Source organism: Ranitomeya variabilis, chromosome 3, assembly GCF_051348905.1.
Source record: "Ranitomeya variabilis isolate aRanVar5 chromosome 3, aRanVar5.hap1, whole genome shotgun sequence".
NCBI classification, from domain to species: domain Eukaryota; kingdom Metazoa; phylum Chordata; class Amphibia; order Anura; family Dendrobatidae; genus Ranitomeya; species Ranitomeya variabilis.
Genome location: NC_135234.1, coordinates 353,277,211 through 353,349,299, shown reverse-complemented (window position 1 = coordinate 353,349,299; position 72,089 = coordinate 353,277,211).

Sequence of the window (72,089 nt, the reverse complement as noted above, 5' to 3'; positions counted from 1 at the left end):
TTCCATATATATATAGTGGTTTGAGGCTTTGTTTTTGCTGGACGAGTTGTAGTTGGACTTTTGAATAACACTATTCATTCTACCACATAGTGTACTGGAAAATGGGAAAAAAAATTATAAGTGTAGTGAAATTGCAAAAAAAAGTACATTTTCACAAATGTTTTTTTTTTTTAATTTATCATGTTCACTGTATGGTTAAACTGACTTTGCAATAGGATTTTCCATGTCAGTATGTGTATCTAGATACCAAACATGCCTTCCTTGGTTTAAGATGGGGAGATAACCCAAACCTCCCTTCCTTGGTTTAAATAAACTGGGTTATCTCCCCATCTCTCTGTTATCAGGGTAACAGCACTTTGTGCCCTAAGGGAATACCCACCACTGTGGGATTCCTTAGATATTTTCAAGCAAAGAAACTTTATAGGCACAGAGAAACTTTATTCTTCTACATTGCAACAACTTCAGTGTCTACATGGTAGTGCCTCGATATTGCAAGTTGCCCTGATGACTTTGATTTATGGAGAAAGAAACACGTCGGGAGGGAACCTCTTTTTGGGATAATAGCTGCACTTGGGTACTGCTCTTGTTAGGAAAGGAGCAACTGCAGAGGACACAACAGTGTAGAGTGAAGGATGCTTCTACCCATATGGACGTGACCAGGGAACACTCTGCACTTCAATTTGGGGAGATCCATGATTTTTTTTCCTTTTTCATTCACCTTATTGCACTGTGACACTTTACTCATTTATTTGAAAAAACTGACCGTCACATCCATACATAGACTAAGTGTGAACAGGTGCTGAACCTAGAGTAACCAACTCATATACAGTCAAGTAAAAAAGGCAGCACACTGCAGCGCTAAGACATGCAAACATGAAACATGAAAACTGAACTGCATTACTGCACTTGAAAAATGAAAAATGAGAGTGTTTAGCGCATAAAAATGGCCAATTTTATGTGTACCTGATAGCCACTTTACGGCATCTCTCTTATATCAGGTCCTACGCTTGCCTTCCTCGCTGAGAATAAACGTCTCCATGAGAATGGGTACCTGTGAAAACCTCTTCCTAGACTCATATTCTCTATCTCTGTGGAGGGGTACTGGACCTGCTGCAATTAAAACACCTGTGGCTAGGAGGCGGAGTGCTCGGTCAGAAGGCTAAATAATATATTTGAAAAAACTGACCGTCACATCCATACAAAGACTAAGTGTGAACAGGTGCTGAACCTAGAGTAACCAACTCATATACAGTCAAGTAAAAAAGGCAGCACACTGCAGCGCTAAGACATGCAAACATGAAACATGAAAACTGAACTGCATTACTGCACTAGAAATATGAAAAATGAGAGCGTTTAGCGCATAAAAATGGCCAATTTTATGTGTACCTGATAGCCACTTTACGGCATCTCTCTTATATCAGGTCCTACGCTTGCCTTCCTCGCTGAGAATAAACGTCTCCATGTGAATGGGTACCTGTGAAAACCTCTTCCTAGACTCATATTCTCTATCTCTGTGGAGGGGTACTGGACCTGCTGCAATTAAAACACCTGTGGCTAGGAGGCGGAGTGCTCGGTCAGAAGGCTAAATAATATATTTGAAAAAACTGACCGTCACATCTAGGGTTGAGCGAAACGGGTCGTTCATTTTCAAAAGTCGCCGACTTTTGGCAAAGTCGGGTTTCATGAAACCCGATTCGACCCCTGTGCGGGGTCGGCCATGCGGTACGCGACTTTCGCGCCAAATTCGCGTTTCAATGACGCGAAAAGCGCCATTTCTCAGTCAATGAAGGTGAACGCAGAGTGTGGGCAGCGTGATGACATAGGTCCTGGTCCCCACCATCTTAGAGAAGGGCATTGCAGTGATTGGCTTGCTGTCTGCGGCGTCACAGGGGCTATAAAGGGGCGTTCCCGCCGACCGCCATCTCACTGCTGCTGATCTGAGCTTAGGGAGAGGTTGCTGCCGCTTCGTCAGAAGCAGGGATAGCGTTAGGCAGGGTCCATTAACCACCAAACCGCTTGTGCTGTAGCGATTTCCACTGTCCAACACCACCTACATTTTTTTTTTTTCCTCAGCGCTGTAGCTCATTGGGCTGCCCTAGAAGGCTCCCTGATAGCTGCATTGCTGTGTGTACGCCACTGTGCAAACCAACTGCTTTTTTCAAAGCACAAATCCTCTTGTTCCTTCCTTTCTGCACAGCTATCTTTTTTGTTTGTCCACACTTTTTATTTAATTTGTGCATCAGTCCACTCCTTATTGCTGCCTGCCATACCTGGCTGAGATTACTGCAGGGAGATAGTAATTGTAGGACAGTCCCTGTTTTTTTTTTTTGTTTTTTTTTGTGGGAGATTAAGATTGGCATTTCTGCTAGAGTGCCATCCCTGTGTGTGCCATCTCTCACTCAGTGGGCCATAGAAAGCCTATTTATTTCTTTGCTTGATTTGGGTTCTAAAATCTACCTGAAAAAAAATCAGTACATCAATCAGTGGGAGAAAAATATTGGCCTCAGGGCTTATGTGCCACTCCTGACTCCTGTGTGTGTGATCTCTCACTCAGTGGGCCATAGAAAGCCTTTTTTTATTATTATTATTTGGTTTCTAAATTGTCCCTGAAAAAATCATTTTATCTTATTTGGTTTCTAAAGTCTCCCTGAAAAAAAAAATAAAACAGTGGGAGATTAATATTGCCCTTTCTGCTTGTGTGCCAGTCTTGATTCCTGGGTGTGCCATCTCTCCCTCTCAAATTGTGGGCCATAGAAAGCCTATTTATTTTTTTGCTTGATTTGGGTTCTAAAATCTACCTGAAAAAAAATCACTACATCAATCAGTGGGAGAAAAATATTGGCCTCAGGGCTTGTGTGCCACTCCTGACTCCTGTGTGTGCCATCTCTCACTCAGTGGGCCATAGAAAGCCTATTTATTTTTTTGCTTGATTTGGGTTCTAAAATCTACCTGAAAAAAAATCACTACATCAATCAGTGGGAGAAAAATATTGGCCTCAGGGCTTGTGTGCCACTCCTGACTCCTGTGTGTGCCATCTCTCACTCAGTGGGCCATAGAAAGCCTATTTATTTTTTTGCTTGATTTGGGTTCTAAAATCTACCTGAAAAAAAATCACTACATCAATCAGTGGGAGAAAAATATTGGCCTCAGGGCTTGTGTGCCACTCCTGACTCCTGTGTGTGCCATCTCTCACTCAGTGGGCCATATAAAGCCTTTTTTTTATTATTTGGTTTCTAAATTGTCCCTGAAAAAATCATTTTATCTTATTTGGTTTCTAAAGTCTCCCTGAAAAAAAAAATAAAACAGTGGGAGATTAATATTGCCCTTTCTGCTTGTGTGCCAGTCTTGACTCCTGGGTGTGCCATCTCTCTCTCTCAAATTGTGGGCCATAGAAAGCCTATTTATTTTTTTGCTTGATTTGGGTTCTAAAATCTACCTGAAAAAAAATCACTACATCAATCAGTGGGAGAAAAATATTGGCCTCAGGGCTTGTGTGCCACTCCTGACTCCTGTGTGTGCCATCTCTCACTCAGTGGGCCATAGAAAGCCTTTTTTTTATTATTATTTGGTTTCTAAATTGTCCCTGAAAAAATCATTTTATCTTATTTGGTTTCTAAAGTCTCCCTGAAAAAAAAAAAATAGGTGGGAGATTAATATTGACATTTGTGCTTGAGTGACAGTCCTGCGTGTGTGGCATCTCTGTGATTTGGTGCCACAGAAAACAGAGTGTGTAACATTGGGCCTGATTTTCCTTGTGGTCTCACCAACCTGTAAAAGGATATTGAAATCATACTGAAGTTATAGCTCACCGTGTAAGTTGTTTGACAGCAACAAATAAAGTTACTTTGGTTAAGTTTTTAAAACAATGAGGAAGTCTGGTGCAAGAGGTCGTGGCCGTGGGTGTTCATTGTCAGCTGGTAATGATGGTAGTGGTAGTGGAGCATCAGGTGGTCGTGGGGATAAAAATATTCCACCTAAGTCTGGAGCTGTGGAGCCAGGTTCGTCGTCTGGCTACACAAGGCCTCGAACGCTCTCTTTTCTGGGAGTAGGAAAACCGCTTTTAAAGCCAGAGCAGCAACAGCAAGTTTTGGCTTATCTTGCAGACTCAGCCTCTAGCTCTTTTGCCTCCTCTTCTGAAACTGGTAAATGTAAAAACAGCGCGTCGCTTGTGGATGTTCACGGTCAGGGACAAGTCGATTCCTTGTCCTCTTCAGCAAAAACAACAACAAGAGAGAAGGATGCAGCAGGCGACACAACGGGTTACTCCATGGAGCTCTTTACACATACCGTCCCTGGCTTAGAAAGTGAAACACTTAACAGGCCATGCCCATTACAAGTAGATTCTGACATGGAGTGCACTGATGCACAGCCACAGCCAGAGTACTATGCTGCTCCTTTGACTCAGACCACAACATTGCCCTCTCAGGGTACTGATCCACAATCAGACCCTGATGAGACTATGTTGCCCCGCCACGAACGCTATACCACCGACCGACACGGTGACACAGACGAAGTTGCACACGAGCTCGAAGAGGAGGTAATAGATGACCCAGTTGTTGACCCCGATTGGCAGCCATTGGGGGAACAGGGTGCAGGCGGCAGTAGTTCCGAAGCAGAGGTGGAGGAGGGGCCGCAGCAGGCATCAACATCGCAACAGGTTCCATCTGCCGGTCCCGTATCTGGGCCAAAACGCGTGTCAAAGCCAAAACCTGTTGGAGGACAGCATGGCCATCCGGTTAAAGCTCAGTCTGCAATCCCTGAAAAGGGATCCGATGCTAGGAAGAGTGCAGTCTGGCATTTTTTTAAACAACATCCAATTGATCAGCGCAAAGTCATCTGTCAACAATGTTCAACTAGCTTAAGCAGAGGTCAGAATCTGAAAAGTCTCAATACTAGTTGCATGCATAGACACTTAACCACCATGCATTTTCAAGCCTGGACTAACTACCAAACGTCCCTTAAGGTTGTAGCACCCTCGGCCAATGAAGCTAGTCAGCAACGCAACATCCCTTCCGTCACTGTAAGGCCACCATTTTCCGCACCACCGGCAGTATCTGTGCAGGTTTCTTTGCCAGCCAAAAGCAGTCAGGGTCAGGGAATCACCAGTTTTGTAGGAGGAAATATTGCATCCAGGGCACCGGCGGAAACAATACCGTCTCCAACCGTCTCTCAGTCTGCCATGTCCACCGGCACACCCGAAAGTTCCACGATCTCCAGCTCTCCAGTCCAGCTCACCCTACATGAGACTCTGGTTAGAAAAAGGAAGTACTTATCCTCGCATCCGCGTACACAGGGTTTTAACGCCCACATAGCTAGACTAATCTCGTTAGAGATGATGCCCTACCGGTTAGTTGAAAGCGAAGCTTTCAAAGCCCTGATGGAGTACGCTGAACCACGATACGAGCTACCCAGTCGACACTTTTTTTCCAGAAAAGCCATCCCAGCCCTGCACCAGCATGTTAAACAGCGCATCGTCCATGCACTCAGGCAATCTGTGAGTACAAAGGTGCACCTGACTACAGATGCATGGACCAGTAGGCATGGCCAGGGACGTTATGTGTCCATCACGGCACACTGGGTGAATGTGGTGGATGCAGGGTCCACAGGGGACATCAATTTCAGGACAGTTGTGCCTAGCCCATGGTCTAGGAAACAGTTGGCTGTAGGCGTTCGCACCCCCTCCTCCTCCTCCTCGTCCTCCTGCAGAAGCGACAGCTCTTCCACAGACTGCAGTCGGCCAACCACTCCATCGGCAGATGACACTGTTGCACACCAGTGGTCCCATTATGGGCCAGCTACTGGCAAGCGTCAGCAGGCTGTATTGGCTATGAAGTGTTTGGGCGACAACAGACACACCGCGGAAGTTCTGTCCGAGTTCTTGCAACAAGAAACGCAGTCGTGGCTGGGCACAGTAGATCTTGAGGCAGGCAAGGTAGTGAGTGATAACGGTAGGAATTTCATGGTTGCCATCTCCCTTTCCCAACTGAAACACATTCCTTGCCTGGCTCACACCTTAAACCTGGTGGTGCAGTGCTTATTGAAAACTTATCCTGGGTTCTCCGACCTGCTCCTCAAAGTGCGTGGACTTTGCTCACATATCCGATGTTCGCCTGTACACTCCAGCCGTATGCAGACCTATCAGCGGTCTTTGAACCTTCCCCAGCATCGCCTAATCATAGACGTTGCAACAAGGTGGAACTCAACACTGCACATGCTTCAGAGACTGTGCCAACAGAGGCGGGCTGTTATGTTTTTGTGGGAGGATACACATACACGGGCAGGCAGTAGGATGGCAGACATGGAGTTGTCTGGTGTGCAGTGGTCAAAGATACAAGACATGTGTCAAGTCCTTCAGTGTTTTGAGGAATGCACACGGCTGGTTAGTGCAGACAACGCCATAATAAGCATGAGCATCCCCCTAATGTGTCTGCTGATGCAAAGTTTGACGCACATAAAGGATCAGGCGTCTGCACCAGAGGAAGAGGAAAGCCTTGATGACAGTCAGCCATTGTCTGGTCAGGGCAGTGTACAGGATGAGGTAGCGGGCGAAGAGGAGGTGGAGGACGAGGAGGATGATGGGGATGAGTATATTTTTAATGAGGAAGCTTTCCCGGGGGCACTGGAAATTGGTTGCGTGGCAAGGCCGGGTTCTGGTTTTTTGAGGGACACAAGGGACGTAGATTTGCCTGAAACTGCCCCTCAACCAATCACAACCGGAGATTTGACAACTGGAACTTTGGCCCACATGGCGGATTATGCCTTACGTATCCTAAAAAGGGACACACGCATTACGAAAATGATGAACGATGACGATTACTGGTTGGCCTGCCTCCTTGATCCACGTTATAAAGGCAAATTGCAAAATATTATGCCACATGAGAACTTGGAACTAATATTAGCAACCAAACAATCAACTCTTGTTGACCGTTTGCTTCAGGCATTCCCAGCACACAGCGCACGTGATCGTTCTCACACGAGCTCCAGGGGCCAGCAGACTAGGAGTGTTAGGGGTGCACACATCAGAAGTGGCGTTGGACAGAGGGGTTTTCTGACCAGGTTGTGGAGTGATTTTGCTATGACCGCAGACAGGACAGGTACTGCTGCATCAATTGAAAGTGACAGGAGACAACATTTGTCCAGTATGACACAAAGTCCAAGATGTGTGAACGGCACCAAGCTGTATTGCACAAATTATGGTAAAAGTCTGCTGGAACCTCAACGGACCCGTGGAAGCGCATCGGCGCGAAATGGCAGTCGTCCTTCTCCTCACTCCCAGCACCATTACCCGTTCCCAGCCGCCTCTCCTTATGGTATGTGTTTTACCGCATGACGAATAAAGGATATTAATTTAGCAGTCCATCTGGGTGAGTGCCACATGCTTCTTTTCTTCATTTTTTTTTTATTTGTCCAGTATGGTTACTAACTATTTTTCATCCCTTATCGATGTTCTCCCTCAACCATCATTCCCATTTGATTACTGGGCATCAAAATTAGACACCTGGCCAGAATTGGCAGAATATGCATTGCAGGAGCTTGTTTGCCCGGCAGCTAGTGTCCTATCAGAAAGAGTATTCAGTGCTGCAGGTTCAATATTAACCGAAAAAAGGACTCGTCTGGCTACCCAAAATGTTGATGATCTAACATTCATTAAAATGAACCACAACTGGATTTCGAAATCTTTTGCCCCACCTTGCCCGGCCGACACCTAGCTTTCCTATGAAAAGCTCTTGCCTGTGGACTACTGTGAATTACTTTTCTAATGTCTAATTTGCTGCAGCTGATTTTCCAGCATACGACATGTTTACACCTCCCTAAATGGCCAAACTCCCCACACGGGGCCGTGGTATCGCGACTTGGCGCAAGCACCCGTGAGACTGCTGTTTGTCTGAAGAGGTGGGTTTGCTCGCTTTTGGTCGACGGCATTGCTACTGGGTCCCTCATAGTACAATAAAGTGTCTCTGGCGGTGGTGGTGCTCACCCAACGTCAGACACACTGTTGTAACATGAGGGGCCCTGGGCCTGTACCGCCGGCCACAAGACAGTTCACCCACCCCCAGGTCAAACATTGCTCTACCACTTCCACAGTTATCTCTCACACTTCCACCAATGTTTAGTCTATGCGCTGACATCCTTCCATACCTGCCACTGACAATACCATTGTGTTGACATGTATGATGGTACTTAACATAGTCAGGGGCAGTGTCCTCTATTTACCACAGTAAATACTTTGCGCTAAATTAGTAGGTCTGAAACAACGCAGAGGATCCCACCCCTGAACCTAATGATTGCACACTTTAGTGTTTTTGTTTTGTTTTAATGCGAGACATTCACATTTATTTGTTGTTTTGGACTACTAACTGGCAGACACTCATTACAATCGGCCTCCGTTGACCAGACCACTGCTGCCCGTGTACCCCTGGAACCAATTATAAAGTGCCTACAGCCAGCCCATTTTATTATGTTAGGCCTTCGAAGCCTGTCTGCGGTCCCTCCTTCCACTAGGCCTCCACTGACCAGACCACTGCTGCCCGTGTACCCCTGGAACCAATTATAAAGTGCCTACAGCCAGCCCATTTTATTATGTTAGGCCTTCGAAGCCTGTCTGCGGTCCCTCCTTCCACTAGGCCTCCACTGACCAGACCACTGCTGCCCGTGTACCCCTGGAACCAATTATAAAGTGCCTACAGCCAGCCCATTTTATTATGTTAGGCCTTCGAAGCCTGTCTGCGGTCCCTCCTTCCACTAGGCCTCCACTGACCAGACCACTGCTGCCCGTGTACCCCTGGAACCAATTATAAAGTGCCTACAGCCAGCCCATTTTATTATGTTAGGCCTTCGAAGCCTGTCTGCAGTCCATCCTTCCACTAGGCCTCCACTGACCAGACCACTGCTGCCCGTGTACACCTGGAACCAATTATAAAGTGCCTACAGCCAGCCCATTTTATTATGTTAGGCCTTCGAAGCCTGCCTGCGGTCCCTCCTTCCACTAGGCCTCCACTGACCAGACCACTGCTGCCCGTGTACCCCTGGAACCAATTATAAAGTGCCTACAGCCAGCCCATTTTATTATGTTAGGCCTTCAAAGCCTGTCTGCGGTCCCTCCTTCCACTAGGCCTCCACTGACCAGACCACTGCTGCCCGTGTACCCCTGGAACCAATTATAAAGTGCCTACAGCCAGCCCATTTTATTATGTTAGGCCTTCGAAGCCTGTCTGCGGTCCCTCCTTCCACTAGGCCTCCACTGACCAGACCACTGCTGCCCGTGTACCCCTGGAACCTATTTTACAGTGCATAGAGCCTATTTTTTTATTTTATTTAATATTAATAAAGCCATGATGGACTACGCTGTACCACGCTATGAGCTACCCAGTTGACAATTCTTTTGCGAGAAAAGCCATCCCACCCCTCCACCAGCATGTTAAAGACCACATTGTCCTTGCATTCTGTCAATCTGTGAGTCCAAAGGTACACCTGACAACAGACACATGGACCTGTAGGCATGGCCATGGAAGGTTACGTGTCCTTTGTGGCGCAATGGGTTAATGTATTGGATGCATGGTCCACACAGGGGACAGCCTGGTAAGTCTGTCTGCAGTCCCTAATTCAAGTTGTCCTCAAATGAATAAATCTGAGCTTCCACCTTCTGGCTCTCATTAAGTGCTGTTTTTTAAAAGATTGTTGGTTCCGGCCTACTAACGGTGTCTGCCCCTGCCTGGTGTTGTCCTCCACTGAACAAAGCTGAGCTTCCACCTTCTTGCTCTCTTTAAGTGCTGTGCTTTTAAAAATAGGTGGTTATGGGCCTACTAACGGTGTCTGCCCCTGCCTGGTGTTGTCCTCCACTGAACAAAGCTGAGCTTCCACCTTCTTGTTCTCTTTAAGTGCTGTGCTTTTAAAAATAGGTGGTTATGGGCCTACTAACGGTGTCTGCCCCTGCCTGGTGTTGTCCTCAACTGAATAAAGCTGAGCTTCTACCTTCTGGCTCTGATTAAGCTATTTTTTAAAAAAAAAAATTGGTGTTTAGGGCCTACTAACGGTGTCTGCCCCTGCCTGGTGTTGTCCTCAACTGAATAAAGCTGAGATTCTACCTTCTGGCTCTCATTAAGTGCTGTTTTTTAAAAGATTGTTGGTTCCGGCCTACTAACGGTGTCTGCCCCTGCCTGGTGTTGTCCTCCACTGAACAAAGCTGAGCTTCCACCTTCTTGCTCTCTTTAAGTGCTGTGCTTTTAAAAATAGGTGGTTATGGGCCTACTAACGGTGTCTGCCCCTGCCTGGTGTTGTCCTCAACTGAATAAAGCTGAGCTTCTACCTTCTGGCTCTGATTAAGCTATTTTTTTTTTTATTTTTTTTTTTAATTGCTGGATGGGGCCTAATACCTCTGTTTGCTGCTCCCTGGTGTTTGTCCTCAACTGAATAAAGCTGAGCTTCTACCTTCTGGCTCTCATTAAGTGCTGTTTTTTTAAAAAATTGGTGGTTCCGGCCTACTAACGGTGTCTGCCCCTGCCTGGTGTTGTCCTCAACTGAATAAAGCTGAGCTTCAACCTTCTGGCTTTTGGCCTACAGTAGCAAATATTAAACTGCATTTGGCCTATTAGTGTGTTTGGGCCCTTAAAACAGTGTCTGCTGCTCCAGGGTTTGCCACTCCACTCAACAAAGCAATGCCGCCTGTTTAGTCCTGTTACCAATTTTGAACTGCATTTAGCCTACTTTATTCTTTGGCCCTATATCTGTTTCCTCCTCATCCTGCCCATTCCCCAGCCACTGCTAGATGAATCTGCTGGTACATTGACCTAGACCACTACATTCCCCTTGCACTCTACACAGCCAGAATCTGACCCTGCTGAAAGTAAGGTTCCCCTTCCCGCATGTTATACCACCTTACACAGGGACAAAGAGGAAGGTGCAGATGAAAGTGCAGGTTCCTTCATCAGGTGGGGGGGGCATACTCGTTGGCGATGTCACTGGCACAGGGCCCCTCAGAGTACGCAAAAGTGTCGCTGCTGGTGGGAGGCGCCCCCGCCGTGCAAACACACCGCTGTACTTTGAGGGGCCCTGTGCCAGTGCCAATGCCAACAAGGGGGCCTCCCTGCTTGCTTAGGATCACAGCACTTGCAAACTTGACATACTTACCTCTCACTGCTCCACCGCCGTGACGTAGTCCACGTTTCCTGGGCCCACTAAAAGCTTGAACCAGCCCTACCCTCCACAACTTTTGCAAAATGACCCCCAAGTTCCAATGCCCAACTATTATTATAAAGTTAATTAAGATTTACAAGCTTCAGAAACAAGAGTGGATGTTTTTGGCATTAAAATGGGCACTGTAGGTGTTTTCCTGGCCTCCACTCACTGCCGACTATGCTTCCCCATTGACTTGCATTGGGTTTCGTGTTTCGGTCGATCCCCGACTTTTCGCGATAATCGGCCGACTGCACTCGACTCGACTCTGGACAAAATCGGGTTTCACAAAACCCGACTCGATCTTAAAAAAATGAAAGTCGCTCAACCCTAGTCACATCCATACAAAGACTAAGTGTGAACAGGTGCTGAACCTAGAGTAACCAACTCATATACAGTCAAGTAAAAAAGGCAGCACACTGCAGCGCTAAGACATGCAAACATGAAACATGAAAACTGAACTGCATTACTGCACTAGAAATATGAAAAATGAGAGCGTTTAGCGCATAAAAATGGCCAATTTTATGTGTACCTGATAGCCACTTTACGGCATCTCTCTTATATCAGGTCCTACGCTTGCCTTCCTCGCTGAGAATAAACGTCTCCATGTGAATGGATACCTGTGAAAACCTCTTCCTAGACTCATATTCTCTATCTCTGTGGAGGGGTACTGGACCTGCTGCAATTAAAACACCTGTGGCTAGGAGGCGGAGTGCTCGGTCAGAAGGCTAAATAATATATTTGAAAAAACTGACCGTCACATCCATACATAGACTAAGTGTGAACAGGTGCTGAACCTAGAGTAACCAACTCATATACAGTCAAGTAAAAAAGGCAGCACACTGCAGCGCTAAGACATGCAAACATGAGACATGAAAACTGAACTGCATTACTGCACTAGAAATATGAAAAATGAGAGCGTTTAGCGCATACAAATGGCCAATTTTATGTGTACCTGATAGCCACTTTACGGCATCTCTCTTATATCAGGTCCTACGCTTGCCTTCCTCGCTGAGAATAAACGTCTCCATGTGAATGGGTACCTGTGAAAACCTCTTCCTAGACTCATATTCTCTATCTCTGTGGAGGGGTACTGGACCTGCTGCAATTAAAACACCTGAGGCTAGGAGGCGGAGTGCTCGGTCAGAAGGCTAAATAATATATTTGAAAAAACTGACCGTCACATCCATACATAGACTAAGTGTGAACAGGTGCTGAACCTAGAGTAACCAACTCATATACAGTCAAGTAAAAAAGGCAGCACACTGCAGCGCTAAGACATGCAAACATGAAACATGAAAACTGAACTGCATTACTGCACTTGAAATATGAAAAATGAGAGCGTTTAGCGCATAAAAATGGCCAATTTTATGTGTACCTGATAGCCATTTTACGGCATCTCTCTTATATCAGGTCCTACGCTTGCCTTCCTCGCTGAGAATAAACGTCTCCATGTGAAACCGAGTGTCTCCTCCCTGCAGTCCCCAGATCCAAAATGGCCGCGGGGCAGCATCCGGGTACTGCAGGGAGTACTTACTGGTCCACAGCAGGTGCTGGTAACTGTCAGATCAGCGATCTGTGATGTCTCCCCCAGGACAAAGTAAAAAAAAAAAATTCCAAATGGGTAAAAAAAAAAAAAAATCCCTAAATAAAGAAAAATATATATATTATTCCCATAAATACATTTCTTTATCTAAATAAAAAAAACAATAAAAGTACACATATTTAGTATCGCCGCGTCCGTAACTACCCAACCTATAAAACTGTCCCACTAGTTAACCCCTTCAGTGAACACCGTATGAAAAAAAAAATGAGCCAAAAAACAACACTTTATTATCATACCGCTGAACAAAAAGTGGAATAACACGCGATCAAAAAGATGGATATAAATAACCATGGTACCGCTGAAAACGTCATCTTGTCCCGCAAAAAACACGCTGCCATACAGCATCATAAGCAAAAAAACAAAAATGTTATAGTCCTCAGAATAAAGCGATGCCAAAATAATTATTTTTTCTATAAAATAGCTTTTATCGTATAAAAGCACCAAAACATAAAAAAAATATAAATGAGGTATCACTGTAATCGTACTGACCCGACGAATAAAACTGCTTTGTCAATTTTACCAAACGTGGAACGGTATAAACCCCTCCCCCAAAAGAAATTCATGAATAGCTGTTTTTTGGTCATTCTGCCTCACAAAAATCGGAATAAAAAGCGATCAAAAAATGTCATGGGCCCGAAAATGTTACCAATAAAAACGTCAACTCGTCCTGCAAAAAACAAGACCTCACATGACTCTGTGGACAAAAATATGGAAAAATGATAGGTCTCAAAATGTGGAGATGCAAAAACTTTTTTGCTATAAAAAGCGTCTTTTAGTGTGTGACAGCTGCCAATCATAAAAATCCGATATAAAAAAATGCTATAAAAGTAAATCAAACCCCCCTTCATCACCCCCTTAGTTAGGGAAAAATAATACAATTAAAAAAATGTATTTATTTCCATTTTTCCATTAGGATTAGGGCTAGGGTTAGGGTTAGGGTTAGGGCTAGGGTGAGGGCTAGGGTTAGGGCTAGGGTTAGGGTTGGGGCTAATGTTGTGAATTCCGTTCTCAAACTCCCTCCTGTGGTCATGAATGGTACTTCGGTGAGTTCTGTCCTTGGACTCCCTCTGGTGGCTGTGAGGGGAGCTGCTGGTTCTGAGATTCCTTCCCCAGCTGCCCTCGTTTAGGGCTAGGCTAGGATTCTCTATTTAACTCCACTCAGATCGTTACTCCATGCCAGCTGTCAATGTTCTAGTACTGGTTCAGATCTCTCCTGGATCTTTCTGAGGACCTGTCTACTCCAGCAAAAGCTAAGTTCCGGCTTGTTCATTTGTTACTCATGGTTTTTCTTGCTAAGTTCTAGTCCAGCTTGCTATCATGAAACTGCCTGGCTAGCTGGAAGCTCTGGGGGTGCAGAGTGGCACCACCGCACCGTGAGTCGGTGCGGGGGTATTTTTTGCACACTCTGCGTGGTTTTTGTAGTTTGTTGTGTTGACCGCAAAGATCCCTTTTCTATCCTCAATCTGTTTAGTTAGACTGGCCTCTCTTTGCTAAAGCCTATTTCATCCTGTGTTTGTGATTTCCTCTTAACTCACAGTCAATACTTGTGGGGGGCTGCTTTTACATTTGGGGAAATTTCTCTGAGGCAAGTGAGGCTTTGTTTCCTTTCTTTAGGGGTAGTTAGCTCTTAGGCTGTGAGGAGGCGTCTAGGCAGAGTCATGCACGCTCCACGGCTATTTCTAGTTGTGTTGATAGGAGTAGGGTTTGCGGTCAGCAGAGTTCCCATTTCCCCAGAGCTCGTCCCGATTCCATGTTTAACTATCAGGTCATTCCTGGTGCACCTAACCACCAGGTCCACAACAGTACAGCTGGCCCACAAAGTGTTAATGCATCTCAATAGAGGGAAAAGAGAAGTTCTGAGACCATTTTTTTCTTTTTTCTCTGCAGTGTGTTTTGCCTTTCTTTTCCCCTTAAACTCTGGGTGGTTCAGAACTCAGGTGTGGATATGGACATTCAAGGTCTGTCCTCTAGTGTAGATCAACTCGCTGCAAGGGTACAAAACATTCAAGATTATGTAGTTCAGAATCCTATGTTGGAGCCTAGAATTCCAATTCCTGATTTGTTTTCTGGGGATAGATCTAAATTTCTGAATTTCAAAAACAATTGTAAACTGTTTCTTGCTCTGAAACCCCGCTCTTCTGGTGACCCTATTCAGCAAGTGAGAATCATTATTTCTTTGTTGCGTGGCGACCCTCAAGACTGGGCATTCGCCCTGGCGCCAGGAGATCCTGCATTGCGCAATGTAGATACGTTTTTTCTGGCGCTGGGATATCTTTATGATGAACCGAATTCTGTGGATCAGGCAGAGAAAATTTTGCTGGCTTTGTGTCAGGGTCAGGTTGAAGCGGAGGTATATTGCCAGAAGTTCAGAAAGTGGTCTGTGCTTACTCAGTGGAATGAGTGTGCCCTGGCAGCAATTTTCAGAAAGGGTCTTTCTGAAGCCCTTAAGGATGTTATGGTGGGGTTCCCCACGCCTGCTGGTCTGAATGAATCAATCTCCTTGGCCATACAGATCGATCGGCGCTTACGTGAACGCAAAACTGTGCACCATTTGGCGGTATCCTCTGAGCAGAGGCCTGAGCCTATGCAATGTGATAGGACTTTGACCAGAGCTGAACGGCAAGAACATAGACGTCAGAATGGGCTGTGTTTTTACTGTGGTGACTCCACTCATGCTATCTCTGATTGTCCTAAGCGCACTAAGCGGTTCGCTAGGTCTGTCACCATTGGTAATGTACAGCCTAAATTTCTTTTGTCCGTTACTCTGATTTGCTCTTTGTCATCCTATTCTGTTATGGCATTTGTGGATTCAGGCGCTGCCCTGAATTTGATGGACTTAGAGTTTGCCAGGCGCTGTGGTATTTTCTTGGAGCCCTTGCAGCATCCCATTCCTTTGAGGGGAATTGATGCTACGCCTTTGGCCAAGAATAAGCCTCAGTACTGGACCCAGTTGACCATGTGCATGGCTCCTGCGCATCAGGAGGATATTCGCTTTTTGGTGTTGCATAATCTGCATGATGTGGTCGTGTTGGGTTTGCCATGGCTGCAGGTCCATAATCCAGTATTGGATTGGAAATCAATGTCGGTGTCCAGTTGGGGCTGTCAAGGGGTACATGGGGATGTTTCATTGTTGTCAATTTCTTCCTCCACTCCTTCTGAAGTCCCTGAGTTTTTGTCGGATTACCGGGATGTATTTGATGAGCCCAAGTCTAGTACCCTACCTCCTCATAGGGATTGTGATTGTGCTATTAATTTGATTCCTGGTAGCAAGTTCCCTAAGGGATGACTTTTCAATTTGTCTGTGCCAGAACACGCCGCTATGTGGAGTTATATAAAGGAGTCCTTGGAGAAAGGGCATATCCGCCCATCGTCGTCACCATTGGGAGCAGGGTTCTTTTTTGTGGCCAAGAAGGATGGTTCTCTGAGACCTTGTATAGATTACCGCCTTCTTAATAAAATCATGGTCAAATTTCAGTACCCTTTGCCTCTACTGTCTGATTTATTTGCTCGAATTAAGGGAGCTAGTTGGTTCACCAAGATAGACCTTCGAGGGGCGTATAATCTCGTGCGTATTAAACAGGGCGATGAATGGAAAACAGCATTTAATACGCCCGAGGGCCATTTTGAGTACCTGGTGATGCCATTCGGCCTTTCTAATGCTCCCTCTGTGTTTCAGTCCTTTATGCATGACATCTTCCGAAAGTATCTGGATAGATTCAAGATCGTATATTTGGATGATATTTTGGTCTTTTCGGATGATTGGGAGTCCCATGTGAAGCAGGTCAGAATGGTGTTCCAGGTCCTTCGTGTTAATTCCTTGTTTGTGAAGGGAACTAAGTGTCTCTTTGGAGTTCAGAAGGTTTCCTTTTTGGGCTTCATTTTTTCCCCTTCTACTATCGAGATGGATCCTGTTAAAGTCCAAGCTATTTATGATTGGACTCGGCCTACATCTGTGAAGAGCCTTCAGAAATTTCTGGGCTTTGCCAATTTTTACCGTCGCTTCATCGCTAATTTTTCTAGTGTTGTTAAACCGTTGACTGATTTGACCAAGAAGGGTGCTGATGTGGTGAATTGGTCCTCTGCGGCCGTTGAAGCTTTTCAGGAGTTGAAACGTCGTTTCTCTTCGGCTCCTGTGTTGTGTCAGCCAGAGGTTTCGCTCCCTTTTCAGGTCGAGGTTGATGCTTCTGAAATTGGAGCAGGGGCTGTTTTGTCTCAGAGAAGTTCTGATTGCTCTTTAATGAAGCCATGTGCTTTCTTTTCGAGAAAGTTTTCGCCTGCTGAGCGTAATTATGATGTTGGCAATCGGGAGTTGTTGGCTATGAAGTGGGCATTCGAGGAGTGGCGACATTGGCTTGAAGGAGCCAAGCATCGTGTGGTGGTCTTGACAGATCACAAGAATCTGACTTATCTCGAGTCTGCCAAGTGGTTGAATCCTAGACAAGCTCGTTGGTCGCTGTTTTTCTCCCGTTTCAATTTTGTGGTTTCTTACCTTCCGGGTTCTAAGAATGTGAAGGCTGATGCCCTTTCAAGGAGTTTTGTGCCGGATTCTCCTGGGGTTCCTGGGCCGGCTGGTATTCTCAGAGAGGGGGTAGTTCTGTCTGCCATCTCCCCTGATTTGCGGCGGGTGCTGCAGGAGTTCCGGGCTGATAGACCTGACCGTTGTCCAGCGGAGAAACTGTTTGTCCCTGATAGATGGACTAATAGAGTTATCTCTGAGGTTCATTGTTCGGTGTTGGCTGGTCATCCTGGGATTTTTGGTACCAGAGATTTGGTGGCTAGGTCCTTTTGGTGGCCTTCCTTGTCGCGGGATGTGCGTTCTTTTGTGCAGTCTTGTGGGACTTGTGCTCGGGCTAAGCCCTGCTGTTCTCGTGCCAGTGGGTTACTTTTGCCCTTGCCGGTCCCGAAAAGGCCCTGGACGCATGTTTCCATGGATTTTATTTCAGATCTTCCTGTTTCTCAAAGAATGTTGGTCATCTGGGTGGTTTGTGATCGCTTCTCTAAAATGGTCCATTTGGTACCCTTGCCTAAATTGCCTTCTTCCTCTGATTTGGTTCCATTATTTTTCCAACATGTGGTTCGTTTGCATGGCATTCCGGAGAACATCGTGTCTGACAGAGGTTCCCAGTTTGTTTCAAGGTTTTGGCGGTCCTTTTGTGCTAAGATGGGCATTGATTTGTCTTTTTCTTCGGCTTTCCATCCTCAGACAAATGGCCAAACCGAACGAACCAATCAGACCTTGGAAACTTATCTGAGATGTTTTGTTTCTGCGGATCAGGATGATTGGGTGACCTTCTTGCCATTGGCTGAGTTCGCCCTTAATAATCGGGCCAGTTCGGCTACTTTGGTTTTGCCTTTTTTTTGTAATTCTGGTTTTCATCCTCGTTTTTCTTCAGGGCAGGTTGAGCCTTCGGACTGTCCTGGTGTGGATTCTGTGGTGGACAGGTTGCAACAAATTTGGACTCATGTGGTGGACAATTTGACCTTGTCCCAAGAGAAGGCTCAACGTTTCGATAACCGCCGTCGCCGTGTTGGTCCCCGACTTCGTGTTGGGGATTTGGTTTGGTTATCATCTCGTTATGTTCCTATGAAGGTTTCTTCTCCTAAGTTTAAGCCTCATTTCATTGGTCCTTATAAGATTTCTGAAATTCTTAATCCTGTATCATTTCGTTTGGCCCTTCCTGCTTCTTTTGCCATCCATAATGTGTTCCATAGGTCGTTGCTGCAGAGATATGTGGCGCCTATGGTTCCCTCCGTTGATCCTCCTGCTCCGGTGTTGGTCGAGGGGGAGTTGGAGTATGTGGTGGAGAAGATTTTGGATTCTCGTATTTCGAGACGAAAACTTCAGTACTTGGTCAAATGGAAGGGCTATGGTCAGGAGGATAATTCCTGGGTTGTTGCCTCTGATGTCCATGCTGCCGATTTAGTTCGTGCCTTTCATTTGTCTCGTCCTGATCGGCCTGGGGGCTCTGGTGAGGGTTCGGTGACCCCTCCTCAAGGGGGGGGTATTGTTGTGAATTCCGTTCTCGAACTCCCTCCTGTGGTCATGAATGGTACTTTGGTGAGTTCTGACCTTGGACTCCCTCTGGTGGCTGTGAGGGGAGCTGCTGGTTCTGAGATTCCTTCCCCAGCTGCCCTCGTTTAGGGCTAGGCTAGGATTCTCTATTTAACTCCACTCAGATCGTTACTCCATGCCAGCTGTCAATGTTCTAGTACTGGTTCAGATCTCACTCTGCATGGTTTTTGTAGTTTGTTGTGTTGACCGCAAAGATCCCTTTTCTATCCTCAATCTGTTTAGTTAGACTGGCCTCTCTTTGCTAAAGCCTATTTCATCCTGTGTTTGTGATTTCCTCTTAACTCACAGTCAATACTTGTGGGGGGCTGCTTTTACCTTTGGGGAAATTTCTCTGAGGCAAATGAGGCTTTGTTTCCTTTCTTTAGGGGTAGTTAGCTCTTAGGCTGTGAAGAGGCATCTAGGCAGAGTCAGGCACGCTCCACGGCTATTTCTAGTTGTGTTGATAGGAGTAGGGTTTGCGGTCAGCAGAGTTCCCATTTCCCCTGAGCTCGTCCCGATTCCGTGTTTAACTATCAGGTCATTCCTGGTGCACCTAACCACCAGGTTCATAACAGGCTAAAGTTAGGGTTAGGGTTGGGGCTAAAGTTAGGGTTAATGTTGGGGCTAAAGTTAGGGTTAGGGTTTGGATTACATATACGGTTGGGATTAGGGTTAGGGGTGTGTCAGGGTTAGGGGTGTGGTTAGGGTTACCATTGGGATTAGGGTTAGGGGTGTGTTTGGATTAGGGTTTCAGGAAGAATTGGGGAGTTTCCACTGTTCAGGCACATCAGGGGCTCTCCAAACGCGACATGGCGTCCGATCTCAATTCCAGCCAATTCTGCTTTGAAAAAGTAAAACAGTGCTCCTTCCCTTCCAAGCTCTCCCGTGCGCCCAAACAGGGGTTTACCCCAACATATGGGGTATCAGCGTACTCGGGACAAATTGGACAACAACTTTTGGGGTCCAAGTTCTCTTGTGATCCTTGGGAAAATAAAAATATGGGGGGCTAAAAATCATTTTTTGTGGGAAAAAAAAGATTGTTTATTTTCACGGCTCTGCGTTGTAAACTGTAGTGAAACAGTTGGGGGTTCAAAGTTCTCACAACACATCTGGATAAGTTCCTTGGGAGGTCTAGTTTCCAATATGGGGTCACTTGTCGGGGGTTTCTACTGTTTGGGTACATCAGGGGCTCTACAAATGCAACGTGATGCCTGCAGACCAATCCATCTAAGTCTGCATTCCAAATGGTGCTCCTTCCCTTCCGAGCTCTGCCATGCACCCAAACAGTGGTTCCCCCCACATATGGGGTATCAGCGTACTCAGGACAAATTGGACAACAACTTTTGGGGTCCAATTTATCCTGCTACCCTTTTGAAAATACAAAACTGAGGGCTAAAAAATCATTTTTGTGAAAAAAATAAATAATTTTTCTTTTTACGGCTCTGCGTTATAAACTGTAGTGAAACACTTGGGGTTTAAAGTTCTCACAACACATCTAGATAAGTTCCTTGGGAGGTCTAGTTTCCAATATGGGGTCACTTCTTGGGGGTTTCTACTGTTTGGGTACATCAGGGGCTCTGCAAATGCAACGTGACAAACCCAAACAGTCATTTACCCCCACATATGGGGTATCAGCATACTCAGGACAAATTGCACAACAACTTTTGTGGTCTAATTTCTTCTCTTACCCTTGGGAAAATAAAAAATTGGGGTCGAAAAGATCATTTTTGTGAAAAAATATGATTTTTTATTTTTATGGCTCTGCATTATAAACTTCTGTGAAGCACTTGTTGGGTCAAAGTGCTCACCACACATCTAGATAAGTTCCTTAAGGGGTCTACTTTCCAAAATGGTGTCACTTGTGGGGGGTTTCAATGTTTAGGCACATCAGGGGCTCTCCAAACACAACATGGTGTCCCATCTTAATTCCAGTCAATTTTGCATTGAAAAGTAAAATGGCGCTCCTTCCCTTCCGAGCTCTGCTATGCGCCCAAACAGTGGTTTACCCCCACATATGGAGTATCGTCGTACTCAGGACAAATTGCACAACAACTTTTGTGGTCTAATTTCTTCTCTTACCCTTGGGAAAATAAAAAATTGGGGGCGAAAAAATCATTTTTGTGAAAAAATATGATTTTTTATTTTTACGGCTCTGAATTATAAACTTCTGTGAAGCACTTGGTGGGTCAAAGTGCTCACCACACATCTAGATAAGTTCCTTAGGGGGTCTATTTCCAAAATGGTGTCACTTGTGGGGGTTTCAATGTTTACGCACATCAGGGGCTCTCAAAACGCAACATGGCGTCCCATCTCAATTCCAGTCAATTTTGCATTGAAAAGTAAAATGGCTCTCCTTTCCTTCCGAGCTCTGCCATACGCCCAAACAGTGGTTTACCCCCACATATGGGGTATCAGCGTACTCAGGACAAATTGTACAACAACTTTTGGGGTCCATTTTCTCCTGTTACCCTTGGTAAAATAAGACAAATTGGAGCTGAAATAAATTTTGCGTGAAAAAAAGTTAAATGTTCATTTTTATTTAAACATTCCAAAAATTCCTGTGAAACACCTGAAGGGTTAATAAACTTCTTGAATGTGGTTTTGAGCAGCTTGAGGGGTTCAGTTTTTAGAATGGTGTCACACTTGGGTATTTTCTATCATATAGACCCCTCAAAATGACTTCAAATGAGATGTGGTCCCTAAAAAAAATGGTGTTGTAAAAATGAGAAATTGCTGGTCAACTTTTAACCCTTATAACTCCCTAACAAAAAAAAAATTTGGTTCCAAAATTGTGCTGATGTAAAGTAGACATGTGGGAAATGTTACTTATTAAGTATTTTGTGTGACATATCTCTGTGATTTAAGGGCATAAAAATTCAAATTTGGAAAATTGCGAAATTTTCTAAATTTTCGCCAAATTTCAATTTTTTTCACAAATAAACGCAAGTTATATCAAATAAATTTTACCACTCTCATGAAGTACAATATGTCTTGAGAAAACAGTGTCAGAATCGCCAAGATCTGTTGAAGCGTTCCAGAGTTATAACCTCATAAAGAGACAGTGGTCAGAATTGTAAAAATTGGCCCTGTCATTAACGTGCAAACCACCCTCGGGGCTTAAGGGGTTAATTTGAGTTGTGAAAAAAGCTGTGGTGTGTTGGGACTAGCGCAAAAGTCTCCATCAGAATCCTGCTCTTTGTGTTTTGAATCTTCTGAATCAGGTGTACCTTCAAGTTTCTCTGGAGGTGAATGTACAGGTATTCCTAGATCATGAGGCACAGGGCGAATCGCTGTCCGGAAATCTTCTCTGCCCACAGCAGCCTGTTGCAGCACATCGTCAATTATTTTCTAACCAATCTAATGACACCAAAATAATCCACCGAACACCAAAGGTCTTGTAAAGCAGTCAAACGATGGTACAAGAAATAGCTTATTGAGTCAGTGTTTGTGAAAAACTCTACATGATGGCATTTTTTAAAATATTTTTACTGAATTTAAAAATAAAAAGTATATAAAAATCACTTCTAGCTTTTAACCAATTTTACCCTTGCAGACCTGTGTAATTTGTTGGAAACTATCTATGGTTTCAAAGCGTACTGTTCAATGTGTGCATCCTCCTATTAGGCAGTAGTCTGAGTCCATTACTAATTAAAGGTCATTTGGCCTTTAAGTTTATAAAAGCATTGTGACGTCTGTAGGCAATATCTGAAAACAACCACAGCTGTATTTTTACACTGCATTTGGCAGAACACACTGTTTTAAATACACCCATTCTTCATAACAAACAGGTTTATTTAATAAAGTACATATTGGGAAAACCTATCTGATAAAAACCAAGGCTGTATTATCAAGAAGCTGCGTGGTTCCATATTTTATCCTTTACACTATTTATATGTACACTTAATAATTACATACATTCAGACCCATAGAGATATCTACAATATTAAATAAGAAGATCATCAATTGAGTTGCACTATTGATAGATGAAACTCATGAGAACATAAAGTATAGAAAAAATGACACTCAAACATACATTATAGTAGGAAAAAACAATAAGTTTAACCAACATCATAAGCAATACAGTGCGCTGTAAAACTTATCATATCTAAAAGGAGACAATCACTAACTATTCTCCTTATGTATTCAATAAGTACATCTGAGATTATAACACAAAAGTTGCAGAGTCTATTGTCTGTGGCCTTGAAGTAATCGTTTCATAAAATCCAAGCAATAATAGTTTACAAATGTCACTGTAATTTGTAGTTGTGTTCTTACAGATTGAAGAAACACAGTAAAGCATTCACTATGCTTAGCGGGAAGTGAACTGTTAACCCCCAAAAGACACAAAACCTAAAACTAAAACTAATTGGGAAAAAAAAGAATCTGCTTTAATCGAAAAATGAAAAAAGCATATTTGACAAGGCTCTGTTAGTTAATGGCAGCGTTAGTCTCTATGCAAATTGTTTACATGGAGAGATATATGGTTGGATAGATGTTTGGATGCATGGATGGATAGAAGAGTTGAGAAAAGATTTGCAGAACCCTTGTCAATATGCAAAATTCAGATGTCAAAAAGCACTGAGAACCTCCTACAACCTGCAGCAGACATAGGTAATGATGTGGTTGGAAACATCATTAGGGCAACCTGTGCAGTCGGACCCAAGAGGTAATGGGAGCCCACTTCCACCTCCAAAGCAGGTGACATTTTTGCATTATAATGACCTATTAAACTGTAAGGGACCCATATACTGTTCTTGAACAGGGACCCTTCTCATTCTATGTCCGCCAGTGTGAAAGATTCACAGTGCTCTGTTCTGGCTGTGAACTACCAAATTGGCCACTGGAACAGGGTCCTGTAAATCTTTTCGCTAAAACATGATAGATAGATAGATAGATAGAAAGTAGTGATGAGCGAGCACTGAAATGTTCAGATGCTCGTTGCTCGCAGAGAGCAATTCTTCATGCTCGGATGCTCGAGTCGAGCAATGAGTGTAAAGGGAGTCAATAGGAACTACAAGCAGTTTTCCGGCAGACCCTACAAGGAGATCTAGGGGGCAGTGAAAATGTTGGAATGGAAGGAAAAAGTACTAAATGGAAGGAGAACAGCATGGGGAATACCCCAGGAAGCATCTCTGACTCCCAGATCGCTGCTCAGAGCAATGATGTTGCTCCACTTTATGGACTGACAATAAAACATTCAAAATCAAAGAGAAAATGAAATTTAAAGAAAAAAATGTTAAGAAACATTCTTTCCGGAATAATGACTTGAATATAAGGCAAAATTTAAAAAGGATTTTAAAAAAATACGAATTTAAGTAAACCAAAATTGAAATTTTTATTAAAAATTGGAAATTTCAGTGTCATTTATGAAGGAAGAATAAACTGCCAAAAATTAGATAAAAGATGGACTCAGATACACCCTGTATTATACATACAGGAGGGCCTCATACACATTCTGTTCAAATTGTCACAGAGTCCTAGTCCTAGACTCATAAATGCTAAGCACTAAGTGCAAAACCTGCTAAAAATTACAAGCAGGGTCATCCATGCACCCTTGAAGGCACCAACTTGAGTACCTCATTCAAATATTAAGAAATTGAAAGAGTAGTTGTGGTACTTCTACAATCATAAAGGCACTACACACAGTGCAAAGCCAGAAACATTTTTTTAAGGAGGGTCATCCATACATCGTTGAAGAAAACAACTAGAGTGTGTCATCCAAATATTAACCAAATGTAGTTTTGGCACTTCCACCCTCATAAAGACTGTGCACACAGTGCAAAGCCAGAAAAAAATATTCAGGAGGCTCATCCATAGACCCCTAAGTGCAGCAACTGGTGGGCCTCATACAAATATTGAAGATTAAAAACACTTTATGTGCAGCCGTTATCTGGTGGTGTGGAAAAGTCAGGCTTAATCCATGCTTTGTTCATTTTTTTACGAGTGAGTCTGTTAGCATTTTTTGTTGACAGACAAAAGTGCATGTCTGTTACAACACCCACAGCGGCACTAAAAACCCACTCAGACAAGACTCTAGGGGCAAAGCAGCACAACACCTTCAAGGCATAGTGGGACAACTCATGACAGGTGTTCAGCTTTGAGACTCATTAGTTGAAGGTCGCAGAGGAATTAAGGAGAACCCTGGTTTGGTCAGCCAGGTATTGCTTGGCCATCTTTAAAAACTTTTCCCTCCTTGTCAAAAATGCCCGTTCATCAGGGCCTGGATGCTGGGAGAATGTCACAAAATTTGCCCAAGAATTTGACAGTGAACTCCTGCCTCTGCTGAACCTGCTGTGTGTCTCCCTCACCTCACTTCCTTGGTTGGGCAAGAAAGCTTGCCACATGTTGCTAGCTATGTCTGATGGAAATTTTTCCAACATATTTTCTACAATGACTTTCTGTTATAGCACCATTTCATTAGACCTCTCTGCCTCACAAATGAGAAATGCAAAGTTCTTCTTGTAGTGTGGATGTAGCAAGATGAACAACCAGTACTCATTTTTGGCCAAGATGAATATAACGCGAGGGTCACTGGAGATGCAGTGGAACATAAAGTTGGCCATATGTGCCAAGCTCCCTACAGGCAACACTTCTCTGTCTCCACCATGATGACAAATTTATGTTTGGATGTGATGGTCAGTTTTTTGAAATTTGTATTCATTAGCCTTCTGACTGAGCACTCTGCATTTCAGCCACAGGTGTTTTTAATCCCAGCAGGACCACTAACCCTCCACAGAGATACAGATTTTAGTCTAAGAGAGGATTCATGTTTCCATACGGATGAAGACTTTAGACTTTATTCTAAGACAGCAAAGGCATTGTTTAGGTCCTGGAAAGTGGCTTCCAGGTACACATGAATTGGCCAATTTATGCACCAAGTTTTCTCAATTTTTCATATTTCTAATGCAGTAATGCAATTCAATTTTCATATTTCATATTTGCATGCTATGGCACTACAAAGTGCTGCCTTTTTTGTTTGAGTCCACCATGATGATGACTCTCCATCTCTTCCTCACTCTCTTCCTCCTCATTGTCCTCCTCAGCCCATCCACATAGGAAAGACGGGAACACTCTTGTGTGGGTACTAGTCTTTGTTGCGCTAGCAACCAGCTCCTGTTACTTCTCCTCAGTCTCCACCTCGTCATTGTTAACCAGTCCGCGCTGAGCAGATGAGATGAGTCTGGGCTGAGTAGTATCTCCCTATTTCATGTCTTCCTTCATCCTTACCTGGTCCGCATGCAAGGCTTCATGTTTGATTTTGAGCAGTGACTGTTTAAGTAGACACAGAAGTGGGATTGTTGTGCTGATTATGGCATCATCATCAAACACCATCTTTGTGGAGTCATCAAAAACATGGAGAACTGCACAGATGTGAGATATCTATGCCCAATGTGAGACATTGAGGGGAATTATATGGGAGAGCTGTTATGTATCCCCAAGAATGTGCTTGGAAGCATACTGAACCGCTGGAGTGCATTGTAATCAAAGCCATGGCTGTGGTTAGCATGCAAAATAAAAAAAAAATTAAAGTAAGCGTGGACTGGGTTGAGTTTTTTTAACAAGTCAGTTTAGGAAAGCCTGTCTTGAGATTTATTTTTGGAGAGATCTATAGGATGGTAGTGAGATGAGTCTCTCCTTCCATTCTTGGTCTTACAAGTGGCCCATGGCCACAGTTTTCATTTAAACCTGCAGTAAAAGTTTGGGTGTGTCAGTTTTGTGTTTGGTTTGACATGCAGCAGAGCTGAAGGTGCTGTGGTTGTATGCAAAGGAAAGAGTTAAACCAGCTTACCATATCCTGTGTTCTGTAATCCAGTGTGCACGGAATAACATTCTGACCAAAACATGAAGTACAAAGAGTAAACAGGAAAAATTCTAGCTTCTGGCAATAATTCATAAAAATATGAAAACAATTTATTGGAAATTATTAAAATTCCAAAAGATTAATGGCATATTGCAGGGAACAACATGGTGACGTGTTTTGAATGCTAACAGCGTTATTCCTCAAGTCCTGGTGGGAAATGTTTCCCATCAATCCTAAATCCGCCATGAATGAAGCAAATTGGACAAAAAAAATCACATGACATAACACTGTATGAATAAACAAAACAATAAATGATAAAAGCACAAGAAAAACACAAAGTAAAAATTGAACAATCAAAAAATCAATATAAACAAAAATGTGTACATACATAAGAACAAAAAAGCCTAATAATGGCACATAATATCATGGCGCAGGTTAAGACCTTCAGGAGATTCTACGTTGATCCTAGGTTGAAGATCCAAAATGCCTCTCCGTTGAGAAGAAGTCTCTTCAGGTCTTTACCCTGTGGAGGATCCATCACTCCTTCATATAATAATGACAAATATTTATTAATTATCAATTTTATGGTAAACAATTGAGAGCTACATTGCAACGATAAAACAGTTTTGGATGAACTAGCATTAATATTAGAAATATATTTTTTTCTATCATATTGCATTAATTGAAGTCTATGCTTATTTTTGATGATATTGTAAGCACGTTTTAACATCCATTTTGGTTATCCCCTGTCCATACAGTAAGTCTAGTCTCTAAATTCACCAATTCTTTGGAGCAAACAGATTTAACATTGCAATTTCTGCCTACTCTACAGTAGTAAATTCGCCAACAAGTGTTGACTTTATAGTATGTTTGGGTTGACTACTGGCTACACGGAGATTTGTTTTCCCAGCCGCTTCATTTTTTTCTTTTTGACAGCAAATTTATCTTCAACAAAGAGGAGTTTTTACAGGGGTCAAATTTTTACCATCATTGGCAAACCTTGTTATGTCATATTAGGAGGAATGTTTTTTAAATACATCCTGCAATCCTTTTTTTGATTCTATAGTTTGATATGGTAGAATTATTGATCTACCACTATAATTTCACATAAAAAGGTCAAACTGTATAGATGATAATAGTCAATTTTTGGAACAAAAAATGTAGTTACCTGTAGCAGGCCAAGCAGTTTTTTTACATTTCAAAACAAGATAATTTCACACAAAGCAGGTTAAACCGTATGGATGACAATAGGCAATCTTTGCAACGAAAATTTGGTCACCTGTAGCAAACCAAGCTTTTTTTACATTTCAAACCACCATAATTTCACACAAAGCAGGTCAAGTATTTTTTTACATTTCAAACCACTGTAATTTCACATAAAACAGGTTAAACTGTATAGATGACAATAGTCAATTTTTGGAACAAAAAAATGTGGTCACCAGTAGCTGGCCAAGCAGTTTTTTTAAAATTTAACCCTCTGTAATTTCACACAAAACACGTTAAACTGGGGGATGACAAATTCCATCCAGTAAAATTTTTTGAACGTTATTTTGGAGTTTGAAACTGTTAGGAGTCAAGTTCCCGCCGCTGCACAGGGGGAATCTCGAACCTTATCTGCTGCAGTCTCTCATTCTGCATCAACTGCAGTGGAGCCTGCTCAGCGGAGACATCGGTCCCAGCGTCTCGCTCAGTCTGGTTCTGTGCAAAGGGTTACTGCTGCCTTTCCAGGCTCTGCCATTGTAGCCTGTACTGATCAGCAGCGAGCAGATGTCTCTGGGACTAAGTCCTGATTTTTCCCTTCTGAGCATGCCCAAAGGAAGACCTCTCAGTGGAGGTCTGGGGTCACATGCTGCAGTAGGTCCTATTGGTCCTCCAGGAAGGTCCTGAAGTTGCTCAGTTACTGTAGCAGTTCTCATTGGTCCTCTGGGAAGGTCCTGAACTTGCTGCAGCTATAAAAGGTTTGCATGGCCGTACGGCCATGCGCTAGTATACACTTGTTTATGTGTGTGTGTGTTTTGAGTGAAAGTCGCTCTTTAATCATCCCCTCCCTTGTGTTTGAATGCTCGCGTAAGGAGGATGATTGTAATCTTGTGCCCGACTTTACCAACATAGTACACAAACAGCGTCTATTGCTGTGACCGCCAGTGCAGCGCCGTGCGCTATCAGCGCGCTTTCCAAACCCAAGTCTGGGTGGTTAGTGGCGTCCGTCAGTGCGGCACCGCATGCACTCTCATGCTACTTTATTATTATTTCCGTTACATGCGGCCCTGTGACGCAACAGGGTTCGCTTCTTTCACACAGGGTGAAGCTAACCTGTGTGTGTATTCTCATTGTACCGCCATATAGTCCGTCATTGCTTAGCAGCAGGTTCCATCTCTGCACGGTGGACCCCGGGTTGCGAACGCACCTTATTCCTTTTCTATAATTATTTGGTGCGTTCTGCTAGCCCTAACAGAAACCACTATAATGTAACACAAAGCATGTCAATCTGCATGAATTAAAAATTCCACCCAGCAGTTTTTTGAAGCATTTTAAACTTTATGGATGACAACACAATCAATTATTTCACCCCCACAAAAAATGGGGTCATATGCAAAGCTCTATGGTCAGCCTAGAGGCTATATTCAGACACTCTCCCTGCTGCAGCAGCTGTCCCTATGCCAAATGCAGAATGTATTGCATAGAAACAGCAAGCACAAGATTAGCCCTTAGAAGGACTTTTAGTATGATGGTTCAGCAAAGTACCACCATTAGAGAAATCTGATTCCTAAATCTGTGCACACAGGCCTGGGCAGCTGCTCTCTCCCTCCAATAAGAACTGTCTCTGAACTGTGCAATGGCATCAGTGTGTTGAGCGTGGCGACGCTATTCCTTATAACGTCTGATAAGGTAATGCTGCCAGCCAATAGCAGTAATGCCATTACCAAGATGGATACAGCATTACAGTGACTGACAGACAATCCCCGCAAAACACGTGAGGTTGGAATTCAGGCATTAAATTCGAGCACCAGCCAATGCTTGCTGAGTGCTGAGCACATCCAAGCACCCAGATACTCCAGTGATATCCAAGTATCATCGAGCACATTCACTCATCACTAATAGATAGATTGCTCAATTCTATGGATCCAGGTTTTGAAGGGTGCAAATTCTGTGCTACACAGCTAAGAGGTGCAAAAAAAATAATGGCATAACTAGAAGTGGAAAAAGCATTCACAAAACTTGACAAGCTTTTGCGATTTGTCTTCATACTATTTTGGTGTTTTTTGTCTTTTTGTCTTTGTATGTTGTCTTTGGTCTCTTTACAGCATTAGACAAAAACATAAATCCAATCTACAGACAAGTAATGATAGCCTTACATTTAGCATTCTGCTCTATAAAATAAGTTGCAAAAACCAATATGCATAACCAATTTTTTTATTAAGGTTATGTTCTCTACAACCTTAGGTAAAAAGTAAAAAAACAGTAAAAATGATTATTATGTTAATCAGAATTATTTTCATTTTGTAATCAGAATTTCAGAATATAAAAGCAAAATGAAACACGGGTAGATTTGGTTCTAGTGCAAACCAACGCTATTTTTCCACTATAAATGTCACTATTAATTGATTTAAAAGATAATCAACAATGCTTTAGAAACATTGATAAATACATGGTCCAAACTTATATACATGGAGAGATATGTTATTCACAGTAACATTCACCTGAATCAGCATTCATTATGAATATAAATTCCTAGTGGGACATTTTGAGACGCTTCTGCAGTTCGCTACCTCTGGCCAATCTGTAAGAATGACCTTAACTCTCAAATTAAAGCAGCATGCAGAGCCCACCAACATGTTTCACTACAGATCTCTGCTGAAACATGGTAGCAGGCTCTGCATGTTCTTTTAACCCCTTTCCGCCTTGGCTAATTTTCGTTTTTGTTTTGCCTCCCCTTTTTCCAAGGTCCATAACTTTTTTATTGTGCTGCCCACACAGACCTATGTGGGCTTATTTTTTGTGTGACAAGTTGTACTTTTTGAAAGACAACATTCATTTTACCATTTAGTGTCCTGCAAAACAGGAAAAAAAACCAGGTGCAGTGAAAATGCAAAAAAATTAAAACATTGTTTTTGGGAATTATGTTTACAGTGTACGCTGTGTGTTAAAAATTACCTGCCAATATAATTCTCCTCATTTAAATGATTGTGTTGTTACTAGTGTTGAGCGATATATTCCGATATCCAGAAGTATTGGTATCGGATTGGATCGGCCGATATCCAAAAAATATCCGATACCCGATACCAATGCTAGTCAATGGGACACAAATATCGGAATGTAAATAAGCCCTTTCTGTCCTTCTACATCCTGTTCCGGAGGGGGGAAGAGTGTGGGCGGTGCATGGGCGGTGCGAGGGCGGACACTGTGCGTGTCTGTGTGTGCGGGCAGGGTCTGTGCAGGCCTCCCGGGGCTCTGTATGGGCTGCTGGTGGTCTGTGCGGGCCTCCCAGGGCTCTGTATGGGCTGCCGGTGGTCTGTGCAGGCCTCCCGGGGCTCTGTATGGGCTGCCGGTGGTCTGCGCGGGCCTCCCGGGGCTCTGTATGGGCTGCCGGTGGTCTGTGCGGGCCTGCCGGGGCTCTGTATGGGCTGCCGGTGGTCTGTGTGGGCCTGCCGGGGCTCTGTATGGGCTGCCAGGGCTCTGTGCAGGCTTGCCGGGGCTCTGTGTGGTGTGCAGGCATAGTCTGATGGGAGTACAAATCCTGCCTGCTACAGTGACAGTGATTGACACATTAGCCAATGATGGGACAGTAGTAGTCCCATCATCCAGCTAATGTGTTGAATGTAAAAAAAAAAATACTACATACATGCTACATACATACTACATACATACATACATGCTACATACATGCTACATAGTTGCTACATACATGGTACATACATGTTACATACATGCTACATACATACTACATACATACTAAATACATACTACATGGTACATACATACTACATACATACTACATGCTACATACATGCTACATACATGCTACATACATACTACATGCTACATACATGCTACATACATGCTACATACATGCTACATACATACTACATACATACTACATACATACTACATGCTGCATACATGCTACATACATACTACATACATACTACATACATGCTACATACATACTACATACATACTACATACATTACATACATACTACATACATACATACTACATACAAACAATACATTCATACATTGCATATAATACATACATACAGACATACAGTACATATAACATAGATTACATACTCACCATTACTTGTCACTTTGTTCGCCAAAGCCAGTGTCATCTGTAAAAAAGATTAAAATAACAAACAACCAATATACTCCCTGTCCGCAGAAATCCACGAGTGTCCCACGATGATCTCCCGTGGAGAACGTCAGCATCAGCTGATGTGACCACTCTCCAGGGGCTCCAGGAACACAATGACGGGAGGAAGGTATCCTTCTGCACTGTATTCCTCCGCCGCTGTAAAAAAATAGTCCCTAGTCTCACTTTATGCCATTGCTGTGTGAGAAATGTTCCCACGCAGCAATTGCCATAAAGTAAGACTTTGAACTCAAGTAACCTCTCAGTGATGCACTGCAGGAGCCATAGGGGGACCCCACATAATTTTTTGGGGGGTCTCCCTATTTTAATAGCCAGTAAAGGCTACGCAGACAGCTGCGGGCTGATATTCATAGCAGGCTACAAATATTGGCCCTCGGCTGTCGGCTTTCTCCCTCTAGCACAGAAAATTGCACGGGAGCCCACGCCGGATTTTTCCGTTTTTTTATTTTTTAAATTCAACGCTCATTTCACCCTTGCATTGGTACGGGTCCGTCGCTATGCGTCGGGCCAATGTACCGACGCACGTTGTGAAATTTGTGCATGACGGATGCATTGAAACAGTGCATCCGCTGCCCATTCTGAAGTCTGGGGAGGAGGGGTGGAGTTTCGGCAGCGCATGCGCGGTAGAAAATGGCAGACGCGATGGACAAAAATACGTTCACTTGAACGTTTTTTCATGCCGACGGTCCTCCAAAACACGACAGATCCGTTGCACGACGGACACGACGTGTGGCCATCCGTCGCAATCCATCGCTAATACAAGTCTATGGGTAAAAAACGCATCCTGCGAGCACATTTGCAGGATCCTTGTTTTCTGCCGGATCCGTTTTTTACCGCCGGATCCGTTTTTTCCACCAGATCTGTTTTTTCTTGTTGTAGTAGCGCCGGATTGCGCCTGATGGCCACACGTTTCATCTGTTTTTTGCCGGATCCATCAAAAAAGCTGTTTCCGCCTGACGGAAACATGATTTGAATGGAAACATGCATGAAAAAAATGGATTCGGAGGCCGGATTCATCATGTCACATCTCAGTTTCATATGTTTTTTGCAGGAACCATCGCTGTGCGCTTTTTCGCCGGACAGAAAAAACGTTCCTCTGTATGTGTTTTCCATCCAGCGGAAACAGCTTTTTTGATGGATCCGGCAAAAAACGGATGAAACGTGTGGCCATCAGGCGCAATCCGGCGCAAATACAACAAGAAAAAACGGATCCAGTGAAAAAAAACAGATCTGGCGGAAAAAAACGGATCCAGCGGTAAAAAACGGATCCGGCGGAAAAAAACGGATCCTGCAAATGTGCTCGCAGGATACGTTTTTTACCCATAGACTTGTATTAGCGATGGATCGCGATGGATGGCCACACGTCGCGTCCGTCATGCAACGGATCCGTCGTGCTTTGTCAGATCGTCGGCACGAGAAAACGTTCAAGTGAACTTTTTTGTCCGTCACGTACGCCATTTTCTACAGCGCATACGCGGCCAAAACTCCGCCCCATCCTCCCCCGACTTCAGAATGGGCAGCGGATGCGTTGAAACACTGCATCCGCTGCCCACGACGTGCAAAAAATTATGTGGGGTCCCCCTATATTTTATAGCCAGAAAGGCTACACCGACAGCTGCGGGCTGATATTCATTGCCTATAGAGGGGCCATGGATATTGGCCCCCCCGGCTACAAATACCAGTCCGCAGCCACCCCGGAAATGGTGCATCTGTAAGATGTGCCAATTCTGGCACTTAGCACTTAGCCCCTCTCTTCCCACTCCCACTGTAGTGGTGGGATATGGGGTAATAAGGGGTTAATGTCACCTTGCTATTGTAAGATGACATTAAGCCGGGTTAATAACGGAGAGGCGTCAATAAGACGCCTATCCATTATTAATCCAATAGTAATAAAGGGTTAATAAAACACACACACACATTAAGAAAAAAGTATTTTAATATTCTTCATTTAACCATACTTACCATACTTCAGCGCCTGCAAAAAACGTAAAATAATAAACCGTATACTACCTGTCCGCCGTAGTCCAATTAATAACGAGTGTCCCATGACGATCTACCCTATAGAACAGTGAGATCGGGTGATGTCACTGCTCTATAGGACCCTCAGTGACACACTGACAGGAGACAATGGCTCCTGCAGTGCATCACTGAGAGGTTACTTGAGTTCAAAGTCTTACTTTATGGCAATTGCTGCGTGGGAAAATTTCTCACACAGCAATGGCATAAAGTGAGACTAGGGACTTTTTTTTACAGCGGCGGAGGAAAACAGTGCGGAAGGATACCTTCCTCCCGTCATTGTGTTCCTGGAGCCCCTGGAGAGTGGTCGCATCAGCTGATGCTGCCGTTCTCCACCAGAGATCGTCATGGGACACTCGTGGATTTCTGCGGACAGGGAGTATATTGGTTGTTTGTTATATTAAACTTTTTTACAGATGACTCTGGCTTTGGGGAACAAAGAAACAAGTAATGGTAAGTATGTAATCTATGTTTAATGTACTGTATGTCTGTATGTATGTATTGTATGTAATGTATGAATGTATTGTATGTAGTATGTATGTAATGTATGTAATATGTATGTAGTATTTATATATGTAGTATGTATGTAATGTATGTAGTATGTATGTATTATGTAGCATGTATGTAGCATGTAGTATGTATGTAGTATGCATGTGGCATGTATGTAGTATGTATGTAGCATGTACATATCATGTATGTAGTAAGTAGTATGTACGTAGTATGTATGTAGCATGTAGTATGTATGTAGTATGTTTGTAGTATGTAGCATGTATGCAGTATGTAGTATGTATGTAGCATGCAGTATGTATGTAGTATGTATGAAGTATGTAGCATGTATGCAGCATGTATGTAGTATGTAGCATGTATGTAGCATGTATGTAGTATGTATGCCGTATGTAGCATGTATGTAGTATGTAGCATGTATGTAGCATGTATGTAGCATGTATGTAGTATCTAGCATGTATGTAGCATGTATGCAGCATGTATGTAGTATGTATGTAGCATGTATGTAGTATGTAGCATGTATGTAGCATGTAGTATGTATGTAGTATGCATGTAGTATGTATGTAGTATGTATGTAGCATGTATATAGCATGTATGTAGTAAGTAGTATGTATGTAGTATGTATGTAGCATGTAGTATGTATGTAGTATGTAGCATGCATGTAGTATGTATGTAGCATGTATGCAGTATGCAGTATGCATGTAGTATGTAGTATGTATGTAGTATGTATGAAGTATGTAGCATGTATGTAGTATGTATGTAGTATGTAGCATGTATGTAGCAGGTATGTAGTATGTATGCAGTATGTAGCATGCATGTAGTATGTAGCATGTATGTAGTATGTATGTAGCATGTGTGTAGCATGTATGTAGTATGTGTGTAGTATGTAGCATATATGTAGCATGTATGCAGTATGTAGCATGTATGTAGTATGTATGTAGCATGTATGTAGCATGTATGTAGCATGTGTGTAGTATGTATGTAGCATGTATGTAGTATGTATGTAGCATGTATGTAGTATGTAGCATATATGTAGCATGTATGCAGTATGTAGCATGTATGTAGTATGTATGTAGTATGTATGTAGCATGTATGTAGTATGTATGTAGCATGTATGTAGCATGTATGTAGCATGTATGTAGTATGTATGTAGCATGTATGTAGTATGTTGTATGTTGTATGTAGCATGCATGTAGTATGTATGTAGCATGTATGTAGTTTTCTTTTTTTACATTCAACACATTAGCCGGATGATTGGACTACTACTGTCCCATCATTGGCTAATGTGTTAATCACTGTCATTGTAGCAGGCAGAGCCCGATGGGACTTGTAGTCCTATCGGACAATGCCTGCACAGACACAAAGACCCCCGGCAGGCCACACAGATTCCCCGGCAGGCCGCACAGACCCCCCGGCAGGCCACACCGACCCCCTGGCAGGCCTTACAGACCACCGGCAGGCACGCACAGACGACCCACGGTCCCACACAGACCCCGCCCGCACAGAGACATGCAGTGTCCGCCCACGCACCACCCACACTCAATTATAGTGCATTATTGCACTGTGGGAACTTCCGATTCCAGTATCCGATATCGCAAAAATATCGGAACTCAGTAACGGAATTCTGATACAGCGAATATCGGCCGATACCCGATATTTGCAGTATTGGAATGCTCAACACTAGTTGTTACCAAATTTGTTCAATCTTTTCATAATTTTTTTAGTGGTGAAAAAATTGGAAATTTTGAAAAATAATTCTGCTTGTGTTACCATTTTCCGAGACCCATAAAATTTTATGTTTCAGTTGATGGAGCTATGTGAAGGCTTGATTTTGTTGGTTGAGACTTTTTTATTGATGCCATTTAGGAAAAGATATGACATTTTTGATTCTTTCTTACAGCTTTTTTTGCAGTGTGGAGGCTACCAAAAAAAGGCAAATTTGGCTTTGTGATTTTTTTGTTTACATACAGGACGTGTATTTTTTATAATCTTTATTTGGGGGGGAAAAGGGGTGATTCAAACTTACTTTTTACTTTACTCATTAGTCCCCTTAGGGGACTTGAACCAATGATCATCTAGTAACATAGTTATTAAGGTTGAAGGAAGACTTTAAGTCCATCTAGTTCAGCCCATAGCCTAACCTAACATGCCCTAACATGTTGATCCAGAGGAAGGCAAAAAAAAACCCATGTGGCAAAGAGTAAGCTCCACCTTGGGGAAAAAAATTCCTTCCCGACTCCACAAACAGCAATCAGACTAGTTCCCTGGATCAACGCCCTATCAAGGAATCTAGTGTATATACTCTGTAACATTATACATTTTCCAGAAAGGCATCCAGTCCCCTCTTAAATTTAAGTAATGAATCACTCATTACAACTAGAGTTGAGCGACTTTTACTTTTTTGGGATCGAGTCGGGTTTCACGAAACCTGACTTTGTGAAAAGTCGGGTTGGGTGAAATCAGCCGATTATTGCGAAAAGTCGGGGGCCGACTGAAACACGAAACCCAATGCAAGTCAATGGGGAATCAAAGTCGGCAGTGAGTGGAGGACAGGAAAACACGTAAAGTGCCCATTTTAATGCCAAAAACATCAATTCTTATTACTGAAGCTTGTCAATCTTAATTTACTTTATAATAATAGTTAGGCATTGAAAACTGGGGGTCATTTGGCTAAAGTTGTGGGGGGGTAGGGCTGGCTCAAGATTTTTATGGGCCCAGGAAACGGGGAATACGTCACGGCGGTGGAGCAGGCAGAGGTAAGTATTTCAACTTTGCAAGTGCAGTGATCCTGAGCAAGCAGGGAGGGCCCCACTCGTTGGCATTGGCTCTGGCACAGGGCCCCTCATAGTACGGCGGTGTGTTTGACGGCGGGTGGCGCCTCCCACCGGCAGAGACACTTTTGCGTACTTTGAGGGGCCCTGCGCCAGTGACGTCGCCAACGAGTATGCCCCCCACCTGATGAAGGAACCTGCACTTTCATCTGCACCTTCCTCTTTGTCCCCGTGTAAGGTGGTATAGTATGCGGGAAGGGGAACCTGACTTTCAGCAGGGTCAGATTATAGCTGTGTAGAGTGCAAGGGGAATGTAGTGGTATGGGTCAATGTACCAGCAGACTCATCTAGCAGTGGCTGGGCAATGGGCAGGATGAGGAGGAAACACAGATATTGGCCCAAATAATAAAGTGGGCTAAATGCAGTTCAAATGTGGTAACAGGACTAAACAGGCGGCATTGTTTTGTTCAGCGGAGGACAACTGTAATGAGTGGCAGACACAGTTAGTAGGCCCAAATAAAAAAGTGGGCTAAATGCAGTTCAAAATTGGTAACAGGACTAAACAGGCGGCATTGAAGGTTAGATCATCAACATTTCAGTTAGCCAGATGTGTCCTTTTTTCGGTCAGTATTGAACCAGCAGCACTGAAGACTCTTTCTGATAGCACACTAGCAGCAGGGCAAGAGAGCTCCTGTAATGCATATTCTGCCAATTCAGGCCAGGTGTCTATTTTAGATGCCCAGTAATCAAAGGGGAATGACCTGTGAGGGAGAACATCGATAAGGGAGGAAAAGTAGTTCGTAACCATACTGGACAAATGCTGTCTCCTGTCACTTTGAATCGATGCAGCAGTACCTGTCGTGTCAGCGGCCATTGCGAAATCACTCCACAACCTGGTCATAAAACCCCTCTGTCCAACGCCACTTCGGATTTGTGCACCTCTAACACCTCTGCCATGTTGCCCCCTACGGCTCATGTGAGAACCATCACCGCCACTGTGTGCTGGGAATGCCTGAACCAAACAGTCTACAAGAGTTGCATGTTTGGTAGCCAATATTTGCTCAAGATTCTCATGTGGCATGATATTTTGTAATTTTCCTTTATATCGTGGATCCAGATGGCAGGCCAACCAGTAATCGTCATCGGTCATCATTTTGATAATGCGGGGGTCCCTTTTTAGGATACGCAAGGCATACTCAGCCATGTGGGCCAATGTTCCAGGTGTCAATTCACTGCTTGTGCTGGGTTGAGGAGCACTTTCTTGCAAATCAACATCACTTGTGTCCCGCAAAAACCCTGTACCTGACCTTGCAACGCCACCAGTTTCTATTGCCTCCTGAGAAGCATCCTCCTCCCATAAATATTCATCCCCATCATCCTCCTCCTCCTCCTCTTCATCTGCCACCTCATCCAGGAGAGTTCCCTGAGCAGACAATGGCTGACTGTCATCAAGGCTTCCCTCCTCCTTGGCTGCAGACGCCTGCTCCTTAATGTGCATCAAACTTTGCATCAGCAGACGCATTAGTTGGATGCTCATGCTTATGATGGCGTCGTCTGCACTTACCAGCCATGTGCATTCCTCAAAACACTGAAGGACTTGACAGAGGTCTTGTAGCTTCGACCACTGCACACCAGACAACTCCATGTCTGCCATCCAAGTGCCTGCCCGTGTATGTGTATCCTCCCACAAATTAATTACAGCACGCCTCTGTTCGCACAACCTCTGAACCATGTGCAGTGTGGAGTTCCACCTTGTTGCAACGTCGATTATTAGGCAGTGCTGGGGAAGATTCAGTGATCGCTGATGGATCAGCATATGACTGGAGTGTACGGGCGACCGGCGGATGTGCGAGCAAAGGCTTTCGCACCTTCAGGAGCAGGGCTGGTAACTCCGGATAATTTTTGAGGAAGCACTGCACCACCAGGTTCAAGGTGTGAGCCAGGCAAGGTATGTGTTTCAGTTCTGAAAAGGTTATTGCAGCCATAAAATTACTTCCGTTATCACTGACTACCTTGCCTGCCTCAAGATGTACACTGCCCAGCCATGACTGCGTTTGTTGCTGCAAGTACTCGGCCAGTGCTTCAGCGGTGTGTCTGTTGTCACCCAAACACTTCATTTGTAACACAGCCTGCTGACTCTTACCACTAACTGACATGTATGAGACCACGTCCTGTCGGATCTTGGGCCACCAAAACCGACGTGACAACTCCAAGGTACCTCTAACCCCTGGGTGGCCAGCCAGGACAGCATCATGATGCTCCGCCAAAACCTTTAAGCGGAGATGAAGCGGTACAAAAGATTTGTTGATGGGAAGCTTAGATGGTACCTCCTCCTGAGCCTCGGCAATCTCAGCCTCAACCTCGGTAGTGAGAGCCGAAACCACAACACCCTTTTGGAGGATGGGTACTGGATCTTCCCGAGGTTCACCCCCCGGAAAACACCTGGACAGAGCATCCGCCTTAGTGTTTTTAGACCCCGGTCTGTAAGTGACAACAAAATTGAACCGCGTGAAAAACAATGCCCAGCGAGCCTTCCTGGGGGATAGACGCTTGGCTGACTCCAAATACAGCAGATTCTTATGATAAGTAATAACAGTAACCTGATGTACCGACCCCTCCAAGAAGTGTCGCCATTCCTCAAAAGCCAACTTGATTGCCAACAACTCCCTGTTGCCGATATCGTAGTTACGTTCGGTGGACGACAGTTTCTTGGAGAAATAGGCGCATGGACGCAAACCACTCAAAGATGAGCCTTGAGATAGTACCGGCCCCACAACAACCTCAGACGCATCGACTTCCACAACAAAGGGTCTTGATACGTCTGGCTGCACAAGAATGGGGGCTGAAACAAAACTGTTCTTAAGAAATTCAAATGCGCGCACAGCAGCCTCAGGCCAAACGGAGAAATTGGTACCCTTTTTAGTCATGTCAGAGCGGTTTAGCAATGATGGAAAAATCCTTGATAAATTTCCTATAGTAGTTAGAAAACCCAAGGAACCGCTGAAGTGCTTTCAGGTTATCAGGACGTTCCCAATGCAGCACCGCTTGCACCTTAGCGGCATCCATTTTAAAACCAGAAGCAGACACAACATAACCCAAGAAAGGCAACTCTTGAACAGAAAATACACATTTCTCAAGTTTAGCATACAGCTTATTCTCTCTGAGAAGCTGTAACACCTGCCTGACATGATTTAAATGAGCATCACGGTCGCAAGAATATATGAGGATGTCATCTAGGTACACGATAACGAATTTCCCCAAAACATGCGAGAACACATCATTGATGAAATGTTGGAACACTGCAGGTGCGTTAGTCAACCCAAAAGGCATCACCAAATTTTCAAAATGACCCTCAGGGGAATTAAAAGCCGTCTTCCACTCATCACCTTGACGGACTCTTATGAGGTTGTACGCCCCCCTGAGGTCAAGCTTGGTAAACCACTTAGCACCCGCCACCTGGTTGAACAAATCTGGTATCAGTGGCATCGGGTATGGATCACGAACCATAATCTGGTTCAACTCCCTGAAATCCAAACACGGGCGTAATCCGCGATCTTTCTTCTTCACGAAGAAGAGCCCTGCTGCCACCGGCGAGGATGACGGCCTGATGTGTCCTTTGCTCAAGCTTTCAGCAATATAATCTTTTAACGCTTGTCTCTCCAGACCGGAGATGTTAAACATCCTTGCTTTAGGCAACTTGGCCCCTGGTTTAAACCTGATAGAACAGTCATAGGGACGATGTGGCGGCAACTCTGAACAACCCTTTTCAGAGAACACATCCACAAAATCCAGAAGTGACTCCGGAACGCTTGAAGTCACCGCAGCCACACATGTGGCCAGGCAATTGTCCTGGCAGAACTCGCTCCACTGAATTATGTCCTGAGTTTTCCAGTCAATTACCGGGTTGTGCATGGACAACCAAGGAAAACCCAAAACCACCTGAGCAGGAAGATTCCTGAGCACCTTAGATGTAACCCGCTCGGAATGTAGAACCCCAATGTGGAGTTTCACCTCAGCCACAAATTCAGTAATCTCCCCCTGAGAGAGAGGATCAGCATTGATGGTGACCACATGGATAGGATGAGACAGTTTTTCAATCCTAAAACCTGCTGTGTGCGCAAACTCCTCATCAATGAGATTTGTGGCTGAACCACTATCCACAAAAACAGTAATTGGCAGCTCACTGCCAGCGATAAAAAACCTTAGCAGGGAGCATGCATTGAGAAACCACCATGGAGGATATACATAAGCTCAGATTGGTCTCCTCCACACCCTCTGAGCTTAGAAATTTTCCGCCGTTGCGTTTTTCTTAGACAGCAGAGGACAGATGTTAATAAAAAGACCAGTTTTATCACAGTAAAAACAGGCTCGAGCTCAGGGGCTCGATTCTTAACATGTGATACCCCTGCGATTTGCATAGGTTCTGTGGGATCACCTGCAGCAACCTCACGTGAACCTAAACCCTCTCCCATAGGCGGTGTCTCATGCTCCCCCTGACGCAAACGGCGATCAATGAGGACAACCAGACTCATAGCGGAATCTAGAGAAGCAGGAGTCTCGTACATCAGAAGGGCTTTTTTAACCCTTCCAGAAACCCCATGAATAAACTGACTCCGCAATGCTGGATCATTCCATTGTGTATCGATCGCCCAGCAACGAAATTCAGAACAGTAATCCTCTGCAACTCGCTCCCCCTGGCGAATAGTGCATATCTTAGATTCTGCTAGAGCCATTCTGTCAGGTTCATCGTAGATTTTCCCAAGAGAAGAAAAAAAACTCTCCACAGAGTCAAATGCAGCAGAATCAGATGGCAAAGAAAACGCCCATGCTTGGGGATCCCCGCTTAACAATGACAACACCAGGCCCACACACTGAGCCTCATTACCCGAGGAGATCGGGCGCATACGGAAATATAGTTTGCAAGCTTCACAAAAAGAAACAAATTTACTGCGTAAGAGACCCTTTTTCTTTTTTTTTTTGTTGTTGGTCCGATTATAATGTCACGGGGAGACTAGGTGAGCAAGAGCTAATAACCCGGGCCCCTGCAATTTCCCTCAGACTAGGGAAATCCTGACTGACCTTCTACCTGGAGTTTACACTGATGGTGTGCATGTCCAGGCCTCGACCCTCGCCCTGTCTCCTGTTTCAACCCTAGGCTGAAACCAACCGCCCACCACCCAGTGAAGAGGTAATACACCAATACCCACAGTTAGCACAGACAAGGATAAAGGATAATATACACCACGCCGCAGTCACTCAGGAATACACTATAAATGTGCAGGGCAAAATAAATACAAATATAGGAAGGAGTAAATAAGACTAAGGAAAATACACCACCAGCAACGAATCTCCAACAACCAGCTCTCCACTCCGGACCGAGATAACAATGCACAAGACAGAAGCTATAATCGGCGACGCCCAATGATCAGGAGAAATATTTAAAGGCAATGAGCATGGCCCAGCTTCCAATCCGAGGATCAGGTAAATTAACCCCGGAACAGCTAGATAAAATCTAGCCGACGCCAATGAGCAAATAGTGGTCAAAAGCGGAATTACCGCTGTCTGTCGAACGACCTGGTCTGAACAGCCTCCGACATGACACTTGGTCCCAAAATGTCCACCCACCTTGGATGAGTGAGCCCAAGAGAGAACCTCTGGTCCCAAATTAGGTGGTTCAAAAGTCTTGCCCGGAGGCACAGACTGTAGGGAGACCGGGGCCACAGTTCTCAGGCTCTCTGGGGGGACAATTAGCCGAAGCTCCTCCTCTGCCACTGATGACACTACAGAGCAGGAGAGAGCATCAGCATGGATGATCTTCTCCCAGGAAAGATAATGGAGGATGAAGTGGAATCGGGAGAAGAGCAAGGACCATCTAGCCTGGCGAGAGTTTAGCCACTGGGCAGTCTGTAAATACACCAAATTTTTGTGGTCGGTATCTACTTGGAAGGAAAAACCCTGCCCCTGCAGATGACACTGACTTCATAATGAATCCTCTTGCCAAATTCTCCTGATGTACTGAGTCATTGCCTCCGTCTCCAGGAGAGATAGTGGATAGACTCAACCCTGGGGAGGCTCAGCACCAGACAAGAGGTCAATACGGCAGTCATAGGGGTGGTGAGGCAGAAGGGTCTCCACAGCCCTGTTGTTAAACATGTCCGCATAGGGCCAATAGTGTTTGGGGAGAGAGGAGAGATATGCATTTACCTCTGTAGTAGCAACCTGAATGCACTCCCTCAGATATCTACCCTCACAGGATTTACTCCATCTCAGAATTTTCCCTGAGGACCACTCTATATGAAGGGAGTGGTAGCATAGCCATGGTATCCCTAAGAGGACCTCATCAATTCCCTCGGGAATGACTAGCAGGGAGATGATCTCCTGATGAGATGGAGACATAGAGTAAATGGGATGGTGTGATGAGTTATCTGTGAGGGCAGTGTTGACCCATTTACCACTCGTATGGTCACTGGCTTGGTGAGCATCACCAGAGGAATTGCATGCCGTTGGGCGAAGGCAGAAGACATAACGTTGCCCTCTGCCCCGGAATCCAAGCAAAGCTTTCCCATATGAGTGGATGGGCCAATGATAATTGTCCCCTTGAAGGACAATTTGGAGGAAAACACTGCTGTGTCTAGTGAAACACCTCACTAAAAGGGGATATTTTCCCGACCACTGAGGACATCTGGAGGCAAGATGCCCTGACTGCTGGCAGACATGACAGACCTTGAGTACACGAGCGGTCCGGGACTTAGATCCCGCTCGTGACACCTCCATGGCCTCATGTGGCTCGAACACCTGGACTGAAGATTCCAGAGGTTTGATGAAGGTGGGAGCCAGCCAAAACCTCAGGCTACACTGGGCTCGCTCCAACCTTCGCTCATTAAACGAAGGTCGATGAGGGTAGATACTGCTATTAGCTTTTCCAATGTGGTGGGAATTTACCTAGTGGCCAAAGCGTCCTTCATATGGTCAGCAAGTCCCCTCCAAAGAACAAGGATGAGGACTTTATCCTGCCACTTCAGCTCTGATGCTAAAGTCAGTAAGTGGACGGCAAAATGGCTGATCATGGATGAGCCCTGTGTCAATGCCAGCTGTTGTGAATTTGGATTCTGGGCTCCCCCGGTGGCCGCTTGTGGAATTGGACTTGTCATCCTCTTTCCTGTTTCACCTGGTTCCATCAGTAGTGGGTGTCGCTATTTAAGCTCATTTCTCTGGTGGTTTCTTGCCGGTCAACAATGTTATCTGATGCCTCTCAGTGCTTGTTCCTGCTTCTAGACTACTACTAGATAAGTTGGACTTTTGTCCATGTTTTGTTTTGCCTATTTGTTCCAGTTCACAGCTGAAGTTTTGTTACTGTGTCTGGAAAATTCCACTGAGTAATTTCCAGACACAGTAACAAAACTTCAGCTGTGAACTGGAACAAATAGGCAAAACAAAACATGGACAAAAGTCCAACTTATCTAGTAGTAGTCTAGAAGCAGGAACAAGCACTGAGAGGCATCAGATAACATTGTTGACCGGCAAGAAACCACCAGAGAAATGAGCTTAAATAGCGACACCCACTACTGATGGAACCAGGTGAAACAGGAAAGAGGATGACAAGTCCAATTCCACAAGCGGCCACCGGGGGAGCCCAGAATCCAAATTCACAACAGCCAGCAGTTGGAGCACTGTATCATGGGTGACATGAGGTCCCAAAAAGACCTGTTTCAGAGTGCTCAAGAACCGCGGGGCACTCTGCACCACATGATCGTCAAGCTCCCACAGCGGCGTATCCCACTCCAACGCCCTGTCCATCAGGAGGGATATTATAAATCCCACCTTAGCCCGCTCTGTGGGAAAACATGCAGCCAGGAGCTCAAGGTGTATAGCACACTGGCTCATAAATCCCTGACACAACTTACTGTCACCAGTAAACTTATCTGGCAACGAGATGCGGGATAACGTCAGAGCAGGGGTGGCAGTGCACAAACTAGCTGCAGCCAAATTAGCAGCCTGAACAGCCACTGCGGTAACATCCACAGCCGAGGTGATGCGCTCGAGAGCCGCCAACCTGCCCTCCAGCTGCTGGATGTACCTCTGTATTCGCTGTTCGTCCACTATTACAAGCCAGACCCTGGCACTAGGATAATGTTAGGGCTGGCATAACGCACCATATAATATTAAGGAGAATATAAGGTGAGTTCACAGCCTGGGGTCCACCGTGCAGAGATGACACCTTCTGATTAATAATGACGGACAATATATGGCTGTATTATGTGAACACACATGGGTTAACTTCACCTGGTAAGTAAGGAGGTGAACCCTGTTGCGTCACAGGGCCGCAATACCGCAGAGTAAACGCTAGTGTTTGGTCACAGGACTCTGCCCCAAGGACACAGGGTTAGAGTCCCTCTAGACCCACTAGTGCTCGGCGTCGCAACTGCAGTGCCAGGGAGAAACTAAATGCTAAAGATTTAGTTCACTGAGTGCACACAGTGCCGCTCTGACGGACGCCACTAACCGCCCTACTAAGGAACCGGAAAGCGCACTAGCTACGCATGGCGCCGTACTGGGAGACACTGCTGTATTGATGCTGCGGTATCGTGCCTCGTGCTGGATGGCACAAACTGGCACTAGTCAGCTTTAAACACCCAAACGACTTACAACAACACTAGGGAAGGAGTTGATCAGGAGCGTTCACCAGATAACATCCACACATCCAAACCTCACACACGATTTTAGTTTATACTAGTGCATGGCCAAGCAGCCTTGCAAACCATTTGTAGCGGCGCCCTTCCGTGATCTTCCCAGTGGTCCAATCAGGGCCACTCCAGGACCTGAGCATGTGACCCCCGACCTCCAATGAGAGGTCACCCCATGGGCATGCTCAGTTGAGAAAAAGCAGGACTTAGTCCTAGGAATGTCTGCTCGCCCCTGACCACTGTGAACCAGGAATGACTGTGGTACCCAGATGCACAGCATTGGGTTGAACTAGATGTTGGGACCAGTGTTTCTGCTGAGCAGGCTCCTCTGTGGCTGGGGAAAAATGGGAGACTGCAGGGGACACGGTTCGAGATTCCCCCTGTTCAACAGTGGGAACTTGACACCTAACAATGTCAAAGGTATTAAAAGGGTTAAAGCACTGTTCTGGTTATGGTTTTTTATTTCACCCACAGAGTAGTATCCTTAACCCCTTAATGACAGAGCCAATTTTGTGCTTAATAACCAAGTACATTTTTACAATTCTGACCACTGTCACTTTATGTGGTTATAACTCTGGAACGATTCAACATATCAGGCTCATTCTGAGACTGTTTTTTTCATGACATGTCGTACTTCATGTTAGTGGTAAAATTTATTTGATATGACTTGCGTTTATTTATTTAAAAAAATGGAAATATGGAGAAAATATTGAAAATTTAACAATTTTCAAACTTTGAATTTTTATGTCCTTTAATCAGAGAGTGGTGTCAAACAAAATACTTAACCCATTACTTGCCATATTAGCAATTTTCTTTTTCTTTTTTTTAATGACAGATTTTTAATGATTGATTTGGGTCCTAATGAATCAGAAACATAATTTGCAAAATTTTTTAAAGTACAGATATTTCAGAAAAGGGCGTCCCAATATTCAATTAAAAATGACAATGAAATGATTTCCTATTTTGAAAACATTCATTTTATAAACGCAACACAAAAAATTGGACCTACAGTAATTATAATTATTATAAAATCTTAGTTTCTAGAAGCTAAAGATTAGGCGTCCCAAAAAAAGCACATTGGTAGATAATGGGTTAATAAGTAACATTTCCCACATGTCTCTTTACATGAGCACAATTTTGGAAACAACATTTTTTTTGTTAGGAAGTTATAAGGGTTAAAATTTTTCCAACAAAATTTACAAAACCATTTGTTTTGTGTGGAAAAGCCACTTTTTGGGTGCATGGCAGGGCTCAAAAGGGGGGGAGCATCATTTGACTTTTGAACACAAAATTAGCTGGAATCAATGATGGCACAATGTCGTGTTTGGAGACCCCCTGATGTACCTAAACAGTGGAATCCCTCAATTCTAAGTCCAACCCTAACCCCAACACACCCCTAACCCTAATCCCAACCGTAACCATAGCCCTAACCACAAAGCTAACCCCAACACACTCCTAACCCTAATCCCAACCTTGACGATAACCCTAACCACAAACCTAGCCATAACACACCCCTAGCCCTAATCCCACCCCTAAACGTAATCCTAGCCCTTGCCCTTACCATAGCCCTAACCCTAACTTTTGCCCAACTCACTTTAACCCAACTCTAACCCTAATGGAAAAATGGAAATCTACTATATAATTGTCTAAGGGTCACTTCCGTCTTTCTGTCTGTCATGGATATTCATTGGTCGCGGCCTCTGTCTGTCATGGAATCCAAGTTGCTGATTGGTCTCACCAGCTGCCAGTCATAGCTGCTGTGACCAATCAGCGACGGCCACAGTCTGATTAGTCCCTCTCTACTCCCCGGCAGTCAGTGCCCGTCGCCCGCTCCATACTCCCCGCAGTCAGTGCCCGCTCCATGCTCCCCTCCAGTCACCGCTCACACAGGGTTAATGCCAGTGGTAACGGACTGCGTTATGCCGCGGGTAACTCACTCCATTACTGCTGCTATTAACCCTGTGTGGCCAAGTTTATACTATTGATGCAGCCTATGCAGCCTCAATAGTAAAAAGATCTAATGTTAAAAATAATAAAAAAAATAAAAAATCATTATATACTCACCTTACGTCGCCTTTCCCGCTCCCCGCGACGCTCCGGTGACCGCTCCATGCAAGCGGCAGGTTCCTGTGCCAAGGATGGTATGCGAGAAGAACCTGTCATGACGTCACGGTCATGTGACCGTGACATCATCACGGTCATGTGACCGTGACGTCATCACAGGTCCTGTGCTCATACCAACCCTGGGACCGCAAGCTGCCACGTGCACCGCACCACAGGGCCAGGACTTCATCGGGCCTTCTCGAAGGTGAGTATATGTTTATTTTTTATTTTAAGTCTGTATACTACATGGCTCTGTGCTGTATACTCTGTCGCTGTGCAACATACTATGTGGCTGGGCAATATACTACGTACGTGGCTGGGCAATATACTACGTGACTGGGCAATATACTACATGGCTGGGCAATATACTACATCGCTGGGCAATATACTACATTGCTGGGCAATATACTCCGTACGTGACTGGGCAATATACTACGTGACTGGGCAATATACTACGTGGCTGGGCAATATACTACGTGGCTGGGCAATATACTGCGTGACTGGGCAATATACTATGTGGCTGGGCAATATACTCCGTACGTGACTGGGCAATATACTACATGACTGGGCAATATACTACGTGGCTGGGCAATATACTACGTGGCTGGGCAATATACTGCGTGACTGGTTAATATACTATGTGGCTGGGCAATATACTACGTACGTGACTGGGCAATATACTACGTACGTGACTGTTACATAGTTACATAGTTATTAAGGTTGAAGGAAGACTTTAAGTCCATCTAGTTCAACCCATAGCCTAACCTAACATGCCCTAACATGTTGATCCAGGGGAAGGCAAAAAAAACCCCGTGTGGTAAGAGTAAGCTCCACCATGGGGAAAAAAATTCCTTCCCAAACCCACATACGGCAATCAGACTAGTTCCCTGGATCAACGCCCTATCAAGGAATCTAATATATATACCCTGTAACATTATACTTTTCCAGATAGGTATCCAGTCCCCTCTTAAATTTAAGTAATGACTCACTGATTACAACCTCATATGGCAGAGAGTTCCATAATCTCACTGCTCTTACAGTAAAGAATCCGAGTCTGTTATTATGCTTAAACCTTCTTTCCTCCCCTTGTCCCTGTCACCGGTCTATGATTAAAAAGATCATCAGAAAGGTCTTTGTACTGTCCCCTCATATATTTATACATTAACATAAGATCACCCCTTAGCCTTCGTTTTTCCAAACTAAATAGCCCCAAGTGTAATAACCTCCTCTTGGTATTGCAGACCCCCCAGTCCTCTAATAACCTTGGTCGCTCTTCTCTGCACCCGCTCCAGTTCAGCTATGTCTTTCTTATACACCGGAGACCAGAACTGTGCACAGTATTCTAAGTGTGGTCGAACTAGTGACTTGTATAGAGGTAAAATTATGTTCTCCTCATGAGCATCTATGCCTCTTTTAATGCATCCCATTATTTTATTTGCCTTTGTAGCAGCAGCCTGACACTGGCCACTGAATATGAGTTTGTCATCCACCCATACACCCAGGTCTTTTTCATTGACGGTTTTGCCCAGAGTTTTAGAATTAAGCACATAGTTATACATCTTATTACTTCTACCCAAGTGCATGACCTTACATTGATCCCCATTAAAGCTAATTTGCCATTTATCAGCCCAAACTTCTAGTTTACATAAATCAACCTGTAATATATAAATATATATTGTCCTCCCCTGTATTGATTACCCTGCAGAGTTTAGTGTCATCTGCAAATATTGAAATTCTACTCTGAATGCCCCCTACAAGGTCATTAATAAATATGTTAAAAAGAAGAGGGCCCAATACTGACCCCTGTGGTACCCCACTGCTAACCGCGACCCAGTCTGAGTGTGCTCCATTAATAACCACCCTTTGTTTCCTATCCCTGAGCCAGCTCTCAATCCACTTACACATATTTTCCCCTATCCCCATTATTCTCATTTTATGTAACAACCTTTTGTGTGGCACCGTATCAAAAGCTTTTGGAAAGTCCATATACACTACATCCACTGGGCTCCCTTGGTCCAGTCCGGAACTTACCTCTTCATAGAAGCTGATCAAATTAGTCTGACATGAACGGTCCCTAGTAAACCCGTGCTGATACTGGGTCATGAGGTTATTACTCTTCAGATACTCCAGTATAGTATCCCTTAGAAAACCCTCTAGGATTTTACCCACAGTAGAGGTTAAGCTTACTGGCCTATAATTACCAAGTTCAGTTTTTGTCCCCTTTTTGAATATTGGCACCACATTTGCTATACGCCAATCCTGTGGTACAGACCCTGTTATTATGGAGTCTTTAAAGATTAAAAATAATGGTCTATCAATGACTGTACTTAGTTCCTGCAGTACTCGGGGGTGTATCCCATCCGGGCCCGGAGATTTGTCAATTCTTGTGATTTTTAGACGCCGCCGTACTTCCTGCTGGGTTAAGCAGGTAACATTTAATTGGGAATTTTTATCACTAGTCATATTGTCTGCCATGGGATTTTCTTTTGTAAATACTGATGAAAAAAAGTAATTTAGCATATTGGCTTTTTCCTCATCCTCATCCACCATTTCACCCAGACTATTTTTAAGGGGGCCAACACTATCATTTTTTAGTTTCTTACTATTTATGTAGTTAAAGAATATTTTGGGATTATTTTTGCTCTGGCAATGAGTCTCTCTGTCTCAATCTTTCCTGCCTTGATTTGCTTTTTACAGAATTTATTGAATTTTTTTGTATTTATTTAATGCCTCCTCACTACCAACTTCCTTTAATTCTCTAAATGCTTTCTTTTTGTCACTGATTGCGCCCCTTACAGCTCTATTTAGCCATATTGGTTTCCTCCTATTTCTAGTATGTTTATTCCCATATGGTATATACTGTGCACAGGTCCTATCCAGGATGCTAATAAACGTCTCCCATTTTCTTTGTGTATTTTTGTGTTTCAGGATATCGTCCCAGTTAATTGCACCAAGATCCTCTCTCATCCGTTAGAAATTTGCCCTCCTGAAGTTTAGTGTCCTTGTCACCCCTCTACTACACATCTGATTAAAGGATACATGAAAACTTATTATTTTTTGATCACTATTCCCCAAGTGAAACCCAACCCTTATATTTGATATGCGGTCTGGCCTGTTGGTTAATATTAGGTCTAGCAGTAGTGTTGAGCGATACTTTCCGATATCGGAAAGTATTGGTATCGGAAAGTATCGGCCGATACCGTCAAAATATCGGATCTAATCCGATACCGATACCCGATCCCAATGCAAGTCAATGGGACGAAAATATCGGAATTAAAATAAACCCTTTATAAACTTGTAGATTCATTCTACATGAAGGAAAACAACTAAGAATAATGTAGGATGTATTGGGGGACGTGGCGGAGATATTAAAGGCACAGAGGTTTAGCCCAATGTAATAGAATAGCAGGATTTTTTTTTTTTTATGACGTTCGGCGGTAGAAAGATTTTGACTATGTTAATTTTTTTTTTATTTTGTCAGATATTGATGTTTCACTACTTCCACGCCCTTCACCTTCTTTTTTACTTCTCCCACACTTTCTTCTTCATTATCCTCATCATCAGCTTCTTTGACATCAACTATCTTCACCTTATTCATCTTATTCTACCTCTAATTTTTTTTTTTTACATTGTTCATATTCTTTTTATTTAACTATTATCTTCTTCATATTCAACTTCTTCATCATATTCTTATTTGTGACAGGCATTCCCGTAGTTGTTATCTATAAAAGTTTGAAGATTACACCTTCCGTTCTGCCTGTCACAAAAGAGTTACATTTGTCCGCGTTCAGTTTGGCCTGCAGCATCAGGCTTTATCCAGGGGCACCACGAGGAGGAACGGACTCACCCCGATACACTGCTTAGTCTTCTTCTGCTTATAATTTAGATAATATTTTTTGCTCTGATATTTAGTGTTATGCTTAATGTTCTTCTGCTCTTTGTTCTGCAGCCTCTTGTTCTTCTGCTTCTCGGTCTTCCAGGTCGTCGTCGTCTCCAGGGTCGTCGTCTCCTGGGTCGTCGTCATCGGGGTGGTCTTCAGGGTCATCGTCTCCAGGGTCGTCGTCATCACGGTGGTTGTCGTCTCTGGTGTCGTCGTCATCTTAGGGGTGGTCTTCCGGGTCATCGTGTTTAGTCTCTTGAACTTGGAAATGTAGCAGAAGGTACAAGAAGGCTGAGAAAATGCCGAGAACCAGCTGATGGAACTGGAACTCGGATGGCTACCCGAAGGTCCAAGAGCCAATGGAACTACCGAGGACCAGCTGACGTTACTGGAACCCGGTTACTAAGCAGGAGGTACCCGTGCCTGAAAGCACTACCAAGGACCACCTGACGTTGGTGGAACTCGGATACCCAGAGGGAGGCACCTAAGCCAAAGGCTCTGCCCGGAACCAGCTGATGGTACTGGAACCAGGATGGGGAGCAGAAGGTACAAGAGCAAAAGACACTGCCGAGAACCAGCTGACGGTGCTGGAACCCGGATGGGTAGCCGAAGGTCCAAGAGCCAATGGAACTACCGAGGACCAGCTGACGTTACTGGAACCCGGTTACTAAGCAGGAGGTACCCGTGCCTGAAAGCACTACCAAGGACCACCTGACGTTGGTGGAACTCGGATACCCAGAGGGAGGCACCTAAGCCAAAGGCTCTGCCCAGAACCAGCTGACGGTACTGGAACCAGGATGGGGAGCAGAAGGTACAAGAGCAAATGTCTGCGTGGCTTTTGCAGGACACGATGCCGGCTACACAGCAGGGGAACAGCTGGCGGTGCTGAACCCCACTGACACATTGGCTGGTGTTTTTCTCTGTGCAGCTAGCAGTACCGGGCCCCAACTGGCGGTGTTAGAGCCCGGGGTCAGCAGGAGGAGGAGATGGAGCAGAGTGTAGGCCGAAGCCTGCACTGGCGTCAGCTTTGGGTCTGTTGTGCCTGCGTGGCGGTCGCAGGACACGTTGCCGGCTACACAGCAGGGGAACAGCTGGCGGTGCTGGACCCCACTGACACATTGGCGAGGTGTTTGGCTCTGTGCAGCCAGCACTTCCGGACAGCAACTAGCGTTGTTGGAGCCCGGGCTCTGCCGGTGGAGCAGAGTGTAGGCCGAAGCCTAATTGAACCGATTTCAAAGGTAACCTTTAACCCCCCCTCAGGGGTTACAAACTAGAAGAGCCACAGCTTATGCAGCAGTAGTGCCGCACAAGTCAAAGGTTGCTCTTTTAATTTTTCTCCTTGCACATGCCGAATGAAACACGTGTAACATTTAGCCCTTTATACAGTCAAACTGTGTTGGAGGTGCGAGTTCCCTTCGTAATGAGACGCAGCACAGATGTCAAGAATCCCACCTTGGTGCTGGGTGCAGCATCCTGAGCGTTGTTATTTGCTGTACAGGAGTCTGCGCTGTCGTGTTATCCCCTGGCCTAGCGCTGTTAGCGCTGCCCATCTTCTGACATCATGTAATGTCGGCTGGTGCGGTTCGCGATGACCATGAATCCCAGCCCCGCAGTGTCTTAACATTGTTAAAACACTGCGGGTCTGGGATTCATGGCCTGGCGCAGCATATATGTTCGCCTCTCACACTCGGGTCCTTACACCCGCTTCAGACTGTGCGGCGTCAGCTGATCCCTTATCGCATGCCACGGCCATGAAGCCGCACAGTCTGAAGAAGGCGGATGGAGATGAGTGACAACAGGCGAAGATATGCACTGCTCATGCCCATCAATCACACCCTCGCAGTCCCAATAAATAAGACACCGAGGGGCGTTGTGTGGGTCAGGGCGGCCGCAGAGGCGCAGGCAGCCAAACAATGATGCCAGAAGACGGGCAGCGCTACCAAGGGGGTTGCAGCGTGTCATTACAAAGGAAAGTCAGACCACCGGGACGGTTAAATGGTCACACAGAGGACACATTTTAGACGTGTTTTCAGTTCCACATGTGCGAGGAGAATACGTTTATGAGCCACCTTGCACACATGCAGCATTACCGCTGTACAAGGTGGCCTTAAAAACGTACAAACGCCTGGGGGAGGGGGGACAGGTTCCCTTCAATTTCAGTTCTTGTGTCTGCATGGCTTTTGCAGGACACGATGCCGGCTGCACAGCAGGGGAACAGCTGGCGGTGCTGAACCCCACTGACACATTGGCTGGTGTTTTCCTCTGTGCAGCTAGCAGTACCGGGCCCCAACTGGCGGTGTTAGAGCCCGGGGTCAGCAGGAGGAGGAGCAGGAGGAGGAGCAAGGGGGAGGGGAGTGTAGGCCGAAGCCTGCACTGGCGGCAGCTTTGGGTCTGTTGTGCCTGCGTGGCGGTCGCAGGACACGTTGCCGGCTACACAGCAGGGGAACAGCTGGCGGTGCTGGACCCCACTGACACATTGGCTGGTGTTTTTCTCTGTGCAGCTAGCAGTACCGGGCCCCAACTGGTGGTGTTAGAGCCCGGGGTTAGCAGGAGGAGGAGATGGAGCAGAGTGTAGGCCGAAGCCTGCACTGGCGGCAGCTTTGGGTCTGTTGTGCCTGCGTGGCGGTCGCAGGACACGTTGCCGGCTACACAGCAGGGGAACAGCTGGTGGTGCTGGACCCCACTGACACATTGGCGAGGTGTTTGGCTCTGTGCAGCCAGCACTTCCGGACAGCAACTAGCGTTGTTGGAGCCCGGGCTCTGCCGGTGGAGCAGAGTGTAGGCCGAAGCCTAATTGAACCGATTTCAAAGGTAACCTTTAACCCCCCCTCAGGGGTTACAAACTAGAAGAGCCACAGCTTATGCAGCAGTAGTGCCGCACAAGTCAAAGGTTGCTCTTTTAATTTTTCTCCTTGCACACGCCGAATGAAACACGTATAACATTTAGCCCTTTATACAGTCAAACTGTGTTGGAGGCGCGAGTTCCCTTCGTAATGAGACGCAGCACAGATGTCAAGAATCCCACCTTGGTGCTGGGTGCAGCCTCCTGAGCGTTGTTATTTGCTGTACAGGAGTCTGCGCTGTCGTGTTATCCCCTGGCCTAGCGCTGTTAGCGCTGCCCATCTTCTGACATCATGTAATGTCGGCCGGTGCGGTTCGCGATGACCATGAATCCCAGCCCCGCAGTGTCTTAACATTGTTAAAACACTGCGGGTCTGGGATTCATGGCCTGGCGCAGCACATATGTTCGCCTCTCACACTCGGGTCCTTACACCCGCTTCAGACTGTGCGGCGTCAGCTGATCCCTTATCGCATGCCACGGCCATGAAGCCGCACAGTCTGAAGAAGGCGGATGGAGATGAGTGACAACAGGCGAAGATATGCACTGCTCATGCCCATCAATCACACCCTCGCAGTCCCAATAAATAAGACACCGAGGGGCGTTGTGTGGGTCAGGGCGGCCGCAGAGGCGCAGGCAGCCAAACAATGATGCCAGAAGACGGGCAGCGCTACCAAGGGGGTTGCAGCGTGTCATTACAAAGGAAAGTCACACCACCGGGACGGTTAAATGGTCACACAGAGGACACATTTTAGACGTGTTTTCAGTTGCACATGTGCGAGGAGAATATGTTTATGAGCCACCTTGCACACATGCAGCATTACCGCTGTACAAGGTGGCCTTAAAAACGTACAAACGCCTGGGGGAGGGGGGACAGGTTCCCTTCAATTTCAGTTCTTGTGTCTGCGTGGCTTTTGCAGGACACGATGCCGGCTGCACAGCAGGGGAACAGCTGGCGGTGCTGAACCCCACTGACACATTGGCTGGTGTTTTCCTCTGTGCAGCTAGCAGTACTGGGCCCCAACTGGTGGTGTTAGAGCCCGGGGTCAGCAGGAGGAGGAGCAGGAGGAGGAGCAAGGGGGAGGGGAGTGTAGGCCGAAGCCTGCACTGGCGGCAGCTTTGGGTCTGTTGTGCCTGCGTGGCGGTCGCAGGACACGTTGCCGGCTACACAGCAGGGGAACAGCTGGCGGTGCTGGACCCCACTGACACATTGGCTGGTGTTTTTCTCTGTGCAGCTAGCAGTACCGGGCCCCAACTGGCGGTGTTAGAGCCCGGGGTCAGCAGGAGGAGGAGATGGAGCAGAGTGTAGGCCGAAGCCTGCACTGGCGTCAGCTTTGGGTCTGTTGTGCCTGCGTGGCGGTCGCAGGACACGTTGCCGGCTACACAGCAGGGGAACAGCTGGCGGTGCTGGACCCCACTGACACATTGGCGAGGTGTTTGGCTCTGTGCAGCCAGCACTTCCGGACAGCAACTAGCGTTGTTGGAGCCCGGGCTCTGCCGGTGGAGCAGAGTGTAGGCCGAAGCCTAATTGAACCGATTTCAAAGGTAACCTTTAACCCCCCCTCAGGGGTTACAAACTAGAAGAGCCACAGCTTATGCAGCAGTAGTGCCGCACAAGTCAAAGGTTGCTCTTTTAATTTTTCTCCTTGCACACGCCGAATGAAACACGTATAACATTTAGCCCTTTATACAGTCAAACTGTGTTGGAGGGGCGAGTTCCCTTCGTAATGAGACGCAGCACAGATGTCAAGAATCCCACCTTGGTGCTGGGTGCAGCCTCCTGAGCGTTGTTATTTGCTGTACAGGAGTCTGCGCTGTCGTGTTATCCCCTGGCCTAGCGCTGTTAGCGCTGCCCATCTTCTGACATCATGTAATGTCGGCTGGTGCGGTTCGCGATGACCATGAATCCCAGCCCCGCAGTGTCTTAACATTGTTAAAACACTGCGGGTCTGGGATTCATGGCCTGGCGCAGCACATATGTTCGCCTCTCACACTCGGGTCCTTACACCCGCTTCAGACTGTGCGGCGTCAGCTGATCCCTTATCGCATGCCGCGGCCATGAAGCCGCACAGTCTGAAGAAGGCGGAAGGAGATGAGGGACAGGCGAAGATATGCACCGCTCATGCCCATCAATCACACCCTTGCAGTCCCAAGAAATAAGACACCGAGGGGCGTTGTGTGGGTCAGGGCGGCCGCAGAGGCGCAGGCAGCCAAACAATGATGCCAGAAGATGGGCAGCGCTACCAAGGAGCTTGTTGCGTGTCAATACTAAGGAAAATCACACCTGAGGGACGTTTTAATGGTCGCAGAGGACTCATTTTTAGATGTGTTCACTTCAACATGGGCAAGGAGATTAAGTTTCTGAGCCACCTTGCACACATGCAGCATTACTGTCGTACAAGGTGGCTGTAAAACGTAAAAACGCCTGGGGGAGGGGGGACAGGTTTCCTTCAATTTCAGTTCTTGTGTCTGCGTGGCTGTTGCAGGACACGTTGCCGGCTACACAGCAGGGGAACAGCTGGCGGTGCTGAACCCCACTGACACATTGGCTGGTGTTTGGCTCTGTGCAGCTAGCACATCTGGGCCCCAACTGGCGGTGTTAGAGCCCAGGGTCAGCAGGAGGAGGAGAGGGAGCAGAGTGTAGGCCGAAGCCTGCACTGGAGCAAGTTGAAAGGGAAACTTTAACCCCCCCCCCAGGCGTTTGTAGCTGAAGGAGCCATCGTGTACAGCACTAATGCTGGAAAAGGTAAACTTGGCTCTTTTAATTATGGTCCTTGCACATGCTGAACCTAACACTTATAAAAAGTGTCCCCTCCTACCGTGATACCGTCCGGTAGGTGGAACTTTCCTTTGTGATGTGACGCAGGACAGCCGTCATTCTTACCCCCTTGGCGCCGTGCGCCGCCTCCTCAGCGTTGTTTGAATCAGTCCCGGAGCCTGCGCTGTTAGGTTAGCCCTTGGCCATGCACACATTTTGCGCTGCCCGTCTTCTGACATCATTTGGTGTCAGGCTGGCTGCGACTGTGCGGCCGCGCTGGCCGAGAGCCCGCCTCGTACTGTCTTCTGATTTAATCCCACTGGGGGCCTGAGATCCATGGACATGCGCAGTGCATATCTGAACCTCCACCTCTCACTCATCTCCCTACGGCTTCTTCTGACTGTGCGGTGTCACGGCCGTGGCATGCTATTAGGGAACAGCTGACACCGAACAGTCTGAAGAAGCCATAGGGAGATGAGTGAGAGGTGGAGGTTCAGATATGCACTGCGCATGTCCATGGATCTCAGGCCCCCAGTGGGATTAAATCAGAAGACAGTACGAGGCGGGCTCTCGGCCAGCGCGGCCGCACAGGCGCAGCCAGCCTGACACCAAATGATGGCAGAAGACGGGCAGCGCAAAATGTGTGCATGGCCAAGGGCTAACCTAACAGCGCAGGCTCCGGGACTGATGCAAACAACGCTGAGGAGGCGGCGCACGGCTCCAAGGGGGTAAGAATGACGGCTGCGCTGCGTCACATCACAAAGGAAAGTTCCACCAACCGTACGGTATCACGGTAGGAGGGGGCACTTTTCATAAGTGTTTGGATCAGCATGTGCAAGGAGCACCACGAAAAGAGGCACTTTTTCCCTTTGCATCATTACTGCTGCACAAGGTGGCTCCTTCAGTAACAAACGCCTGGGGGGGGGGCAGGTTCCCTTAAATTTAACTTGTTGTGCCTGCGTGGCAGTCGCAGTACACGTTGCCGGCTGCACAGCAGGGGAACAGCTGGCGGTGCTGAACCCCACTAACACATTGGCGAGGTGTTTGGCTCTGTGCGGACAGCACTTCTGGACGGCAACTGGCGGTGTTGGAGCCCAGGGACAGGTGGAGGAGGAGGAGGTAGGAGGAGGTAGGAGGGATTGCCACACACACAGCAGGGGAACAGCTGACGTTACTGAACCCCAATAACAGAGGAGGGACTGTTGGGACTGTGCGTACAGCACTTCTGGACGGCAACTGGCGGTGTTGGAGCCCAGGGACAGGTGGAGGAGGAGGAGGTAGGAGGAGGTAGGAGGGATTGCCACACACACAGCAGGGGAACAGCTGACGTTACTGAACCCCAATAACAGAGGAGGGACTGTTGACTGTGCGTACAGCACTTCTGGACGGCAACTGGCGGTGTTGGAGCCCAGGGACAGGTGGAGGAGGAGGAGGTAGGAGGAGGTAGGAGGGATTGCCACACACACAGCAGGGGAACAGCTGACGTTACTGAACCCCAATAACAGAGGAGGGACTGTTGACTGTGCGTACAGCACTTCTGGACGGCAACTGGCGGTGTTGGAGCCCAGGGACAGGTGGAGGAGGAGGAGGTGGAGGAGGTAGGAGGGATTGCCACACACACAGCAGGGGAACAGCTGACGTTACTGAACCCCAATAACAGAGGAGGGACTGTTGGGACTGTGCGTACAGCACTTCTGGCCGGCAACTGGCGATGTTGGAGCCCAGGGACAGGTGGAGGAGGAGGAGGTAGGAGGAGGTAGGAGGGATTGCCACACACACAGCAGGGGAACAGCTGACGTTACTGAACCCCAATAACAGAGGAGGGACTGTTGGGACTGTGCGTACAGCACTTCTGGACGGCAACTGGCGGTGTTGGAGCCCAGGGACAGGTGGAGGAGGAGGAGGTAGGAGGAGGTAGGAGGAGGTAGGAGGGATTGCCACACACGCAGCAGGGGAACAGCTGACGTTACTGAACCCCAATAACAGAGGAGGGACTGTTGGGACTGTGCGTACAGCACTTCTGGCCGGCAACTGGCGGTGTTGGAGCCCAGGGACAGGTGGAGGAGGAGGAGGTAGGAGGAGGTAGGAGGGATTGCCACACACACAGCAGGGGAACAGCTGACGTTACTGAACCCCAATAACAGAGGAGGGACTGTTGGGACTGTGCGTACAGCACTTCTGGACGGCAACTGGCGGTGTTGGAGCCCAGGGACAGGTGGAGGAGGAGGAGGTAGGAGGAGGTAGGAGGGATTGCCACACACACAGCAGGGGAACAGCTGACGTTACTGAACCCCAATAACAGAGGAGGGACTGTTGGGACTGTGCGTACAGCACTTCTGGACGGCAACTGGCGGTGTTGGAGCCCAGGGACAGGTGGAGGAGGAGGAGGTAGGAGGAGGTAGGAGGGATTGCCACACACACAGCAGGGGAACAGCTGACGTTACTGAACCCCAATAACAGAGGAGGGACTGTTGACTGTGCGTACAGCACTTCTGGACGGCAACTGGCGGTGTTGGAGCCCAGGGACAGGTGGAAAAGCAGAGGAACACAATGTAGGCCGAAGCCTGAGAAAGTCGAAAGGGAACCTTTAACCCCCCCCAAGGCGTTTGTAGCTGAAAGAGCCAGCTTGTGCAGCACAAAAGATGCAAAAGGAAAAGGTGGCTCTTTTCATCATGCTCCTTGCAAACACAGAACTAAACACTTATAAAATGTGTCCCCTGAAACCGTGAAACCGTCCCGGAGGTGGGACTTTCCTTCGTAATATGACGCAGCACAGCCGTCATTCCTCCCCCCCGGGCGCCGCGCCCCGGCTCCTCAGCGTAGTTTGATTCCGTCCCGGAGCCTGCGCTGTTATGTTATCCCTTGGCCAGGCACACTTAGCGCTGCCCATCTTCTGACATCATTTGGTGTCAGGCTGGCTGCGCCTGTGCGGCCGCGCTGGCCGAGAGCCCGCCTCGCAGTGTCTTCTGATTTTATCCCACTGGGGGCCTGGGATCCATGGCCATGCGCAGTGCATATCCTCGCCTCTCACTCCCCTCCCTACGGCTTCTTAAGACTGTGCGGTGTCACGGCCGTGGCATGCTATTAGGGACCAGCTGACACCGAACGGTTTGAAGAAGCCATAGGGAGATGAGTGAGAGGTGGAGGTTCAGATATGCACTGCGCATGTCCATGGATCCCAGGCCCCCAGTGGGATTAAATCAGAAGACACTGCGAGGCGGGCTCTCGGCCAGCGCGGCCGCACAGGCGCAGCCATCCTGACACCAAATGATGCCAGAAGACGGGCAGCGCTAAGTGTGCCTGGCCACGGGATAACATAACAGCGCAGGCTCCGGGACGGAATCAAACAACGCTGAGGAGCAGGGGCGCGGCGCCAGGGGGGGAGGAATGACAGCTGTGCTGCGTCATATTACGAAGGAAAGTCCCACCTCCGGGACGGTTTTACGGTATCAGTGGAAACATTTTATAAGTGTTAAGTTCTGCGTGTGCAAGGAGCTAAACCAAAATAGCTACCTTTTCCTTGTGCAGCATTACTGCTGCACAAGGAGGCTCTTTCAGTAACAAACGCCTTGGGGGGGGGGACAGATTCCCTTACATTTCAGTTGTTGTGTCAGCGTGGCGGTCGCATGACACATTGCCGGCTACACAGCTGGGGATCAGCTGACGTTACTGAAACCCAATAACACTGGGTCGTATGTTTTGACTGTGCAGACGGCACTTCTGAGCCTCAACTGGCGGTGTTGGAGCCCAGGAATTTAAGTTCAGGTGGTAGAAAGATGAACACAACAGGAGACCTGGATAACGTATACAGTGACCTAATTATTTAATCAGGAGGAGGAGTGGCAAATTCCTGCGAGATCCAGGCATTGTTCATTTTCAGGAAAGTAAGCCGGTCAACGTTATCGGAGGATAGTCGCATGCGACGGTCAGTTAGTACACCACCTGCAGCACTAAAGACACGTTCCGATAATACACTGGCCGCAGGGCAAGACAGCACCTCCAATGCATACTGGCTTAGCTCTGGCCATGTATCCAGCTTTGAGACCCAAAACTTGAAAGGGGAAGAGCCGTCTGGGAGTACAGCAAGAGGGCAAGACATGTAGTCTGTCACCATCTGACGGAACCGTTGCCTCCTGCTGACTGGAGCCGTCTGTGATGGTGTAGACTTTTGTGGGGGGCACAGAAAACTGTGCCACAGTTGGGCCATACTGGTCTTGCCTTGGGCAGAGGCACTGCTTCTGCTCCCTCTTTGTGCAGAGCCTCCACCACTGCCTGGACGCACTGAGCTGCTTTGGAATGCACTAGCAGCACTTCTCTCAGTTGGAATGGAGAAGATGATGGAATTGACCAGTGTGTCTTGGTACTCCCGCATTTTTCGCTCCCGGTTCAACGGTGTGATGAGGCTTTCTACGTTGTCCCGGTAGCGAGGATCGAGGAGGGTGAACACCCAATAATCAGACATGTTGAGAATGTGGGCGATGCGGCGGTCGTTTCTCAGGCACTGCAGCATGTAATCCACCATGTGCTGCAGACTGCCAACTGCCCAAGAAACGCTGTCCCCTGCTGGAGGCGTGATATCTGCCCGCTCGTCATCACCCCACCCTCGCTGTACACACTGAGTACTGGACAATTCGGTAACTCCCTCCTCTGGACGGATGTCTTCCTCCTCCATTGACTCCTCCTCATCCTCCTCACAAACTGTCCCCTGCCTACGCGTTTGTGAGGAACCACGTGGCGCTGACTGTCCAGAAGATGATGGAAATGGTGAATCCTCATCCTCCACCTCTTCCACAACATCATCCCTTAGCGCTTGCAGTGATTTTTCAAGCAGGCAGATAAGGGGGACAGTCATGCTGACTAGTGCATCATCTGCACTCGCCATCCGCGTGGAATAATCAAAGGGACGCAAAACCTGGCAGACGTCATTCATAGTGGCCCACTCTGTGGTTGTGAAGTCTGTACGGCGCTGAGTGCGACTTCTTTGCGCCTGAAGCAGCTGGTACTCCATTACAGCTTGCTGCTGCTCACACAACCGCTCCAACATATGTAACGTGGAATTCCACCTGGTAGGTAGGTCACATATGATGCAATGTTCCGGCAGGCGGTGTCGGCGCTGCAGAGCCGCAATGCGCGCTTTTGCCGTGCTGGAACGCCGCAAGTGAGCACACTCTAGGCGGACCTTGTGCAGCAGTGCATCAAGATCCGGATAGTCCCTCAAAAAGCTCTGCACGACCAAATTGAGCACATGTGCCAGACATGGGATGTGAGTGAGGTTGCCGAGGCCCAGAGCTGCCACCAGATTTCGGCCATTATCACACACTACCATGCCTGGCTGGAGATTCGCTGGCACAAACCACACATCGCTCTCCTGCTTGATGGCATTCCAGAGCTCCTGCGCTGTGTGGCTACGATTCCCCAAAAAAATTAATTTCAAGACGGCCTGTTGACGTTTGGCCACGGCTGTGCTCATGTCGGTCGTAACAGGTACACGTTCATCACGGGTCCATGTGGAGGTGGACTGTGATGGCTCCTGCAGCGATGATTCTGAGGAACTGGTGTAAGAGGAGGAGTCAATGCGTACAGAATGGATTCCTGCAATCCTTGGAGTGGGCAGGACACGTCCTGCGCCACTCGCACGGTCTGTACCTGGCTCAACGACATTAACCCAATGGGCAGTGAGGGAAAGGTATCGCCCCTGTCCATGTTGACTGGTCCACGCATCGGTGGTGAGGTGGACCTTGCTACTGACGGCGTTCAGTAGCGCGTGTTTTATGTGTCCCTCCACATGCTTGTGCAGGGCAGGGACGGCTTGCCTGCTGAAGTAAAAGCGGCTAGGCACATTGTACTGTGGGACTGCCAATGACATCAAGTCACGGAAGCTGTCAGTCTCCACCAGCCTGAATGACAGCATTTCCAGTGACAGAAGTTTGGCAATGCCTGCAGTCAGAGCCTGTGCTCGTGGGTGGTTTGACGAGAAAGGCCGCCTTTTCTCCCATGCCTGTACTACCGATGGCTGTAGACTGGGCTGGGAGTGTGTGGATGACTGGGAAAGTGGTGCTGTGGGTGGAATTACAGCGGGTCTCTGGACAACAGGGCCAGAGGTTCTTCCACGGCGATCCTGGGAGGAAGCCGAACCAGCTGCGTGTGAGCTAGAGGAAGAGGCAACACGAGCTGAAGAGGTGGTAGCTGCCGCTGTTGTTTGGCCTAGCTCTTCAGTGTGTTTTTCTAACTCCGCTGGGTGCCTGTTGCGCACATGTTTCCACATGTTGGAGGTATTGAGGTTGCTGACATTTCGACCTCTTTTGACTTTTTGATGACACACCTTGCATCTGACATAGCAAATGTCATCTGCAACTGTGTCAAAAAAGGACCAGGCACTGCAAGTCTTGGGAGCGCCCTTTTTGGCTTTTGGAAGAGACATGCTCCTAACGGGTGCGAAAGCGGAGGCTGCAGGATCCACAGTCTTCCCCCTCCCTCTCCCTCTTTGGGCCGTACGGGGAATCTCTTCCTCAGAGCTGCTCCCACCACCTTCCTGTCCCTCACGCCAAGATGGGTCAAGGACCTCATCATCTACACTACCCTCTGCCCCCAACTGCTCCTCCTGGGTAGTCTCAGCAGCAGAGCACGCACCAGTAAGTGGCACCTGAGTGTCATCATCAGCTGATGCGGCCTGCGATGTGGTGACCGGAGCCACTGGCCCACCCGCCTCTTCAGAGGAAGAGAGAAAAAGCTGTTGGGCATCACTGCACCCTGCCTCTTCTTCCATTTCTCCAATGCTGCTTGGCTGGCCCCCTGTTTCCAAGCCAAGAGATTCAGAGAACAGAAGTAGAGACGGCTCCTGTCCTGGGCTCTCTGTCTGCCTGGGCAATTTGGCAGGTGGTGAAGAGACAGATGGCTGCTCTCCAGTGCTCTGTGTCTGAGAGGATGTGGCACTAATTGAAGTTGATGCATTAGCTGCCATCCATCCGACAACGGCTTCAATTTGGTCTTCACGCAGCAGCGGTGTACGGCGCTCTGACACAAAGCTGCGCATGAATGACTGTTGCCTGGTGAAAGTGGGTGCTGATGAGTCACCGGTGCCCGCAGCAGGCACAGAATCCCCACGTCCCCTCCCTGCTCCGCGCCCACGCCCACGCCCACGTGCCTTACTCACTGCCTTCTTCATCTTGGTTGACTGATAAAGATAAGCAGAAAAGTACTAACGGCTTTGTGTGCTTATTCCTGAGCAACTCCTCCTAACAGGTATAAGAAACACTAATTTTCTAAAGTGTGGACTTGACTTTAATATGAGCTAATGTGGCCTACACAAATGTAAAGTGGTGTAACTGGTGTGTTTGGTGAACTTTATTATTTATTTATTTTTTGGGGGCTGAACTGACAACGGATAGAGCTGCAGTCACACGGAGACCGTGCAGACAGACGTAAACGGCGCTGCAAGGCCCAAAAACCCTCCTCTACGTTATCCTATGTAGTGTTTTTCCACAAGTTAGCTGGAGACGGGTGGAAAGACACTAATAGGATTTTTTTGAAAAAATGTGCAGCAGCCTGCACTACTTAAAACAAAATGAAAATTGATTTGGCGGTATGACGCAGTGAACAACCCTGAGCTGGAGACAACCAGGCTATGGCTGCTCACAGACTACAGGGCGCGCAGCAGTCACACGGAGACCGTGCAGACAGCCGTAAACGGCGCTGCAAGGCCCAAAAACCCTCCTCTACGTTATCCTATGTAGTGTTTTTCCACAAATTAGCTGGAGACGGGTGGAAAGACACTAATAGGAATTTTTAGGCACTTTTTCCCTTTGCATCATTACTGCTGCACAAGGTGGCTCCTTCAGTAACAAACGCCTGGGGGGGGGGCAGGTTCCCTTAAATTTAACTTGTTGTGCCTGCGTGGCAGTCGCAGTACACGTTGCCGGCTGCACAGCAGGGGAACAGCTGGCGGTGCTGAACCCCACTAACACATTGGCGAGGTGTTTGGCTCTGTGCGGACAGCACTTCTGGACGGCAACTGGCGGTGTTGGAGCCCAGGGACAGGTGGAGGAGGAGGAGGTAGGAGGAGGTAGGAGGGATTGCCACACACACAGCAGGGGAACAGCTGACGTTACTGAACCCCAATAACAGAGGAGGGACTGTTGGGACTGTGCGTACAGCACTTCTGGATGGCAACTGGCGGTGTTGGAGCCCAGGGACAGGTGGAGGAGGAGGAGGTAGGAGGAGGTAGGAGGGATTGCCACACACACAGCAGGGGAACAGCTGACGTTACTGAACCCCAATAACAGAGGAGGGACTGTTGACTGTGCGTACAGCACTTCTGGACGGCAACTGGCGGTGTTGGAGCCCAGGGACAGGTGGAGGAGGAGGAGGTAGGAGGAGGTAGGAGGGATTGCCACACACACAGCAGGGGAACAGCTGACGTTACTGAACCCCAATAACAGAGGAGGGACTGTTGACTGTGCGTACAGCACTTCTGGACGGCAACTGGCGGTGTTGGAGCCCAGGGACAGGTGGAGGAGGAGGAGGTGGAGGAGGTAGGAGGGATTGCCACACACACAGCAGGGGAACAGCTGACGTTACTGAACCCCAATAACAGAGGAGGGACTGTTGGGACTGTGCGTACAGCACTTCTGGCCGGCAACTGGCGGTGTTGGAGCCCAGGGACAGGTGGAGGAGGAGGAGGTAGGAGGAGGTAGGAGGGATTGCCACACACACAGCAGGGGAACAGCTGACGTTACTGAACCCCAATAACAGAGGAGGGACTGTTGACTGTGCGTACAGCACTTCTGGACGGCAACTGGCGGTGTTGGAGCCCAGGGACAGGTGGAGGAGGAGGAGGTGGAGGAAGTAGGAGGGATTGCCACACACACAGCAGGGGAACAGCTGACGTTACTGAACCCCAATAACAGAGGAGGGAACTTTATTATTTATTTATTTTTTGGGGGCTGAACTGACAACGGATAGAGCTGCAGTCACACGGAGACCGTGCAGACAGACGTAAACGGCGCTGCAAGGCCCAAAAACCCTCCTCTACGTTATCCTATGTAGTGTTTTTCCACAAATTAGCTGGAGACGGGTGGAAAGACACTAATAGGAATTTTTAGGCACTTTTTCCCTTTGCATCATTACTGCTGCACAAGGTGGCTCCTTCAGTAACAAACGCCTGGGGGGGGGCAGGTTCCCTTAAATTTAACTTGTTGTGCCTGCGTGGCAGTCGCAGTACACGTTGCTGGCTGCACAGCAGGGGAACAGCTGGCGGTGCTGAACCCCACTAACACATTGGCGAGGTGTTTGGCTCTGTGCGGACAGCACTTCTGGACGGCAACTGGCGGTGTTGGAGCCCAGGGACAGGTGGAGGAGGAGGAGGTAGGAGGAGGTAGGAGGGATTGCCACACACACAGCAGGGGAACAGCTGACGTTACTGAACCCCAATAACAGAGGAGGGACTGTTGGGACTGTGCGTACAGCATTTCTGGACGGCAACTGGCGGTGTTGGAGCCCAGGGACAGGTGGAGGAGGAGGAGGTAGGAGGAGGTAGGAGGGATTGCCACACACACAGCAGGGGAACAGCTGACGTTACTGAACCCCAATAACAGAGGAGGGACTGTTGACTGTGCGTACAGCACTTCTGGACGGCAACTGGCGGTGTTGGAGCCCAGGGACAGGTGGAGGAGGAGGAGGTAGGAGGAGGTAGGAGGGATTGCCACACACACAGCAGGGGAACAGCTGACGTTACTGAACCCCAATAACAGAGGAGGGACTGTTGACTGTGCGTACAGCACTTCTGGACGGCAACTGGCGGTGTTGGAGCCCAGGGACAGGTGGAGGAGGAGGAGGTGGAGGAGGTAGGAGGGATTGCCACACACACAGCAGGGGAACAGCTGACGTTACTGAACCCCAATAACAGAGGAGGGAACTTTATTATTTATTTATTTTTTGGGGGCTGAACTGACAAAGGATAGAGCTGCAGTCACACGGAGACCGTGCAGACAGACGTAAACGGCGCTGCAAGGCCCAAAAACCCTCCTCTACGTTATCCTATGTAGTGTTTTTCCACAAGTTAGCTGGAGACGGGTGGAAAGACACTAATAGGATTTTTTTGAAAAAATGTGCAGCAGCCTGCACTACTTAAAACAAAATGAAAATTGATTTGGCGGTATGACGCAGTGAACAATCCTGAGCTGGAGACAACCAGGCTATGGCTGCTCACAGACTACAGGGCGCGCAGCAGTCACACGGAGACCGTGCAGACAGCCGTAAACGGCGCTGCAAGGCCCAAAAACCCTCCTCTACGTTATCCTATGTAGTGTTTTTCCACAAATTAGCTGGAGACGGGTGGAAAGACACTAATAGGAATTTTTGGAAAAAATGTGCAGCAGCCTGCACTACTTAAAACAAAATGAAAATTGATTTGGCGGTATGACGCAGTGAACAACCCTGAGCTGGAGATAACCAGGCTATGGCTGCTCACAGACTACAGGGCGAGCTGCAGTCACACGGAGACCGTGCAGACAGCCGTAAACGGCGCTGCAAGGCCCAAAAACCCTCCTCTACGTTATCCTATGTAGTGTTTTTCCACAAATTAGCTGGAGACGGGTGGAAAGACACTAATAGGATTTTTTTGAATAAATTAGCAGCAGACTACACTACTTGAAAAAAAAAAAAAAAAGAACAGTATGAGGCAATGAACCACCCTCCCTGAACTGAATACAACCAGCTATGGATGGCCTATGTGGCTGCACTCAGACTAGAGAGTGGGCTGCACTCACACACACACACACACAGACCTTGCAGATCGCTGTGAAAACAGCGCTACAAGGCAAAAGCAAGGTGAATAGTAGGTGAACACAGCGGTTGCTAAATTAGCCTTTGGAAAGCACAAAGAAGCAAATCGCTATCTCTAAACTGTCCCTCAGTCAGCAAACAGCGTCCTGTCACTAACTGAATTCACAGCAGAGTGATCGCAAAATGGCGCCAGCGACTTTTAAACTGCATCATGACATCATTTCAGCAGCCAATCACAGCCTTGCCAGTAGTTTCATGCCCTCCATGCTAAACAGGATGTGCCCACACTTGGAATCATTCTCATTGGCTGAATTTCTGCATTTTGAATCTTGGAACTTCCGATTCCGGTATCCGATACGCGGCAAGTATCGGAATCCCGGTATCGGAATTCCGATACCGCAAGTATCGGCCGATACCCGATACTTGCGGTATCGGAATGCTCAACACTATCTAGCAGTGCCCCCCTTCTTGTTGGGTCCTGAACCAGTTGTGAAAGTTGTCTCTCATAGTTGTCAAAAACCGATTACCTTTGCTGGAACTGCAGGTTTCTGTTCCCCAATCTATTTCAGGGTAGTTGAAGTCCCCCATAATAATGACTTCTCCTTGAGTCGCAGCTTCATCTATTTGCTTTACGAGGATATTCTCCATTGCTTCCATTATTTTTGGAGATTTATAACAAACCCCTATCAGTAATTTATTATTTTTTCCCCCTCCCCTTATCTCCACCCACATTTTCATTAAATTCACCTATATTATCACGCAGGATGGGTTTTAAGGATGACTGGGCAATATAATACGTGACTGGGCAATATACTACGTGGCTGAGCAATATACTATGTGACTGGGCAATATACTACGTGGCTGGGCAATATACTACGTGACTGGGCAAAATACTATCCAAAAAATAGGTTAAACCGCACCCTATGTCCCTTACAGCCTTCCTAGGCCTGTGGACGCAAGTCCTTGCCAGGGGGTCAGCCCAGCTAAAAAGTCCAATCCATAATGTAAAAAAGAGGACAGCGCCACAACGGTCAGTGATGAGAAAAAACTTACAGCTTTAATCTGCCAACTGCAGCGACGTTTCGGTATAAACCTTTATCAAGCTTGATAAAGGTTTATACCGAAACGTCGCTGCAGTTGGCAGATTAAAGCTGTAAGTTTTTTCTCATCACTGACCGTTGTGGCGCTGTCCTCTTTTTTACATTATGGATTGGGCAAAATACTATGTTACTGGGCAATATACTACGTGGTTGGGCAATATACTATGTGACTGGGCAATATACTACGCGACTGGGCAATATACTACGCGACTGGGCAATATACTACGTGGCTGGGCAATATACTACATACGTGACTGGGCAATATACTATGTGGCTGGGCAATATACTACGTGACTGGGCAATATACTAAGTGACTGGGCAATATACTACGTGACTGGGCAATATGCTACGTGACTGGGCAATATACTACATGACTGGGCAATATGCTACGTGACTGGGCAATATACTACATGACTGGGCAATATACTACGTGACTGGGCAATATGCTACGTGGCTGGGCAATATACTACGTCGCTGGGCAATATACTACGTCACTGGGCAATATACTACGTGGACATGCATATTCTAGAATACCCGATGCGTTAGAATCGGGCCACCATCTAGTAAATATATATTTTTGATTTTATTATTTTTCCCTAAGGCTACTTTCACATTTGCGTTAGAATCCGCAGCGTTTAAACCGCAAATGCAAGTACAGGAAAAACGCATAAAAGCGCGTACAAACGCAGCTGTTTTTATGCGCATGCGTAAATGCATGTGGATTTAAAACGCTGCGTTTACATGCTTTTTTATGCGATTTGCATGCGTTTGTGTTTTCTGTGCGCATGGTGTAAAATTTTACAGGAGAAAAAACTAGATAACCAGACCCGCCAATGGGACTACAGAGGGCGTGTATTATGGGATCTCTATATATAGACCCTCGGACTGCTGAAATCTTACCAGTGTGCTACTGTATCCTGTGTCATGATGGATCTTCACATGGATAGCTTTTACTTCAACCTGGATATAAGCATCAAGCTTTTTATTGCCTGTGCGTTTGCTTGGGAGCAACACCGAAACCGTGAAAGACGGAGAAAGACGAAAGACGGAGAAGGACACGGCGTAGGCGTTTTTGGCAACACCCCATTATAGAACTGCGGGAGAGCCGTGGTGCATATCACACACTGTATGGCGAGCTCAATGACAACCTGGACAAATTCCCGGAATATACCAGGATGTCGCAAGACTCTTTTTTGGAGTTGCTTTCTCGTATTCAAGTAGTGATCCGGAGACAGGACACCCAGCTCCTTAGAGCAATTCCAGCAGAGGAATGTCTCCTGGTTACCTTAAGGTACGTAATAATTCTAAACAAATGCCAGTCATAACTATTGTTGGTCTGACATGTATTCTTTGCATTTTTGAAAATTATTTTTTCTTTATTTTATTACAGATTTCTTGCAACTGGAGAGAGCTTGTCATCCCTCCACTTCCAGTACCGCCTTGTAATTTCCACCCTGTCCGGAATAGTTTTTGACACCTGCAGGCTTTGTGGAATGTTCTCCGTGAAGAATTTATACCCATACCCACCGAGCACATGTGGATGGAAATAGCTGATAAATTCTGGACTGTGTGTGATTTCCCCAACTGTTTGGGTGCGGTGGATGGGAAGCACATCCGGATTATCAAACCAGCCAGAATGGGATCACAGTTCTTCAACTACAAAAAATATTTTTCAGTAGTTCTCATGGCAATAGCCGATGCGGACTGTCGCTTCATTGCCATTGACATTGGTGCTTTTGGCCGTGGCAACGATTCACAGACTTTCAAAAACTCGGATATGGGCCGACGTGTTTATGGCAAAAATTTTAATTTTCCACAACCACGACCTCTCCCCAACACTCAAGGCCCACCGATGCCATTTGTAGTGGTTGAGGATGAGGCATTTCAGATGAGTGAAAATCTACTGAAGCCCTATTCAAGTTGGGACTTGAACCGCACAAAACGGATCTATAACTACAGACTAACCAGGGCCCGCATAACAGTAGAGTGTACCTTTGGGATTATGGTGTCCAAATGGCGTGTTCTTGCAACAGCCATAAATCTTAAAATGGAGACAGTTGATGAGGTGGTAAGGGTCTGTGTGGTTCTCCACAATTACATTCTGACTAAGGAGCAACCCACCATTGAACTCGATGAACAAGTTGCAAACCCTTTGCCTGATTACCGGCATCACCCGCTGTGGTCAACTGTTGAAGTTGGCCACATGCAGGACCAATTTGCTGCCTTTTTTGATTCTGACATTGGACGTGTGGCATGGCAGGACAATATGGTGTAAAATGTCCTGTTGGCTTCGGGTCTGTAACAGTGTCATGATATGTACTTTTGCCCTGTCCTGTATTTGAATAATATGCCATTTGATGTATGTAACTGTTCTATGGTTTCTATTAGCTGTAATTTATGTATTTTCTTGTGCTGGGACTTCACCTGTAACAATGTCTCCTTCCCCCAATACTTGCAGCCCTAAGCTATAATGTAATTAAGCTTTGTAAACACCACTAGAGCAGAATAGCCATTCTTCCTGACAGCAGGTGGCTAGTCAAATGTACATACTACATAGACTAAGTGGAGCCCACCAGTGTAGAATCTTCTGATGGACCCAACCATTGAATAGAAGGTGTGACCCCTACCACCCTTCATGGGCGGAT